The sequence below is a fragment of the Coffea arabica genome, chromosome 2e, assembly GCF_036785885.1.
Source record: "Coffea arabica cultivar ET-39 chromosome 2e, Coffea Arabica ET-39 HiFi, whole genome shotgun sequence".
Taxonomy (NCBI): Eukaryota; Viridiplantae; Streptophyta; class Magnoliopsida; order Gentianales; family Rubiaceae; genus Coffea; species Coffea arabica.
In genome coordinates this window covers 48,118,825-48,190,913 of record NC_092313.1, presented here as the reverse complement: position 1 = coordinate 48,190,913, position 72,089 = coordinate 48,118,825, and the positions used below count along the sequence as shown (strand labels likewise).

Genomic DNA, 72,089 nt, shown 5'->3' with positions numbered 1-72,089 from the left:
TTAAAGTTTCGCACTAGGATCATGCATAATAACAAGCATATACTGTTTATTATTGAAGAAAACCTTGAATATAATGTGAAATAGTTAGTGCAGTATAATTGTGTGTTCTCGTATCTTTCCATAGCTGGCTTGGGTAGCAAATTTTTTTCTGCCCATATAAAAGCTGCTTTACTTGCTTCTAAGTTGATTTTTCTTGCATATAACTTTGCAGGAGATCAAGGAATCTGTGCAGTCAGACTTGCGACATCAAGTTTCGCTTCTTGTGCAACCAATGCTTCAGGTTATCTTTTCAACTATTTCATGAAATGTGAACATTTGTGAAACACAAAAGAGAAGTTTATTAGTTGTTTTGGTTAGATATATTTCAGATAAGCTGAGTTCCGTATACCCATTTTGTTACTGGGTATCTGGCATGAGCATGTTCTTGACTGACCTCCTGTATGTTACTTCAATATGGAAGATGACTTCATTAATCCTATTGACAAAACATGGCAAATATCCAGACATTTTCTTGCCCTTTTTTTGCTTCGACAGAGCAGTGTATTCATGGACCAAGCCTTTTGCTGCAGGCTCTAGACGCAGCTTTTGCACATTATGATGCAGATGTACAGAACAGATCGGCAAGGAGTGGGGAGAGACCAAATGGTTTCTAAAGAATTTTTTGTTCACCGTGCTGAGATACCGATATTTTGGAACAATTGTGGGCTACTGTGCAAATTTAAAAAATTTTGCTGATTTTCTCTTTGCCATTTTTTTACCCAATTTGATCTACATCGTGGATTGGTGAATTTCCATCGTGGAGTACGATACCTTGTTGCTTACTGTAACAGGTAAAATGCAGTGTCTTTTGTTCGCGGGAAAAGGGTTTGCCCTTTCTTTTTGGGGTAATGAACATGCATGAATTAATAGTAAAGTAAGAGTTACAATCCTTGGGCCCTCCAGGGCTTGGTCTGTTGGCATGGGGCTGCTGAAGATGGGGTGTTGTCCCTGGTTTGAGTCTCGCTGCCAGCAAGTTGTCGGGTGCAGGGATTAGTCTGCTGGATCCATTCTTTGCGAGAAACCCTAAAAAAAAAAAAGGAGAGTTACAATCTTTGGAAAAACAATCTTGTTAAGTAATCTAAAAGGAGAAGAGCCAAACGCTCAAATTTGCAACATTGTTTCTCCCCTTTTGTGGTCGAAGTAACGTCTATTTCTACCATTTTGTTATGCAACAAATCTATATAGTTATGCTACAAAAGTACTGTGTGGATTCAAGTATGTATGAGAATCTTATTTATCTTTTTGATGTAAAAATGATTCAGGTAGATGTCCTTTTCGGCAATGATAAATGGAGTTTCTGAGCCAGTTCCAAAACATCCGCAAGCGTGTGGTACTCAGTCAAATGGGACAGCTGGGGGGAATGAGATCAGGGGCGAGGAAGGGTGTGACCAGATCAGGAAAGGGAGAGGGGGCGGGGGTAGGGGGAGAAAGAGGGGAGGTGGAAAGGGGGATGGCTGGGTGAAGGGAGAGGGGAGAGGAGAGAGAGAGAGAGAGAGAGAGAGAGAGAGAGAGAGAAGAAGAAGAAGAAGAAGGGGGGTGATGGCGGTAGGAGAGGTGAGTGTTGATGGTGGTAGGAGGTGGTGCTAGTGGCAATGGTGGTAGTAGGAGAAGGTAAGGGAAAGTGCTGGCGGAGGGAGAAGAGGTGTATGTTTTTGATATATTGGGATGTTTTTAAAAGCTTTGATCCCTCCTTTGATACACGAAAATGACTAGAATAATGATTAGAAAACATATATTGGGATGTTTTTAAAAGCTTTGATCCCTCGTTTGATACACGAAAATGACTAGAATGGAAAAATCTTTCTATTCGACAAAATTTTTCACCCAAAATATTAGGAAGAAAAATTTATCATTCTAGTGTCTAGCAAGTTAGGATGCAATATTCATTTTCTAGTGTTTGGTATAATCCATACTTGGATGTCAGTATTTGGTATAATCCATATTTAAATGTCAGAATAGAATACAATTAATACAAATTTGACTTAATTGCCCAAGGTTAGTTTATAGGATTTGTTACACTATGTTATTTGTTTATTTACATGAAATTTTGACATTTTTTGCTTTCAAAATAATTGTTGATTGATATTAAAAATTTTCAATTGTAATTTTTAGGGATAATTTTAGAAACCTTCTGACAGTCTCTCTCCCCTCCCTTGAGATTTCCAAAATATGAGATACCTCCCCTGACAGAATATTGGGTCTTATTTCTTATATCATCATGGGTAAAAGACTTAAATACCCACACAAGTTGCCAAATATTTCCCAATTATATGGACCAATTTAGCTAAGTTAGTTATAAATACGGTCATAATTTAGATTCCTTTAATTAATATCTAAAATGCCATGAAGAAAATGACGCCAAATTCAGGCGGCACTTGGTGATTGATATATGGCTTAGAAAGCTCCAAGTACAACAAGTCACTTCAATTAGTCTCTTTAAACCATTGTTGATGTATGGCAAAAAAAGCTTGATTCATGGTATGGAAAAGCTTTAGATTCTCACATTTGTTGAAGAGTTGAAGAACTCATTAGACCTCTTCCAGTTTAGTCTTTAAGAATTTTGAAAATTTTCAATATTCCTTGACAATCTATATTGATATAGTTGTTGTTTGTGTATGGCAGATTATATTTAGCTAATTTTCTATTTCTCGTATGACTTGATTTGCTAAGCCTCTACAAAATTATGCTTAGTTGATTCTATGTTTCTTGTATGACTTGGGTTGTTTCATATAGTAAGATGCCAAATTAGTGTGCTTAGCTCATTTATGTATGCTTTGTAAACGTGTGAGAGGCTACAAATATGCTAATTTGCTATTGAAAGTTGTCATTTACCTATAACTTCACTAATGCAAGAAAATGAGGGCATTTGTGGTATCAAGTTCTTTTCTCTCTCCAGCTTTCAATTTTTTATTGTTTTTATTTTTGAATCGGGTTGGATTTGGGACTGCCTATCTAGTTTTAGGGGAAGTTTTTGATATTTCGGAAACCTCAGGGGAGGGGAGTGAGACTGTCAGAAACCTCAGTGGAGGTGTCTAAAATTAGCCCTAATATTTAATTCATTCTAGCATATAAATTTTTGTGTTAAAAATCTACATTTGCTAGGAATATAATTAATTAATTGGCAGCGTAAAATATAAATTACATGAAGCCAAACAAATATAATATATTATAAATTTTATTAAGTTTTCAATTTTTCTATAAAATACAAAAAAATTCACACAATTGTTCAAAACGTCGTAGAATAAAGTACCTTAAAATATTTGTTTGCTACTAAAAATGCAAATATTTATTTTAAGTACAAGAAGGTAATTTATTAAGAAAAACTACATTTAGCTATTAATTGAGCTCACAAATAATCTAAAATATGGTGATAGAAAAAAGAGGTGATACAAATAATCTACATTTAAGAGGTGATGTCTTTAGTTTTGGAAAACTTTTGTTAAGGAAAGAATTTTCTAAATGACAAAAAAGACCATTCCAAATAAACCAGCTTCATCTCACTCTTTTTTTCCCTTTTAATGAAAAATATCTTAATCCCAACCAAATCAAAGACATAAGACACGCATTTAAACAATAAAGCATTATGATTGATATCCAATTCAAACAAAAATGCTGCTTTTTAAAAGAAATTCTAATCCTGTACTAATTTTCCTTCAGGAAAAAAATGCAATAAAAACACAATTAATTATGTATTATGTTGAGAAAATAGAGAAGTAGAGAAATTACTACCATGGGGAGAACCGACTAATCTACAATCTTCTAAAAGTTGGGTATATAGAGATACTAATTGGGAAGAAGAAGGAAAGAATACCAAAAAAACAAAAAACAAAAAACAAAAAAGGAACCAAACCCACAAGAATTGTTGATCTGTTAAAAAAAAAAATTGAAACCAAAACATAAAAGTATAAGGACTACTATCACCAAATCCTTTTAAAGATTTATCTCTAGATATTGCATAAACATGAAAAGAAAACATAGACATGATTTCAACATAATCCTCATCCAAAAAAGAACAACTTTGATATGAACTCAAATCTCCTAACTCCCACTCTTGAGGAAACGATCCGATCAGACAGCGAAAGGATCTATCATAATCAGGTTATAAACACAAATGAACCTCAACTCGTTGTTCACGTAGATAACGAACCTTGGTATAAGGGATGGAACCTAATTCGATCAGGGACCACTCAAGATAAATTAAGATTGGTAGAATGGGGCTACAATCAAACGCGATCTTTAATTAATAAACCAGGTTGAACCCTCGAGACAAACTCTAAGGTGTTCAAGGTCACTTCAAAGAATCCAAGACAAAACTCTCTCAATCACACATAGGTATTTCTGAAAATTCGTCTATCCTTTATTAACGAAAATTGATGCCTATTTATAGGCTTACAAGACTCAACTGCTAACCTAATTAGAACAAGGAAACTAACAAGACTTTGCACACAATTTGGAAACTCATGGCCCTTATCTCTTAAAACGGGCCGGATTTCTAAGCTAAAGACTAGCTAAGTAATCTACCAACTAATCAAAAACCACAAGATTAACAAACTAACTAATGATCAAGTCGAACCTATGCTCAACATTAGCTAATCACACGATCATGAACAATTCATAGAGTTAGCTAACTAACCAAACTAACGACTTGAACAATTAAAGACTCAAAGTCACAAACTAACAAACTTGAGCTCGGCTTTCTCAAGGAATTTGAAAATTGGATTTGCAACATGAATTCCTTGATTTTGACTCTATTCATTGGACCCCAACGAATCATTGTTGGATCTAGAAATAGAGCGCGAACGCCTCCTAGGATCTGTATCAAACTTAAGAATTAATTACAAAAAATTAAATTAATCAATTGATAGAGAAAAGAAACGAAGGAACTACACTTGTACTTTTGGTTAAGAAAAAAAGATGATTCATGAAGACTTTGTTCTAGTTAAAGAAAGTTAAATGTTCCAACCAATAAGATAAATATCCTATACCCAACATCGATGAATTAATTATGAACTGTTTGGGACAAAATATTTTTCTAAGCTAGATTTGAGATCAAGTTACCACTAGATCAGAGTGAAGTCAATTGATACTTATAAAATTGCCTTTCAAATAGGCACTTTGAATTTTTGGTAAAGCCATTTGGCTTTATCAATGCTTGAGTCACTTATGAACAAGACTTTTTAGCCATTTTGAGGAAATTTGTTAGTCCTACCATGGAGTCTCACTTACAACATTTAGAGTTGTTGTTGTCTACTTTGAAGGAAAACTAGCTATATGCCAAAATGTCTAAGCACTCTTATGCTCAAACTAGAGTCGAATATTTGGGAGATTCCATATCAGCTGATGGTCTGAGTATGGATGTTGTCAACATACAATGTGCTATGGCTTGGTCTATTCTAGTTAATATCAAAGCTTTGAGCGGCTTTCTTGGTTTAACTAGATGCTATAGGAGATTTGCATTTGAATGGATGTACAAACCCTTTCTTGATCTTGAATTAAATCCCTTAGATCATTGCATCTTACCAAATGTAGTATTGGCTCATTAATTGATCCTCGAAGATGAATCAATTCATTTTTGCAACTTAGAGCCATGCTTAACTAATAAAAGTCAAAAGTGATAAGATTATATAAATTCATCCAATCAACCCTTATTATAAGATCCTAATGTTCCAAATCCATAATTCTAAGACTAAATTGGAATTTATACTAATGGATTTTCCAAGTAATATATGGGCTGAATGCACGACTATTTATTGTAATTCTATTAGCCATGGATATTGTGAAAGAAGTGGTTTATCGATACAGTAGATCAAGATATTATACGGGCTTGTGGTTAATGAAACTATCTGAACTACCAATGTCTATCAAAATTCTTATGACTTGACCATTCAAAACTCCTATGACTGAAATAGACTTCCTTCTGCTAGCATCAGATAGGGCATTCAGTGACATGTTAGTCAACTCTCCTGCCCTTCCTATTAGTTCATCCTATTCTGCAATAGCATCCTCAAAGATGTTATCATCCTTTTCTTCACATAAAAGAGCATTGACCTGTTTGCCTGTGCATTGATGCTCAATCCAAAATTTTGTCCACATCTAAAATACAAACCATGAGTTCTCCTGTAGTGTACTTCTTCTACTATTAATCTCTTAGAGTCATTGTATGATCCCATTAGTGTCCACTTATTGACTGTTAGAAGGTAGGATTCTATATCTACTCCTATAACATTCCTTGTAGTATTTTAATAAAATAATTAAATTCTCAGTTAAATGTGCATGTTACAAGGGAAATAAATTGGTAAAATTTTCTGAAATTTATAGGTGTTTGAATGGTTTTTACTAAAGATATATTGTATGAAATTATGGCTTTTCAATTACATTGAGGTTTTGTAACTTACAATTCAAATTTGGATTGAATGGGTATTGACCAAAGAATTATTATGTGAAATTATGATTTTTCAATTACAATAAGTTTTTGTAATCTACAATACAAATTTCAATGTGTTTTGAATGGCCAATAATTTCAGCATTTACTTGGTATCTTATTAGTAGTGTAGGTTATATTTGTCTAATTTTTCTTCACCTATAAATATGCATAGTTGGGATGAAAAAAATACTACTACAACAACTTATGTTTTTTGAGTCTAAATTCACTATTTTCTATCTCATAATTAGGCAAGAAACAAAAGGTGTTTGTAGAGCTATACTCTCTTAGTTGTGGAGTCTAGAGAGAGTGTTAGCAAGTGTGGCTGGGCTGTTGTATCTTGGGGGTGACAAGCTAGAGAACCTGCTGCATCGGAGTTGATTCTTCAGCAGAGGCTTGAATCACCTTAAAGAGAGTGAGATACCCGTGCCTCAACCCTCCACACTTGAGTATTAATATATTGTTATTGTCTAATCTTTTTTTATTTTTACATATTTGTTTTTATTTTTTGTTCCAGGTGAACACCAATTTTAAGGTGATTCAGATCAAGATGGAGTTCAACTTGTAAGTCCTTACTATCAACTCAAGTGACTTGAGTAGTCTACCGATGGACAGAAAAAATGAGAAGATCTCAACCAATAAGATATATGAAGTATAAAACAATATTGTGAGAAAAATTCAGCAAAAAAGGAAGTTGTTGAATTCCATTGCTTGAATTATTTGTTATATAACCTTTCTAATGAAGTTCATAACTTTTATGAAACTTCTTATCCTAATATCAAAAACTTTTGGAAGGCTTAACAGGAAAATATGGCACCGGAGAAGTAGATTTGAAGGAGTTCAAATTACTGAATAATTACAACTTGTTGCTGCACTGGACAAGTTGCCATCATGCATTCTAGAAGAAATTTTAAAGGTGCCTTCTTAACAAGTAAAAGTGAACTTCCAATGGGTATGATTAATTGGGTCATTTACATTAATTGCAATAGATATATACTCTATTGCATGTTATAAAGTTGTGGCAAATGGTGGGGGTCATAGTAATTTTCTATGCTAATATGCATAGGACTTGATTTTTAAATGCGATATATGTTTAGTTGCATATCATTAAAGCATTAAAATAGTGGGGGTTATTTGTTTGCTGAAAATGAATGCAAAGAATTAGATTAATTACTTGAGGATACTCAATTAAATGACATGGATATATATTTTGAAAAAATATATATACAAATCTCATGTGATATCATGTTATAATTGCAACTTGTGGGTATGGATTTTAAAGTTGCAATTAAGTACAATATTAAATGACATTGAGTATCATGTTTTTGGATTTCTTAATCCTTTAATATAACGTTATATAATGTGAAGAAACTTGAAATGTGTATTTCATATTCTTGTGAAAAGAAATTCTATGAAAATTTCATAGAGATGGTGAAAATGGTTCCTAGTAGGTTATAGACTACTGGCCTACTAGATGAAATTGACAATTATTGAGAAATAAAGTAGCTCCTAGTAGTAAACTAATGGTCATCTACGTTGATGATTTCTAGTGAGACTAATGGTTACTAAGATGAAAAAAAATGAAAATATTGGGCCTTCACTTGAAGTGTATATAATTACTTGTATGGCAATTATGTAAGAAATATTCTCACAAAATATTGGTATTATCACAGTATTATTGTGTTATTGAAGAAATAATTTGACTCGAGTGTCAATGAGATCATATCTTTGTTTATATTTTTGTGATAATAGTAAACAACTCAAGTTGAGGCAAAGATATGATCAACCATGAGAAGGATGTGACTAAAGTCCATGAATCATAAATCACATGTAAGGATACCCAACATAATGATTGGAGATCCCAAGAGTTCGCTTCAAAGGGAAAAATGAATTACATGGTGATTTGAAATGGGTATGCACAAATTTTGATAAGCATGGTCCATCCTTATGCTATATGTGCATACATCCTGTAACGAAAGAAAGGTTGAACTATATTGCTCTTAATGAAATCTATAGCTCTTATGAGTGGGGTGTTTGAGTTACGGGAGCACCCTTGATGGATTTCACCTATATGAGTGTTCAGGGTGGGGCCGTCCTAAAGAGAATTGGGACTTGTTCTCTTATACACACATGGACAAACTGGGATTGAGCACAAGGCCGTAAAGTGCCAGCTTTATTGGCTCATGAGAACACCTGAACTATTGTGTGTGTAAGGTGATATCCAATATCCCAAAAGCAGCCATAGTTCAAGATTGTAGTTCACTATTGGCTCTGGTATTAGAAATCACCTCAACACTAAATATAGGTTTAAGGCACTGCTATCTATATTATATATGATAGTCCTTCCTTGCCATTTAAATTTTATACTATTTTATTAAAATAAGTGGGGATTGTTGTAGTATTTTAATAAAATAATTAAATTCTCAATTAAATGTGCATTGTGAGAACCTAAAAATTTTCACATTTGCTTAGCATTATTTTATTTCTTTGCCTACATTTTATACTTTCCTTGGAAATATTAAATTTCTATGCATTTTTACAAGCAAGTACAGTTTTAAAATCATTTTTCCTAGTATGAGTTAGTGTACGTTAATTTGAAGTGCGTTATAGATGTGGGACCCGCTAGTGCGATATAATTTTGGTGACTAAGTGATTTTTGTGCTAAGTGTTATTATTATACAAGGTGCTAGAGGATAATTAGAGGTTTGTATATGATGTAACAATTGGAAGCCAAAGGATTAGAGAAAACACTAGAAGGGCCAAGTGTTGCAAACCTATTGGAGGTTGGACTTTGACCTAATTTTCACCTTTACTAAAAACCAAATTTTGACCAAAAATTTCTTCATTTTTCTTGCTTCTTGGCCGACTTTCTTGAGGGGAGAAACAAGAGAGAGCTCTTCAATTTCTTGCTTCCAAACTTGCTCAAATCTTGAGTTGTAGTCAACCAAAATTGAAACTACACCATACAAGTGCTTATTAAGGAAGATTGAAGGAGTTGGTGGAGTGATTGTGGGAGGAAAGATACTAAGCTACCATTTTTTTTGAGTTTCCAAGGTATTTTTCCAAGAACCTCCTCTTTACTTCAATTAATTGCTAATTAGTGGTTTAAAGTTGTAGTTTTGGTAGTTTATGAGCATATTTCATAGTTGGAAGTAGTATTATGGAAATTTCAGTCTTAGGGTTTTTCACCTCCCCTGTTTTGACCGGTTTTTTTTGACTAGGTTAGAGGCCGAATTAGGCTTAGTACAAAACATGAAAGTTGTAGAGAATGATATTTTATAGTTACCTGTAAAATTTCAGCTCAATCGGAGCAATTTAGCCTGTTAAAATACCAAAATACCCTGACTATCCTAGGTGAATCCAGTGATTAGTTTTGAATATTTCACCAATCTGATCGTGTATTTTCACCTTGATACGCACTGAACTAGCATTTATCCAAAACATGAAAGTTGTAGTGCTATGTCTTAGCTTTCCAATGGCCCTGAAAACGCCTTAATCGGACTTCGGTAGCCTGAGTTATTGTCGGTTACGTATAGTGCGGTTAACTAACCCGAATGTGAGATTCTGGTTCGGTAAATTGAAATTTTGACTTAGATACACTACAAACTGGACTGAGTCATCTTCATCAAAGTTGTAGGCCTTTGTCTTATCTTCGACATGGTATAAATTTCACCCCAATCCAATAAGCGTATCTTTGATTGTGCCCGTTATGCTAAGCGACGGCAAATCTGTCTTTTGTTTTATAACTTAAACTTCATTTCCGGACATTTTCCTAGTTTGATTTTGTACTTGTATGACTTTGAGCCTATTGAACGGCTATTGAAATGAGATGATTTTGTGTATGACTTTGGGGCTGAAGAATGAAGCCATAAATGCCGGAAAAATGGGTAAATACAAAGGGCGTGCTGCCCAAATTTACGCTCGAGAACTAGATCGTTATACTTTCGACTTGAGTAAGGCTTGAGAGCGAATACCACGTGAACCATCTAGGGGATTTACATCTTCTTTTATCGAGGTATATAAGTTAGAATTCGGCCGAAACTTGTACCCTTGGAAAAATGAAATTTACGACTACTAGAAATACGTTTTCTTTGCCACTTCGACTCAAATAACGATTTTAAAGTTTTACAAGTAAGCATAAGTTTTACAAATATTTTACTTATGTTCTCTTTTCACTACCAAAATCATATTTATACTTTGTACTAGTACGTATTCGAATTTTCTTTGAATCACTTACATCTTTGATGGTTGAAGCATAATATGTTCTTTTGATTATATTAGGGTTTCTTGGTGATTGAGGGTGTTATCCGGAAGGATATTTTGGACGTTATTTTGCGTAAATAGGTGAGTGTTTCTTGTTTGTTATATTTTCATTGACTATGTGGCTTGTTCTTGATTATATGACTTGTTATGCACGAATGATAACATGTTAAATGTTTTCAATGATTGCTTAAAATGAGTTTTTTATGTGAGTGTGTACTTTATCGCACTCGACCTAAATGAATGTGAAATTTTCAATGATTAAATAATTAAATGCTAGTTGCGCATGAATGTAAGCCGTTTGGCTGAATTGGGCCCTTGCCCTTCGTTGCCGGTCGACTTGAGCCAGAAGCGGACTCGGTCGGGCGATTTGGTGACCCTGGGTGAACGTTTGGTAAATTCGAGTATTACCTTGTAGTCTGGTGGAGCCTGACCAATGTCCAGGAGGGGGTGAAATGAAATGAATAAACGAATGTCCATGTAAATGAAGGGTTTTACTTATCAAAATGCATTTTCAAACGAATGGAGGAATAAGGAAATGAAAGGAGAATGAATGAATGAATGAATGGCTCCATGTGAGCACGTATCCTTTTAATGAATATTATTATTGCTTTATATTGTCATGTTTCTGGAATTACTTGCTATCTATGGTTAATGTGTGACGGCCCCACCTCCCCCTAGGGCGTACCCCGGGGTTCGGTGGGTCGCCTGCCCAACTCTCGCCGGGACTCAGTCATTCACTACAGTCCTCAATTAAAATCGGAATAAATCACAAGAATAAATAGGGCAGCGATCCAAACTTAAAGCGGAACTTATATACATTGCCATCCCAAAAGGGAATATAAAGATCGAATATACAAAGGTTCTCAATCCTTCATACGTCCAGCCCGTGCCAAGCACTAGGGCGAGAACCATTACAAAGAATAACAAAAGAACTAGACTAGGCTAGTCTATGCTCTCATCCTGCTCGCCGTCCCCTGTTAAGGAAAACAAAACTAAAGGGGTGAGCTAAAAGCTCAGTGAGATTCCGAACACATAGTCAGATAGTCAATTCAATACGTTAAACATGATGCCAAGCCTAATTCGACCTCTAACCACACGAACTGGAACCGGACAGAACAGGGTGAAATTTTTTTCCAGAAATCTGGAATTTTTGGTTTCAATGAAACTTTCTTCATTTCTTGCTTCATTTGCTACCAAAGCCCCCTATACAATCTTGGATACAACATATATTAACCATACATCAAGTTTGGCAGCAATTCATCAAACCCTAATTCATGTATCCACAAGGAAAAACAACACCCAAGACATGATAACAACCATTATTCACCACAAATTTGAGATGCTAAGCTAATTTAAACAAGATTAAGAGTAAGAATTGGGAAAATCATCATCCTTACCTTGCTGAGTGTCTACCAAGAGCAACCCTAGCTTTCCCCTTAAAAAATTCACCAACACCTCACTAAACCAATACTCAAAGATAACTTTAATCGGTTTACTTTCTTTGTTTCCTCACTTGGTGACTAGATTTCAAGAAGAAATGGTGAACTCTCTCTTGGGTTTTTTCTCTTTCTCTCTCTCGGCCAAGACCAGAAAAAATGAAGAAGAAAGATGGCTGAAATGAAGGATAAAAAGGCAAGAAAAAAAATTAATCAAGGAGCCATGAGGTGGTGACACTTGGCACCACCAAATCCATGCAAATTTTTCTCTCTCTCCCTTGCATTTTTGGCCACAAATTTCGGTCAAAGGCAGCTGGAAATGAGGGGATATTTTGCTCAAATATCAATGAGCTCATGTGGTAAGAAAGTGGTGGTCCAGTGGTGCGTTCAATCGGTAATGCGCGGTACACGTCGGTTCGCACCGTTTTTCCTTAAATCACACGTACTAGGGTTTTTTCTTTCCAATCACTAAATTTTTATCATGGCTCCTAATCACATATTATTTCTCACCTAAAAGTCACTCTTAATCACCAAATTTGAATCCTTGCTCCGTACCGAAAAATCATCCTTCGGAAAATCGTGAAAACCCTAACTTGCTCCAACTGAAAACGAAAAGTGAAACCCTACTTTCTAGGTTCATTTGCACTTATTGGGGAATGATTGGGTAGTAGGGCTATAATAAATGAATAATTTCTAAATAAAAAGGCATTTTTGAGAAAAATATAAGAAATTTGCGAGTCCTCACATAATGTATTGAACTCATTGTTTGTTTATATGTCTGGAACCTCACTGGGCTTTTAGCTCATTCCGTTAGTTTTGTTTTCCTTACAGGGGATGCGAGCAAGGGCGAGAGACTTGTATAGAATATCATAGTCTAGTCCTTTTGAAGTTATCTTTTGCAATTGTACTCGCTTTAGTGCTTGGTTAGGGTTGGAAGTATTGGGAACCTAAAACTTTTGTACATTTGGGCTTGTATTACTTTTGAGATAGAAATGAATGTAAGTAAGCGTTTCAAGTTTGGGAATTGGTTTTATTTTACTTTTCCTCGAGGTTTTATCTTATTTTATTTGAACAGAGTGATCGAGTCCTGGTGAGAGTTGGGCAGGCGGTCCGCCGAACCCTTTGGTTCGCCTTAGGGGAAGGTGGGGCTGTCACATGCATGTTACAAGGGAAATAAATTGGTTAAATTTTTTTGAAATTCACAGGTGTTTGAATGGTTTTTACTAAAGATTTATTGTATGAAATTATGACTTTTCAATTACATTGAGGTTTTGTAACTTACAATTCAAATTTGGATTGAATGGGTATTGACCAAAGAATTATTATGTGAAATTATGATTTTTCAATTACAAGAAGTTTTTGTAACCTACAATACAAATTTCAATGTGTTTTGAATGGCCAATAATTTCAGCATTTACTTGGTGTCTTATTAGTAGTGTAGGTTATGTTTGTCTAAGTTTTCTTCACCTATAAATATGCATAGTTGGGATGAAAAAAATACTACTACAACAACTTATGTCTTTTGAGTCTAAATTCACTATTTTCTATCTCATAGTTAGGCAAGAAACAAAAGGTGTTTGTAGAGCTATACGCTCCTAGTTGTGCAGTCTAGAGAGAGTGTTAGCAAGTGTGGCTGGACTGTTGTATCTTGGGGGTGACGAGTTAGAGAACCTGCTGCACCGAAGTTGATTTTTTGACAGAGGTTTGAATCACCTTAAAGAGAGCGAAATACCCGTGCTTCAACCCTCCACACTTCAGTATTAATATATTGTTATTGTCTAATCTTTTTTTTTGCATATTTGTTTTTATTTTTTGTTCCAAGTGAACAACATTCTTAAACATCCCAAATCTTGGTTCAATAGCTTCTTAACATGAAGGTTTGTTATGCTTATTCTTTAATTCAACAGAGTGCTCCTGTAATTGAGCCACCTCAAATATTTTAGGAAGGGTATTTGGCTTTAGCATTTTAACCATGGGTTTATTATCGTCCTTAAGACCACTTACAAAACTTGAAATATAATGAGATTCATCCAAATGTAGATTCTTGAGTAACATAAGAGTTTTAAATTCTTCAAACTATTCTTGATACTCTTTTACTTTTTCTTTCTGGTATAGTTTTTAAACTCCTCAATAACATCCTACCCCTTTTTCTGCCAATCTTTTGTTTAACAATTCACTGAATTTTTGCAACAAAGTTTAGGTCTTTCCAAAGTAACCCCTTGAAACCATATATAAGCCCTCATTTCCAAAAATATTTCGATAGCATCTAACTTCTAAAACTCTGGAATTTGATAATTCAATAAATATTTTTGGCATTTTTGTAACCATTCTCATGAATGATCATCACTAAACATCAGTAAATTTATTTAGGAGGGTTGGGAATGAAAACTTTAACTCTCCTTGAAGGTGAACATTTGTTCTAATTCCTTAGTCAACTTTTGATGAGTAGGTGTATGGGAAACAATGTGTCTTGTCCGCCAAAATTGTCTCTTCGTCAGTTAGCCCTTCCCTTTTTGCATCTGCTTCAAGAACACATTGAACTTCTGTTCCAAATTTCATCACAATCTTCATTTCTTGACTAGCACTATCAAAGTCACTCCTGAATTGTAACTAGAAGTTTTATTGTGAAACCTGCGGAACTTCCAACCTTTCCTACAATTTCGAATCTTGCTTCTTGATTTCTTCTTCTAATGTCTTGAACCTAGTGCTTTCAGTCATTTTGATCTCAATGCGACCAAAATCGACCACTCTGATACAAAAAATTATAAGGATCTAGGTTGGTTGGTGATATCAAAGATAAAGTTCAGAAATTAAGGGATTATAGGATTAGTGTAGAAGGAAGAAAGAAGAATTGAAGAAGAAGGAGAGAAAAGAAAGAGAAATTAGAGGAGAAAAAATAATTAGCATTACTGGTAACTATCATACTTTTTATTGTCATTAGGAATATATTTAACTCTCACTTTCTCATAACTAATTCTAATAAATGTCTAACAAACACTTAACCAAAATTCCTTGCCTAAACTACGCTATTTCACTAATTATTGCTATTAATATAGAAAATACATGAGAAACGACATCATTTGCCTTAGCTAAACTATTGAGCATAAAACTATCATAGATGTTGGGTATGACATGAAATATCAAATGATAGTAAATGATCAATAAAAACTCACCCTCCTTGTAGTGGCAGCATGTAACCCTTATGGCCTCTTGTTGAAATATTGATTGTAAAATCGCTATGTGCAATAGAAGTGAAATTTGAAGTGTTTCAAATTTTCACTTCGAAAGAATTGTATTTTGTTAAATAAGAAAAATAATTAGTTTTTTTTATAGGAGTAGGCATAATTCTATACTCCCAGAGAAATTAGAATATAATTATGTAAAGGGGCAACAATTACATGGCAATGGATTATAGGAAGTTGAATCAAATCACTTAACATTTTTAATCACTTGGATGGTCATGATGCACTGTTATATGTCAATTTTGAGCTATAAATATGAATTTATTAATTAGTTAATTAATGATAAATTAAAGAAGTTTAATTTATCTAATTCTTTTTGCAAGATTATCATTCTTATTTATTACCAACGTGATATGACAATCTAATGGGTCATACACATAAAGGACCACAAACTCAAGAATTAAAATGATCTTAACTGGAGGACTTAATAAGATAAGTACAAGATGGGGAGGAAGAGGGGAGGATTGGGTTGGATGGTAAGATTGGAGGGATTGTAAATAGAAGGTCTTGAATTTAAAACCTCTTACTTAAAAAAGAAGAAGATAAGTATGAAACACTTATAGGTAGTATATAGAGATAAATTAGTTCAAGAAATTATAGTACAAATGTTTAAATCTTCTAGCATTTAATTGTGTCTATAAATACTACTTTTATAGACCTTGCAAGCGATCCTAATTTGAAGTAAGAGGCCTTGTCTTCCTCTTTCTGTTGACCGAACTACATAGCAAGAAAAAGATAGATTTGGGAAAAGAGTTAGCTCTTATCTTGTTTGTTTCAATATATTTTTGGAGAATTCTTTGAGGAGTTATTTGTGTATACTACCATTAGAGGCCAAACAATTGGGAGGTTTGATGGTTTACATCCAATAACCTTTTCAAAGTAGTGAAAAGAATTTCTCCCTCGAGGCATTCTTTAAGAAACCATTTGATTTATCTATAAAGACTTTAAAGAGATTCATAGAATGGAAAAACATTTAATAACTTCTACTGCATTGTTGTTTTTGTTTCGTTCAAGAAGTAACAAGGGAAGAAAAATAATCCAATTGGTAGTGAATAGACTATAATCCTAAATTTACCTCTTATGTAGGGGTGTGCAAAATCGAAAAATTTCGATTTACCGGCCGAATTCGAATTGAATTCGAAATTTTTGAAATCGGTAATTCGGAATTCAGCACTGAAATCGAAAATCGAAATCAGAATTTCCGATTTCAATTTCGTTTTATAATATATATATATATTAATATATATAATAATATTTTTTATTTCAATTTCATTTTATAATATATATTAATATATATTTATGTATATAATAATATATTTATATATAATAATATTTTTTGTAATATATGTAATATAAAATTTATATTATATAACAATACATCTAACAAAAAAGAAAAAAAAGGGAAAAAAGGTTTCCGAATTCGGAATCGAAATCGAAATCGGGTGATAATTCCTATACCAAAATTTCGAAAAATTTCGAATTCAAACTTCTGAATTACCAAATTCGAATTCGATGTACACCCCTACTCTCGTAAATACCTACAACAATAACTGACATGACTATACTTATTTCAATCACTCTACTTGTAACTTCTTGGGCCTACAGGTTGGCCCAATAAATATTGGACCTAAACTACTAGTCCAAAGTGGATAATTCAAATTATTAGTAGCCAGTAAGTCCTAAATTCATAAGCATATCTATACTTCTAACTGATGGGACTTTTGGGGTACTACATTTACTCTCTTTTAGGGTCTTGCATGCTTGCAAAATTCTATCATAATCCAGACTTTCCATTTGATTGTATAAGTTTGTAATGATGGCTTGATTAGGTTCGAGAGATGACTTGCGTCTTTAGATTGATATGACACTTAGTCCTACAAAACATTTAGCTCCTACACTTCTTTGCACAGTTGGAACCATAACACTATTCCCCTAACTTACCCTATATGGACATTATATGAGATTTGCTCTGATACCAATTGTAATGCCTTGGACCCAGGGGCTTGTCCAACAACTTTTGGACCTAAACTACTTAATTATAATTGTTAACTCAAGATATGAGTAGCTGATAGGTCTTAAGTTTATACTCTTAGGCATTCCATACTCCAACCAATATAAGACTTTTAGATCTCGCAATGACTTATTAGAAGCTTAACTAGACTAGTAGCCGCACATTCTGCACATGCAATGCTAAATGCATAATGGAAATCACTATGTATCACTTTCTTCTATTGTCTTTCAATTTCTTCAAAAATTATGCTGAAATTTACATGCAATGGCATAAAAATTTGTAGTTTAGTGAACTTCTATAATAGCACTATTGTCCCTTTTGGAATTTCGCCAGGAAGATAGCCTATCACTTGAGCTTGCTTTCCTTTTTTTCCCCCATATCTGTGTGAGAGATATTTATGTTTGCATATGAATCAAATGGACTATGATTTGCTTGGTTTTCTAAGAAGTCTGATCTGAGTATAACTTCAACTAACTAGGAATTCTTTTGGCTTTCATATGCCCATGAAGAGTTTGAACAAATATACAAAGCAAATATTAAAAACAAAAAAGAATAAATCAATTTTGCAAATTATTATGTACCTATAGACAATGCACGTGTGGGTAAGCACTAGCGTGGCCAGCTTTACCATTATAGTTGGTGAAGACAAAAGCAACAAGAGAATTGGTTCATTTTAGCTAATTTTTCCTTTCTCTTTTTTCTAAATCTCTCTCTCTCTCTCTCTATGTGTGTGTGTGTATGTGTATGTGTCTCCTATTCTGTCATAGTCTACTAAGCTGGTGTATATAATATGCGTGAGAGAGTGGTGGCCTGTATATAATATGCATGAGAGAGTGGTGGCCTCAGTCCAACACTGTCGAGGGCCGGCAAACTTCACCAAAGGAGATAATGCAATAATAATGTAGTTTAAAAGAAAAAATTTATTGAAATTATGCCCTTAAATTTTCCTTTAGATTTATCTTGACATCTTTACTTTTGTAGCTTTTAAATTAGCCACGTAACTTTATGTTGAATATTTGCAGTTTGTTCTCAAAGATTACAAAGTAAAAAATTAGTCTAATAATACTTTCAATTTGTTAAAGTAGGTTGCAATTTGTCCTAATCAATTTTCTCTCTTTTTAAAACTCATGTGAGCCTGATGTGAGACACATGTATTTCTTTGTATTCCATTTTTTAATTACTATTTTTAATATTATGGATTACAATCTTGTGAGTTGAATTATTTCATAGCATTTTTAAAGAAACCTTGGAATTAGATACTTTGTGTTTCTTTGTTTATCTACGCATGCATGTTCATGTATTAGATTTTCCTTATTACTTGTTTAGCATGACTGATACGCTCCTCGGTCAACACGTTTCGAGACACGTAGCACGTTTGCCCAAGGATCTAGCGAGACTTCCAACCGTTTGGATTGCGACTCCTAGAATCAAGAAGGACGATACGACTTGACTCAAGGCGGTAGAACGGCGACTCCAATTGAGGTGGTTACTCAAGTAGATAGGCCGGACGAACAATCAAGGACAATCGCGAGATTGCTCAAGAACCCTTGTCAAGCAAGTAATGGAATTGTAACTCTTGAATGTAAGAGAAAACAATACTGAAATTTATTATCAAAGTGTCTAACCCCCTTTGCTTTTACAAAAGGAGCCTTTTTATAGGCTAGAGACCTAGGGGCCTAATCCTTTTTAGACATGGATTTTGTGGCCCATCTTCCTACCACTAGCAAGAGTAGTTCGGTCCACAGTTAACATAAGTTGGGCTGAATTACTTAACTCCACTAATTAACTAGACCAAGTAATTAAAACATGACACTATAACAACCAACTCAACTAACGAAACCAACGACTAACATTACTTGATGCTTCATTGACTTGGATCAATGTCTAGACAACTTCAAGCCTTCAATGTCTCTATGAAAGCCTTGAGTCAAGGCCGCCATCCATCTCGCCATCCGTGCACACATCAGTCCCCTCCTCTTGAGAAGGATTTGTCCTCAAATCTGAATGGAGATAAATGATACTAACAAGAGGTAGTAGTATGACACCTCAAATCGACAGTGCGCTTGGAGGTTAGCTACATTGGGAACAAATGAACGGTCACGAGCCAAGTTAAATGTCGTTTGGTCAGCTTCATGAGGCTCTCAAACAAGGACATGCGCCAAGATAGGAAAGAACTTGTGTAAGGCTCGTGAAAATTCCAGGTAGCAATCCAAAGCTCTCTAATCAGCCTTCGGCCATGGATTGTCATATTGTCACCTACATAATAAATCTCATAGTTAGTGGTCATAGGCATACAATTGTGCAACAGCTTACCATTCTCATGCACAAGATAAGGATCTTCATAATGATGCTCATGGAAGCTAGAGAAATCCCGAATCTAGTTGTTCAAGGTGGTATGATTCTTCCCTGGTTGTCGCTGATTTGGCACAACTTGCCTATCTGGAGGTGGAACATTGAACCAATCGGGTTGCACTTCCCTAGAAGCACGAACCAGCTAGGTAAGACCAACATTCGGATCTTGATTGACACATTTGTGGGCATCACCCGACATAAGTGGCAGCAATGAAGTGAAACGCACTCCATACGAATCGCATGGATTTGCGCAAGTTCGAGTTGGTAAAGTAAGCTCCTGTGACCAGTTTTTGGACATGTGAAGAAGCACGAACGTGTACCACTTTTAGCAGGAATAAGCACGAAATCGGGTTGCAAGTCTTTAATCATAGTTGGGAAATTTTGGACAGCGTTACAACCTACAAAAACAAAATAACGTTCAACTTGAAACAATTCAGAAATCGGGTAAAGAACTAATGGGACATTATTAGCTAGATGGTAAGAAGGTGTAGAACAAGATTTAAATGAGAAAACTCCCTTTGACACTTCAATATTCCTTCCACCAATTGATTCAACTTGAGATTCCAGTGCTAGTCCTTTACACTTCTCATCAACACCTACATAAGAGCAACAAGAGTTAGTGCTAGTAACATGCTCAAAATAAGGCAAAGGTGATGAATGAACCATAGGTAGAGAACAAGAAGTAGAATCTGGAATTTTCCTTTTAAGATGAGTTCGAATGAATCCTCCAATGCGCGGACAGGTTTGAATGGACATTGTTCCATGAATTGATACCAAAGAGATTTAGTTCCTAGAAGACAAACTCCATGGAAACTCACAAAGTGTCCAAGTGACTTTGGGATGGAACATGCCAGGACCAACTCTACTTGACTTTGTTTAATCTGCACAAACGAAGAGATACCAAACAAAACACATGTTAGCCGGTTAGCAAACAAAATGTTCACACTTTCAACCTTTGTAAACACGGTCAACCCCTTCTCTTTACTCTTCACTAAGGCTAAATTATTCTTGCCTTTTCCCACTCCATTCTTCTCGGGCCATTGCTCACTCATTGTACATGAGGTTTGATTTTCATTGTCTAGCTCATGTTCATGGCTCGGTTTCAACTCATTCATATTTGGCTCTTCAATCAACGAGGGACTAGAATGAAATTTCCCTTTATTAGCACCGGTTGACACATGATTAAGTTGCTCCAAGTGTGAATCCAGCACTTGGCTAATTCTTTCCATCATAGAATCAACCAATGCTTTAGTCCGACTTCGGAAATCATCGCTTGATTCACAAAGTTTTGACTCAATTCGAGAATTGTCGAACTCCTTGTCTTGATTGTCAAGGTACTTCTTAGATGAATCTCGTTTGCTTAAGGTTGACCTCGATTTATATGCTCTGCGCAAACTTCTTTGCTCCTTCTCATACTCATCACAATCTCGTTTATACCTTTCATATACACACGAAGCACGGTAACGTTCCATCTCCTCCCAGAGTGAACGAAACTCATGTTGTGAACTAGATTCCATGGAACTAGAGTGCTTGGGAGTAGGCCGCTGGGAACCCTTCCTCCTGAGAGGCTCATTCTCCAAGAATTCTTGGTTGTATGAGTAAGAGGCAACTTCCCTAGGCATGATTACGTGACCTGCCAAAATGGTTAGCAAAGAAAAAGAGATTCCTCACGACACACAAGCTCATGTGTATGTGCTCATCACTCGTGTATCACTCAAAGCACTCAAATAAGCTTACCAAAATTCCTCACCTTGCCGGTTTGAGTAGTTGAGAAATGCCGCACAAAAATCCAAAAATTGTTCACCCACTTTCACACGAGAGTAACCAACGAGCAAAGATACGTTGGACACACTTGGGATGCTGTTATATGACTCAAATAATGCAGGTGAGTAGCCCTAAGATGATCGATACTAGATAAGACACAAAACTCAAAAGCTGAAATTTTGGAATTCCTAGAAAGAACTCTACCCGATGACCCAATTTCTAGAATTTGTTGGGTTGCTGTTTGCGCCCTTTTGGTCAGGTTTTTGTGGTGTTTTGGGTGCTGCTTTGGGTGAAGAGTCAGCCCTTAGATTTGGTCAGCTCGGGCCACAAGGTTCTGCCCAACTATGTTCAAGTTCACGGGCTTCGTTGGAGAGTAGAAACGGTGTGGCAGTTGGCTGGGTTTGGGAATCTGATTTGGTTAGTATGTGGGCGGTGAAGGTCGTTCAAGGCTTTGGGAAATGATTTGGTGTGGCGGTTGGATGGGTTTTGGGAATCTGAATTGATTAGTATGTGGGCGGTGGAGGTCAGTCAAGGCTTTAGGAAATGATTTGGTGTGGCGGTCGGCTGGGTTTGGGAATCTGATTTGGTGTGGCGGTTGGCTGGGTTTTTGGGAAACTGAATTGGTTAGTATGTGGGACTGTTTAGGTCGGTCAAAGCTTTGGGGAATGATTTGGTGTTTGGCCGAATAGCTTCTTGGTAGCCTCTAATCCCAAAGGGACTAGGATTAGTTGTAGTTCAAGGTGGGGCTTGGTTCACAATTAGGAAACTAGAGCCAATATCTTTTATTTCCTTTTTTTTTTCTCTTTCTTTTTCGTTTCTTTTGTTTCTTCCTCCTTTTTTTTTGGCTCAATCAGATTTCTTCAAGATGCAATTCCAGCCCCAAAAATTTCCTTGCATTCGGTTCAATATCCAAGATTCGCCAAGACAAGACTGAAGTTGTTTCAAATATCTAGAAACCCACGATTTTGGTTTCAAGAAGTTCCAAATCAGTCTTTGGTAGGCCAAGATTTTCAAGAAATTTGTTCAAGAAGCTCAAGAACTCACCCAAGTATGTTTTGGTATTCAAGTTTTGCAAGAAAACAACACAAAAGTTCGAGAACAAGAGTAAACAGGTTCGGTCAGCCCCCAAAAGAGAATTCCAGCAATGACACAAGGAAACAACAATCAGGTATGCAACTCTCCTTTTTTTTTTTTTAAAAAAACTTTCGCTGGGTTGTCTACACGACCCAAACACACAATAACCACAAGAGTTTTTCCACAATGTAGGCAACAACCAACAGCAACGAGCAAACCAGAATTCTGGACAGTTTTACAACACCAAACAAGACCACTTGAGAAACGACAACAAGAGAGGGAACCCTAGTTGCCGCGACTCCTCTTTCTTTCTTTCTTTTTTTTTTTAATTTCTGGGCAAACAAGGATGACCCACACAACTAAACACAAGCAACAATGGATGAATCTGGGAAATTTAACGCAAAACACGATGCAACAAATCTGGAAATTGCGGATAGTGAACTAACCCACAAGGACAGATTTGCGACGACAACGCAAGAGACACTACGATGGCAGATTTGTAAGACAGCGCAAAGGCACGCTACGGGCAGAATTTTAAACCAAACGACAACACCACTACGGTCAGATTTCAAGACAATGCTTAGACACAATAACGGATAGAATGAGAAAACTCACGATAATGAAGAGACAACGACTACAGACAGATTACGACGCGACAACAATAAGCAACTAAACGGACAGAATTTTTTTTCTTTTTGTTTTGAACAATGCAGCGGAACACAAGGAACCCTAGATGACAAACAAAGACAAAACAATGGATATAACAGATTGATACCTCAACCTAGGCTCTGAAGCCAACTGATACACTCCTCGGTCAACACGTTTCGAGACACGTAGCACGTTTGCCCAGGGATCTAGCGAGACTTCCAACCGTTTGGATTGCGACTCCTAAAATCAAGAAGGATGACACGACTTGACTCAAGGCGGCAGAACGGCGACTCCAATTGAGGTGGTTACTCAAGTAGATAGGCCGGACGAACAATCAAGGACAATCGCGAGATTGCTCAAGAACCCTTGCCAAGCAAGTAATGGAATTGTAACTCTTGAATGTAAGAGAAAACAATGCTGAAGTTTATTATCAAAGTGTCTGACCCCCTTTGCTTGTACAAAAGGAGTCTTTTTACAGGCTAGAGACCTAGGGGCCTAATCCTTTTTAGACATGGATTTTGTGGCCCATCTTCCTACCACTAGCAAGAGTAGTTCGGTCCACACTTAACATAAGTTGGGCCGAATTACTTAACTCCACTAATTAACTAGACCAAGTAATTAAAACATGACACTATAACAACCAACTCAACTAACGAAACCAACGACTAACATTACTTGATGCTTCATTGACTTGGATCAATGTGTAGACAACTTCAAGCCTTCAATGTCTCTATGAAAGCCTTGAGTCAAGGCCGCCATCCATCTCGCCATCCGTGCACACATCAATGACTTAAATAATTTTCTATCTAAAACTAGAAGAATGCAAATTAAATTTACAATTGATTTTTACTAAATATGAGGAGATATTTGTGTCTATCACCTTAACTTTCTTCCCTCATAGATGATCTCATTTTGTATTTTATCAAAAAAATAACTTTTCTCTATGTTTAGGTGACTCAATACATTTGAACTCCATTATTGAGTTGCAACATGTAATTTGAGAAAACTTTTCTAAACTATAAATGAACCTACAAATTGTTGCACCTACCAACTCCATTTCTAGGCCTTTTTTTGCTTTTTTTTTTACTTTTTTAAAAAACTAATTACTATTTTTAAAATAGTTTTGTTAATCATCATTCTTTTTATTTATTTTGCTTAAAAATGTGTTGTAACAATAATTGGCTTATTACTTCATTATAAGATTGAGTATTAACTATAATATGGTGCTGTAAATTAGGCATTTGCAATGAAATAATATTGTTTTAGTAAATTCTTTTAGCACTTAATTATTTGGGTAGAACTATGTAAAATTTTGGGATACTATCTATTAAATGTCCACAAGAGAAAACCTTTTATTATATTTAATTATAAGTTAGAATGTGCAAAAACATTTCCATTCTTTTTGTCCTTAAAAGAAGGAATATCCTCCCTTCCCAAATATGAGAGTGGGAAGAGAACTAAAACTATGAAAGATAACGTCAATAATTGAGTAGCTATCTACCTTTCATTTGATTAACTAATAATATTAGCTACACCTAGTATTTTTTAGAAAAAATCATGAAAAGTCCCCCTAAGGTTTATGATGTTTTGTACTTTACCCTCTAACGTTATCTTTTTAACACTTTATCCCCTTTGTTAGTCCACCTCAACAAATGATCTATTGAAACATTGAACTTGAAGAAAATGCCCCTCATTTAAACCATTAAAATTTCTGATGAAAATGCCCCCGTCTGTTATTTATAAAGAAACAGTTCCCTTCAAGTCCAGAAATATTGTGTTATCATTTCACGATTCATCAAAGTCTTTAAACTTGTATGCCCTACATTTGAAGCCAAAAAAGGGAAAGAAAATGTCTCAAACTTCTTCAAATCATTTTGTTGCACTTCCTCTAGATGTTGTTCATCACAACATCTAAAGAACCAAATCAAGAAATTTGTGGATGTGGTAAAATAGCACCCTTAAGAAGATCGTGGACTCTAAAATATTCCAGGCAGAGATTTCTTGGATGTTCAAATTATAAGGTATATGATAAATTAATATCTTTTTTAACTTTTAGACAAAATAATTTGAAAATAATTTATTTTTTTTTAGAATCGTTAAGCATATGATTTCTTTCATTTTTTCTTTGCAAAATATATTTTGCAAGAGCGGGCTTTTTCCCTCCAAGAAAGGCATGTTTGGGAAAAAAATATTGCCCGACCTAAACCCATAGGGAGTTTTGTCCATCCATTATTTTATTAGAGATACCATTGTCCTTTACATGTTAACCGTTACCACAGTTACTACTTGAATGCTTTAACTACCAGTCAAGGGGACAAAATGCAAAACACTCCAAACCTTAAGAGGACTTTCCCTGATTTTTCCTTTTTTTTTTACAACCATATCTTACTGTAATATCTAACAAAACACATCATGAAAATGAACATACAAGCATTACATGGGCATAGGTCAGTTTAGTTCAATGCACTATTTGGCTTTACTTGCTTTCCACTGAGTAACCTAATGGACTAGCAAATATTATTAGTCCATGGAGAAAATAAAAAGAATATTTGATCTAATGCACTTGGTAGGTTAAGAGAACTTCGAAAAACTTTAAATGCTAACCTTTTTACATCTTTAAAACATTCAACGTACTAACCTTTTAACTTTCACCAACTATTGAGTAAGAGGAACACATTCAAGTTCAATTTCCAACACTCCTCTTTCAACATTTTGGAGCTTAAGTGCTATTTCTTGCTTCACCTTACCTTCATCTAAGGAAATAATACCATCTCTTACAAGGGTGTTCTCTCTACTTGCTTTCCACTTTCCGAGTTGCATAGGCTCATGAAGTATGGAAGACTCAAAGGCTTTGGCAGCAGAGACTAGAGGTTGAATGTCGATCTCAGCTTCACCCATAAAGTCATCCGTTGTAAATGTATCCTTGTCATATACAAGCTGAATAGAAGTGTCAAAAATAAATGCAAAAATGAGATAAGGTCACAAATTAGTTTAGCGAGAATTTTTTTTAATAATGTAGAGACAAAAACTTTTTTTATTATAATATCATGAGACATATTAACTATTAAAAGGCACAAACTTAAATAAAATTGTAATACTCTTTCTTCTACTCTATAAGTATCACACATAAAACATTAAATCTTATGTTCTCTTGCAATCTCACTGATTATGGCTTTTTCCACTAATGATTTCGAATATCAAGAGTTTCTAATTAATTTATTATAAATACTTATTATAAATACTTATAGAAGTTATTTCAAATCGTTTTAATTGCTTTACTTTTTAATCATGACTTTGCTTTCTAACTATGAGAGAAGAATAAATTTGGTTGAAGAGACTAGAATTGTATGAACTCTTACATATTGAATATAAGAATACAACGAGTACTTAGATTCACATATAGACGGAAGAAACTAATTTATTTGTTAATGGAGGGAGTGAACCATGGCATATTCAAATGTTCATTTAACTAGTTTGGTTGATATATATATATATATAAAGATCATAATAATGTTATTTAAGCTATAGACTATCCAATAAAGTTGATTTCTTTGAATTTTTGGATCAAGTAACTCATGATACTAATTTTTCATTGTGTAAACGATGTTAAAAATACAAATTAAAGACAATAACATTGATATGATTTTTCCATGTCAAACTTCCTTTCAATTAATTATAAGAAATTATTGTGTTACAAAAGCAATCCATTATATTTCATATTGAATTTTGAATAAGTTTTTATTAAAATTGCAAAACTCACAAGTTCTTATTTTTGAAAACTTAGGTTACTTTAGATAATTGATGTAACAAGTCACCAAAAGGAAAAAGAAAAAGAAGTTCATAATAATAGCACCTTACCAATTTCAGAGGAGGAACATTTTCTGGAATTGACAACATTAGCTTTTCATTCCATACTGGATTCAGGTTATTCTTTATAACCCGTGTCTTTACTGACTGCAACAAATTTACTCATCAATGTTGCTTCTACTATAAAATAACAAATTTTACCTAAACTATATGAAAATATCAAAGTGTTACTAGAAAAGAGAATTACTTGATTCCCTAGTGAGAGGATGACATAAGGATCACTCGTCACCATATCTCGAATAGCCAGGTTCGTGCCTCTAACCACATTTACCTTTATTAGTCCTATAAATTCGACCATACCTGCCTATATCCAGTACAACAATCTAAGATTCATTACATTAAAAAAATGAAAAAGTGAAAAAAAAAATTCATACTTTTTTTATGAGTTAATTTGCAGTAACAGAAAAATCATACCATTGAGTTACTCTTCTTTGTGGATCTTTGTTCGGAACTTCTTCTCCAACTATTACGGAATGCTTGACCCAAACCATGGATACGGTTACTGGTTGTTTGCTTCTCATATTGTCTTTTCTCTAAAGTGTAATTACAACTTACGGAATTGCAATAGGATGAGGATGGCGATGGCAAGGTGCAATACATCAGCTCATCACAATTAGAAAACTGTTGTAACTCATATTTTCTCCTGAAACATCCATAAGGTAAATGCTGATTTGCAGAAATAATTTTTATATTTTACTAATCAGTTATTTGTCAAACATCAATTACCTAATAAAATCAGAGCGTTCTTCAATGGATGAATCTAGTTTTGGTTTTTTGTAGTTTTCTGGAAGAAGAGCTTCATATTTCAAGTTTACAGCAGTATTTCCGCCCATACTAATCAAAGTATCAACTTGCTCATTTGTCCATTCATCAAGTTTCACAGATAAAACCTACAAATGATGAACAAATAGTAACATGATTTATTAATAAAAATTTTATATTTTTTAAAGGTATCAAACAATTATTACATCTACTTAAGAAAATTTTGAAAAATCTATGAACAAAAAATAGAAAGAAGTGACTTCATTTTCCTACTTAATTTTTGGTAATAGTCATTCATGTTCTGGTAGTGATAGTACAAGGGAAAGTAATTCCATCTACTTTTATACTCTTGAATAAAAATAAAGTTGGGTAAGAAATTTTACTTATAATGACATTTATGACTTTTGTATGTACAAAATTTTTTTTACCAGAGAGAGAGAGAGAGAGAGAGAGAGAGAGAGAGAATAAGATTAAAATTAGATGACACGCGACCATAATATGGCTAAACCAAAAATTATTAAATTATATTTATATGAAATCCTTATCTTTTATATAATTTTTATATAAAATTCCCAAATCATAACATATATAATTTTTATACAGTATGTCTTTTACTAGAAAGAAAAGAAAAAGAAAGAATAAGATTACAATTAAATGACATGCTGCCTTAAGTAAAAAATTATCAAATTACATTTCTATATAATTCTTGTTGTGAGATTGCTAAATAATATTTTTCTATATTAATGACAACAATATTTTGACAAATAGGAGATACCAAAAAGACAAAACTTAACTCCTACAAGTGATAGAACATATTTCAGTAAAATGAAGAGAAAAGACACAATAAAGGAGGAGAAGAGAAAAATTAAGTGGATAAAAGAGGCCATACTTCTTTATGGTTTCTTTGATCAAGGGAATCCCCATGGTGTTTCATGTTAATGCTATTAAATCCAATACTAATATTTAATATTCCAAAAGAATGCCACATGATTTCAATTAATATTATTATTCCCAATTTTGTTCCTACTAATAGCTCCATAAAATTTTTGATTTTCAATCGCCATTTTCATCCACTATTCCATCAAATATAAAATACTATGCAAATAATGCTAGTTAGAGAATAGTTTGCACTTTCTTTTAAAAAATTGCAATATCACCTTAAGCAGGTAATCCAAAAGAAATTTAAGTGAAAATTTTAAATGTTTTACTCCTACATTTGCATAACAAAAGAGATTATATAAGCATGTCACAAACACTTAAATATTAATTGTAGCACAGATAAATGAAAAAAATTTCATATTACTGATTTAAAATTTTTTATGTCATCCTAAGTAAGCTTAGAAGGTAAATTAAAACAAATCAAAACCTTACCTCATCAGCACTTTTTATGTCACCACTTACTCCTACATTTTATTTAATTAGTTTTTGTTTCTTTGCTACTAGTTATCAGCCTATTCAATCTTCCTTCTTTATCTATCATATTAAATTTGAAATATAATTATATTGATCAAGAAATTACAACAAGAACTATAAGCATATACGCAATTATACAACTTAAAATCATCACAAAATTATAGAGGAAGTTACTAAGTATCCCAAATGAATTAAACTTCAAAAAGGAAGTCTCCTTTAGAGGTTTCATATTCCATGCTATCAAAATCTTATTAAGTGAATGTTTATTTTAATTTATTTTGTGTCTCTCATAAACTAAAAATTAATTTCAGACTAAAATTTTATATAAAATCATACTTGTTGGAGCAATAAAGATAGATTCTGTGAAAGTTTAAATCCTTGCAAAATTTGCCTTCTTTTGTAGAGTACTCTTATAAAATTTTCTTTCTTAACTTCAATAAGACTAGAGGGAGGGTGCGGAAAAAAAACATTAGCATCAAAATATAAAGAGAAAATATCTAAAGTTAAAACTTCCTCTAAGACTATATCTTGTTAATCGGATACTTGTATTGAGAATAATGAATGTCCTTACTCAGTACTGCATAGCCATTATAAAGATTGAATAATTCATTTCTAATAAAATCAAATACAAGACATAAAGATAAAAGATGAATAGTTATAATTGACTCTTTCCATCAAGAAAATCAAAACTATTCAAAACCAACTTAGTTCTCTTAATTGGTCCTTACTTGCTACTATGTACAGAAAGTTACACTATTTTTTTGATATCCACCATTGAAACACATTCTTGGTTTTATAGAAGTGTTTTTTTTAGTTTAGAATTTTGGCCCAATAAGAAGGGTTTAGTTTTATAAGATTGATGTGCTCAATCGTTTCTACATAGAATTACATAAACCAAAAGCAATAGTTCTTCATCTTATTTGGGGTTAGACTAAGTCTTTTTGGTGGGTAATTACTTCCTAGGGTATCATTTTGTTTGAACAATAAATGATTTTACAAGTTTAGTGCTAATAAAAGATATATATTTGATTTTGCTATGTGAATTGCTTCTAACTTTTTCACAAAAAACTGATGTAGTACCTTATTTATTAAAGTATAGTTACTGGCAATCCACAATATACAATCATAGTACTAGTGTTAGTATATAAATATAGTCAAGAGAATATCAAACCTATATGATGAATACTTTTGTGATATGCAATCCACAATATACAATCATAGTACTAGTGTTAGCATATAAATACATAGTCAAGAGAAATATCAAACCTATAGGATGAATACCTTTGTGATATGCACCCCCAGACTTCTGTGAACTCCAGAACACTTGATACATATAAAAGCTCCAAAATTGAATGATCTGATAATCATGAAATAAGTTCTATTGAGTCATAGACAAAGGATGTAAAAACAATAGTAAAAGAAATACATAAAAATCAAAGCACCACTGGAACAAAATATCTAGCTACAGACTTTAAAGTTCATGTTTGACTAACACAAAGGAAGAGTAGAAAATGTCACAGACAGTTGGATATAAAATTCTATTGTCAAGTAAGATATCGGTCCATATAATTACAAGGCAAATATTCTTTTTCCTTTTAATTATTTTACCAAATGATCGAATGCTCTACATTCTCCTATAGGTGTAATTGAGTAAACCAATGTTATTAGCATCTACCTTTTAAATAGAACTATATGCATGATAATTAATTGAATAAAATCATATTGCTCCAAAGATTTCGAGAATTTTGAGGTTGGCTGATGATATCGCTATAATTATGGCATCATTTTTGTGACTCAATTTCAGGGCAGGTCACTAAAAAGAAATTCTATAGCATCCATGTGATACTAAAATATGTATAGAATAAGAATAGATGAATTCTAGACATCTTATAAGTATTATATTTATTTGAAAATGTCAACTGCTATTATAAATGGGGAGAATTAGAATTCTTTTCTAGGAAATATAATTCAAAGGGAAAAAAGAAACAAAGAAAAAAGGAAGTAAAACTCAAGGGGGAAGAAGAAAGATTACCTCTCTCATTTTTTTTTCTTTTTTCCTTAATTTGGCTTTGAAGTAGGTATTTCTCATAGTTCTAATTTACAATATTACTTTAAATAGGCCATCTTCAGTCCTTGGTACTTAAAGATTCTTTTCATACAAAAAACATGTCATTATTTTATTTCTAAAAAGAAAAAAATAGAATCTTTAGAAATGTTTATTGTTGCTCAAGACACTTAATGTCAAAAAGTCATAAGATCCTTATAACTCATACAAGTAATAGATAAACATACTTTAATCCTTCCATAAAATTTCGTAAAAAAGACAATTTTTATAGTGACATCAACTAATGTAGCTAAACATAAATTCGTATAATATCTAATCTACTTTAAAAAAAATATGAAGAAACATAAATACTATTTAGAAACGACCTAAGTATATAAAACTAAAGAATATCACAATAATTGAAAATCTAAACTAAAAAAATCAAGAAGTTAACAATTTAAATTCTAATACTCACACCCATTTTGGTTCAGGTGATCCACAATCTGCACAAAATCTATTGCCTCGTTCAACTAGTAGACTTTCCAATCTTCTTTGAGGACCTAATCAGTAGACAGATAAGTTTTGAGAACATCTAAAGTTAGAAAATTAAAATTAAGTAAAACTACAAAAAGGAACCATTACAGAAGCAATTTTAACTTTGTAAATGTTCATGATAGTGAACTAATTATGATGCAATTGCTTTAGTTGTTTCTAACTAAGTAATGAGTTAATAAATACTGACTCGATTACTTGACAATCGTGTGTAAAGAATTTCAATTTAATAAACAGGCATGCACGGTGCTAACCAAATTGGCTAAATGAATATGAAATTATAACAATACACCAATACCATAAAATTAACCTCACACCTGTTAGACTAAGTTTAAAAGATTAACTATATATTAAACTAATCTCATATTAAGTATATCAAATGGATTTGCACCATTGTTGCGAAAGAATAGCTATTCAAGGGCAAACCATGTAGAACTAGTATTAAACCATTGCTAAAACTATCTATATTACTCTTTTCCAATCTATTCTAAAATAATATGAATTCCAATGTTACTTTCTTAGGGTAAAGTTTCAAAAAATGAAATAAATATTAAAGTAAAATAGATGATATATACTCAAATAGCAAGTGATACCAATTAAGGATTACAACACAGTGATCAAGTACACAATATTATATAGTGTTCATGGATTTTAGTCTTTGATCTTATGCAACAAAATACTATAGCCTTATTTGGTGATTACCACTTGTCTTCAAATAAGAAAACTGAAGATTTTGTATATTTCTCTAGAATTGTTAGATTTAGTCATTGTTGTAGTTCAGAATTTTTGAAAGTACCAAATAAAGTACGAAAATAATTGTGTTTCTCAAAGAAACATAATGTATAATATAAAAGGTGCTCAATCTTTAACAGCAACAATTGAAGCATTTAAAATATTGCATGATGATAAGAAATAAAGCAATAGTGTTCCAAATTTTCTTCTCTTGTTTATTTTTTTCTACAACTAGATCACTATATTTATAAATATTGTACAAGGAACCATCTATGCCTTAAAGAAAAATGTCAAATTGACTTTCTTTCATGATCTGCAAAACAAAAAAAATTTATATTATTATATCATAATTAATGAATGAAAATTTAATACAACAAAAGAAAGTTTTTAAAATCAATTGAGAGAAGACCAAAAAAAAAAAAGAAATACTTCTAGATGAGAATTCCCTAATCAAAAGGCAAATTGTATATTGTAGAAGGAAATTACTGAAGTTTTTCTACCAAATCCCCAATACAGTAGATAAGATTTGCCTCAATAAGTTGGATAAGATTTTCTATTTATTGATTTCTGATAAACTATTATGAATTTATATAAACCATGTTATTCTATGTCATTTCTTAGCAAGTTTATTACAAAAACTTGAGTTAAATAAACTAAAATAGAATCTTTGAGGGTGAAAGTTATAAGGTAATGATATTGTCAAAGATACTCATGGTTCAGTAACATTGGGGTTAGGTCAGAAATTAAGCAATAAGACATCACACGTACTAGAAGAAAGATTGTGTCTTTCGTTTGACAAGCAACTATAACTTGGAGAGGTTTCCATTTGTAGTAGGTCAGAGAGGCAGAAACCTGACCAAGTAAAGATAGAAATGTCACATATTTACCACATACAAAATAAAAATTTGAAATTAGGACTATAATTAAACTCAAACTTTTGTATCTATTAATAATATAGCTCTATCTTGGTAATGAAATCACAAATCAGTAGAAAAATAAAGTCATCATTTAAAACTCCCTTAACAACTAAATATGAGAACATTTTTTTGCATTGAACTCCTACAACTAGGTAGTCCAAACTAATGAAATAAACTTATAGTCAAATAAAAAATCATTTAGCAGCCAACTAAAATGATAACTAAAAAATGCAAAAATAAAATAGAAAATAAAAAAAGAAAGACACTAGTACATAATAATTATGGCCATTATCAAATAAATATAAATTTAGAATGATACTAATAATAGCAATAGTAATACAAAATTAGCACAATTATCATCCTTCAACTCTACTAAATTTTTAAATTGATGAATTTATAGATATAGTATCTACAATTGTGTCATACAAAAGTATAAGTCAAAATACATATGATCAATGATCCAAGGACTTCCTATTATATTGTAAAACTATTAACATCCAAAAGCAAAATGCCATTTTTGTTTAAGCACAACTATTAAGATGTAATCATAGCATAACCAAAAGAAAAAAATATTTATTCATTATTATGTCCAATAATGTGATATTGATGTTTACATAGCAAAATTTTCATTTTTTCTAATTGGAGTGTATAGGAGAATATTTTAATTAATTTTACCTTGAGATGGTAGATTGTTTGGCATACAAATCTATCAATTTTACTAAAATAGAAAGCGAGGGGAACAAGAAACTTGGCCTCCTTCTAAATTTAGTTACGTTATCCTAATATTAAGCACTTGAAACTTTTCTAGCCTTGTTAAATATAACTTGAGTATAAATACTAGATAAATCAAGAACAAAAATTGACTGGAGGGAAAAGTCCTACAATTCGATGAAGCATTAGCAATCCGATTAGATTCACGAATATTGCATAGAAAATGTGTTCTATAATTTTTTTATTCACATTTTTGGAATAATTCTATTAATGAAATGAAAATAAAGAAAAAATTTCAATTTTAACACTTTGGTAATATTAGTTTTATAAATATATGGAAATATCATTTGTATCCTCATTATTATGATTTGTCAAGAGACAAGTATTAGTGTAAAATCTCGAAGAGAAATGCTTGTCAAAAAATAAAATCCAAATTTACATGACTTTCATCGTCAAGAAAACAATTATAATCAAAACAAATTTTTGTACAATCTTCTTCACAATTACAATAAAACTTGAAAACTTCATCTATGGCAAAAGAGAAATTGCTTACCTGAAACATCGTTTCTATTTGTATTCCCTTGTTCCACGGACATTTTTAGTCCCACAGACACCCCATTTAAAGAAAATAGCATTACAACGCCATTAAATCCATTCTACTTTTCTATCCTGCATCAAAACATGAAAACCATAAGAGAAGAAATGCAAAATAGATTAAAAAGAGACAAATAAAATTTAAGGTTATAGAACATACCCTTATATCATCACAAGAATACTCTTCTACCAATATCTGATTTGAAATGATTAGTTAAAGAGAAATCAGCCTTTGAAAAAATTATATACATGTAGAAAATAAAGGCCTTTCTCATACATCAATTAACTTTTCAAAGTGTTAAATATATATATATTTTGTAAATTCAAAAGAATTGTGATGCATAATTGTTGGATGTGTAAAAGACCATATGTACAAAGAAATAGATGGGAGAAGATTTAAGATAAGATGAATCAGAATTCAAGAAATTCCACACATTGTAGATGGATTCCTTAATGATTTCCTTATTCTCCCTTTGTTTTTCTTCTTCTCTCTCAAGAACATGAAACAAAAGTCAATGATGGATAATCATAATAGATTATGGTTGGAAAAGTAGGAAGTTTTTCTGGTTGGAAACTTACCAGACAGACTAGGATCTTGTGCTAACATTAGACGCGCATGCTTAGCGCTTATTCACACTTATGGTCATATTTAATTGGGCTTAACTATGTTAGCTCTTGTCAATTTGGAGCCGTTACATCCCCTGTGCAGAATAAACAAAACTACTAATATTTGAGAGTAATGGATGAAACTGGCTCCAAAGTAAACTGTATATGATGATATTTTAATCTAATTTGTTTAGATCATTTTGAAATAATTTTTTATTGATCTTGATTAAATTAATCTAAATTATAACAATTCCACTAGTTGTTCGGATTAACGCAAATGATCCACGACATGCAAGTCATATTAAAGATGAAAGATTTGTCAAATTAGTGTAAATTAGTTAATTTAATTAATTTACAACAAAATACTTATGTCAACCCATGTATTGAATTCTACTTTGATATCTTAAAAAAGTTTATTTCATATGGTTTGTTGAGCTAGAAGTCATCCAATTTGCATGGATAATTCTGAAAGGTTGTTATACAGTTATTTTTAAGCCAATCCATTCCATAATTTTCTCTTTAAATCCAAATCTTACGTTCTTGTTGAAACTTGAAGATCAAAGGTTTAAGGTGGTCGATACGATATGAGTTCAAATCAAATCAAAGTCAATTTAAAGATTCAAGTCAATTCCAAATCTTATGATTACATAGAAGTTTAATGAGCAATTATTCAAGTATTTGAGACAGAATTATAAAGTCAACTATTTTCTACGCTCAACTGTATGAGATGTCCTTATCAATCGAAGAACAAGTTCTTTTGACCCTTGATTTGAATTGTTTGAAGAGAGAAATTAGAATATTATTATTTTATTAAAAATTTATTCATAAATTGCAAACTTTGTTCTTGAAGTCAATAATCATATTAGTGTAATTTTTTCATGTCTTTTGTTTAGACCAAAAATTTGTGTATACACTTTTTGTGTGGCCCAATGTTCTTTTACTAGACAAAGAGACATATTGGCTACAAATCTTTAAATTGTGATGACTTATCTATTTATCAAAGTGTATTGTTAAAGTTATAATCTTTTAAAAAGATTTTTGATAATTTATTTACTTTCCCTTAAAAATATATTAATTATTTTAAGTGCTACTTAGGTATTCCTCATCCAAAATTTACTTCTTGTTTTTTTTCCTCATTTGAGTACACATTCTAATGCTATTGATTTCTCACCCTTTCATATGAGATTGTTTTTCTATAAAGGTATCAATATTTTTATGACTTTTACTTTTCTATTTTCCTCTTCATGATTTCGTAATCATATTGTTATACTGTTTTATAGCTTCTATTAGTGATGGATCCAAGATTTTAGTTTTGGGGAGGGGTGGCGGGAGGCGAATCATCAGTGATACAATAGAAAAAAAAATTCTATAACAAATTAAGAATACTAAATGTAAAATGAAGTTTTCGTGGACTATAACTAAGACTAAGAAATTCTTAAAAAAAAAACTAAAGACAAATTATATAGAAAAATGCGAAAATTTGACTCTTTAACATATTATTTACTATCAATATGAGGCATTCAAAACTATGGTTAAAGCTTCTTCAATTTATATGATAGTTAATTTTTTTATTTTGTTTGTTTTTTATTTTCTATATAACATGTACAATGTTATCTTAGTTGCTATTTAAATTATAGTAATAAAAGAAACTAAGAGTTGGTTTCTTATGAGAATGTTGGTTAAAAGAAAACTTAATATTTTATAATTTTTATTCAAAAATAGTACTCCCTCCGTCCCATTGTTAATGTCATATTTCCACTTTTTGCTTGTCCCAAAATTTGAGTCACTTTGAAAAAGTCAAATCACTTTTTACAATTATTTTCCAGTTATACCCTTCTATTGACAAGTCAAGATTGCACTAACCAATTCTGATAGACCCAGCCACAACACATCATCGGAAGTTATACCCTTCTGATTGTCTTTGCCTTTTAGTCAAAGTGACTTGATGGCAAGTGGTCCCACCAATTTGTTGTTTCACTCCACAAACAGCAAAGGGTACGCTTGGAAGAGTTAGATAAGCCTGTCCCGTAATGCTACTGTACATAAAAAGTGCGTTTCCCAAAAAGCGTCCCAAATTTTGGGACGGAGGGAGTACTAATCATATGATAAAATAAATATTAATTGTATACTTTTATAAGGAAACTGGTTGCTAGTTTGGTACAAGACACTTAATCAAAAGAAATTAAACAAAATAATAAAAAGAACTACTAATAATTATGTTTAGGGTGCCAAATTAATATTGACAACTAAAATTATGGAGAGGATTTTAAAATTTTGAAAACTTTTAAAGGGACAGCTACCCTTGCCCATCCCTCCTATATCTGACCCTAGCTTCTAGTTTTGCAAATTTTCTTGTCACAATTATTCCCCCTCATCAATTCATTCTTGTTGTTATTGATAAGTTGTTGCTTATGTTAATTTATAGAGAATATTTGGTTGGAGTAAATTAGATATAATTTCCAAGCGAAAAAAGGGTCTATCAATGATTTGGACATAACTCAAAGGTCCAAATATAACCAACCTTGATGTGAACATAGAACACCAAAAGACAAAGAATAAAGATTGTCTAACACTGAGAAAATGCTTCTATTCCATGATAATAAGCTCACTAAAATGCATATTATGAAGACATAAGAGAAAATGATATTGATTAATAGGCAATATAGATGGATGCTCGAAAGTTAACCCGGGTGTGAGTGGTGGAGAGGGCATTCTTCGGGACTTTGCGGGGAACATGTTATTTGCATTTTTTGGCTTTTTTGGGAATGGAACCAGTTTACAAGCTGAAGCCAAAGCTCTATTCCTTAGGATGAAGTTATGTGTACAAAGAGGTTTCATTGTTAATATGGTTATTGAATCGGATTCCATGATGTTAGTGCACATTCAATTGAATACTTACTAGTGTCCATGGTCTATCAGTGGGGAAGTGGAGTAGATATTGGAGACATCTTGGGGATGCTTTCAGTTCAAGCATTGTTATCGGGAAGCTAATAAGGTGGCGGATGTGTTGTCGAATGAAGGTTGTGCTTATTCTGATCGTTTGTTCTGTGTCTATGAGCATATCGCTGAATTGTCAGCATTGGCTAGGGGAGAGTATCGATTGGACAATCTTGTTTTTCCCTCGTTTCGAAGATTTAGGTTAAATGTAATTCTTCCCGGATTTAACTTGTATCCGTCATGGTTTTCTGAGTTTGAATAAAATTTTCTCCTTTCAAAAAAATATTGAAATAAAAAAAAGATATTGATTAATAGGCAGTTTGATAAAATCTTTATTCAATTAGTTAGTACAAAAATTAAGCACATTATTTTAGAAAATAAATGAAGGCTAATTCCCACATTACAACACACTCATGAGAATTTCTTTATGTGAAAGTCCACAATCAGTTGACTTATGGCTTGGGATCTTTCCATAGCTACTTCTTTTCGTTGTTTGGATTTAACTAAATAAAAAGAAGGTGAAATTTTTTGTTCTCAACTTGTTTTCTATTGAGGGTTCAGAGTGAATTAATTCATCGTTGTTATTGTCATAAAATATTTGAAAGAAATAGTTGTGGTCTTTAAACATCTAATAGCCAATGTAGTTTGATCATATTTATAATATTTTATTACATGATTTGGTTTTTTCTTACTTGTTCTTATTTCAAACCCAGTTTATAACATCATCATGTATAATTAGGTAAGAAACAAGATTTAAACCATTGTCTTTATCTTGGTTATTTCTTATTTCTAAAAGTAGTTCAACAGGTAAGCGGCAAAGTTGAAAGAAAAACATGAACAGTTTTTTTTAGCAAGAAAAAGAAATATTGGAGTAATTCAGTTCAATGGATAAATGTGATACCCCGAATTTTTGGACAATGTTTTTCCCTCGTTCTTTTAAAATTTTGATCTATTTCTTTTGTTTTGTTTTAAAAACATTGTTTTTTTTATTGGACACTTTAAATTGAAATCAAAACCCTAGTTTTACTTGTGACTAACAGGTTTTCTTAAATCCCTCATATTTTTGTCGAAACCCTAATTTTAATCTGTGAAATTGTAAAATGCATCATATTTTTCTTAAAATTCCATTTTATTTGGAAATTATTACTTTATAATGGCCCTTCTACCCAATCACCCCACAATAAGTGCAAATGAACATAGAATGAAGGGTTTTCCCTTTTCGTTTTCAAGTTAGCACAAATTAGGGTTTTACGCCTATCCGGAGTGCGACTATTCGGTACGGAGTGTGGATCAAATTTGGTATTAAGAGTAAGTTTTAGATGAGAAAATAATGTGTGATTAGAATAATAATAATAAGTTAGTGAATTATAAGTTAAAATCCTAATACGTGCGAATTGAGGAAAAACGGTTGAAATCGACGGGTACCATTTATTACCGAGTGAGTGCACCACTTGAACACTACTTTATTACCATCATAGCCTTGCTTTTATTTCAGTCAATTAACCCTAAAATATCTCTTAGATTAGCCACAATTTTTGACCAAAAGAAATGAGGTAAGTCTCGAAAAGCCAAGTGTCACAAACCCATTGGAAGTTGGACTTGACCAAGTCTTACTTAACTTTATTAAACCAACAATTGACCCAAATCATCTTCTTTTTACCTTCTAGTGGCCGGCTGTTTTGAGGGGATAAAGTAAGAGAGAGAAAAAAAAAACACAAAAGCAAGGAAGAAAGGTTGGATGTTGGACCTTTGACCAAGACTAGTTTAGTCTTTATCTTAGAAGTAAATTTGACTACAACACTTCATTCTTTTCTTATCTCTTGACCGACCAAGATGCTTCATTTCAGCCTCCATTCTGCCATTCTAGCCGTGAGTGAAGAAAGGAAAAGAGAGAAAGAAAACCATTTCATTTCATCTTGAGTTTAGCTTATTTGAGTGAAAATCAAGAAACTAAACCGATTAAATCTTCCTTTGAGTGCTTAGGTACTTGTGTGTTGGCAAAAGTTGGAAGGGAAAGCTAGGGTTACTCTTGAAAGCAGCTTTAGGAAGGTAATAATGCTGGTTTACCATTTTCTTACTTTTAATCTTGCTTAAGTTGGTATAGCACCTTAAATTTTTAGTTAATGATAGTTATTTCAATGGTTTGGATGGATATGGTGCATGTTCTTGAGTTAGGGTTGAGGTTTTCAACTATATTTCTTGTTGGTTAGATGGTTTATGATGGTTATAATCTTGTATATGAAGTTGAGGTGATGAATCAAACCAGAAATAAGAAGATTAGCATTGGACTGTATGAATTCCAGATTTCAGGAAATTTTGTTTTCAGTTCTGCCGGTTTCTGGTTGCCTATGTTAGAGGCCGAATTAGGCTTATCCTAAAACATGAAAGTTGTAGAGAATGATGTTTATAGTTGTTTGCAAATTTTCAGCTCAATCCGAGCACTGTACCTTGTGAAAAGATAAAACTACCCCTGACTGCCATAGGTAGAGCCCTGTGGACAGCGTTGACCTTTCACCAATCTGACCGCATCTGTTCACCCTGATCCGTACTGAATTAGCCTTTGGCCAAAACACAAAAGTTGTAGTGCTATGTCTTAGCTTTCCAAAGCCCCTAGAATCACCTCGATTGGACTTCGATAGCCTGAGTTATTGTCGTTTAAACATAGCACGGTTAACTGACCTGTTTGTGCGATTCTGGTTCAGTAATTTGAAATTTTGACCTAGATATACTATGAACTGGACTAAGTGGTCTTCATCAAAGTTGTAGCCCTCTGTCTTAGCTTCGAAACAGTATAAAGTTCACCTCAATCCGATAAGCGTAGCCTCGGTTGTGTCCCTTACGTAAAACAACGTCAAATCTGTCTTTTGTTTCTTGACTCAACCTTCATTTCCGCACATGCTCCTAGCTTGATTTTGTACTTGTATGACTTGGAGCCTATGGAATGGCTATTGAAATGAGATGATTTTGTGTATGACTTTGGAATTGATTGAGGAAAAGAATGAAGCCATAAATGACTGGAAAATAGGTAAATACAAAGGGCGTGCTGCCCAAATTTACGCTCGAGAACTAGGTCGATATACTTGCGACTTGAGTAAGGCTTGAGAGCGAATACTACGTGAACCATCTAGGGTATTTACGTCTTCTTTTATCGAGGTATATAAGTTAGAATTCGGCCGAAACTTGTACCCTTGAAAAAATGAAATTTACGACTACTAGAAATACGTTTTCTTTGCCACTTCGACTCAAATAGCGATTTTAAAGTTTTACAAGTAAGCATAAGTTTTACAAATATTTTACTTATGTCCTTTGGTTTAAATGTACTCTTTTCACTACCAAAACCATATTTATACTTTTTACTAGTACGTATTCGAATTTTCTTTGAATCACTTAAATTTTTGATGGTTGAAGCATAATGTGTTCTTTTGATTATATTAGGGTTCCTTGGTGATTGAGGGTGTTATTCGAAAGGATACTTTGGATGTTATTTTGCGTAAATAGGTGCGTGTTCCTTGTTTGTTATATTTTCATTGACTATGTGGCTTGTTCTTGATTATATGACTTGTTAAGAACGAATGATAACATGTTAAATGTTTTCAATGATTGCTTAAAAGGAGTTTTCTAGGCGAGTGTGTACTTTATCGCACTCAACCTAAATGAATGTGAAATTTTCAATGATTAATTAATTAAATGCTAGTTGCATATGAATGTAAGCCGTTTGGTTGAACTGGGCCCTTGCCCTTCGTTACTGATCGACTCGAGTCAGAAGTGGATTCGATCGAGCGATTTAGTGACCCTGGGTGAACATTTGGTATACTCGAGTATTATCGTGTAGTCTGGTGGAGCTTGGCCAATGTCCAGGAGGGGGTGAAATGAAATGAATGAACGAATGTCAATGTAAATGAAGGGTTTTACTTATCAAAATGCATTTTCAAACGAATGGAGGAATAAGGAAATGAAAGGAGAATGAATGAATGAATGAATGGCTCCATGTGAGCACGTATCCTTTTAATGAATGTTATTATTGCTTTATATTGTCATGTTTCTGGAATTACTTGCTATCTATGGTTAATGTATTGAACTCATTGTTTGTTTATGTGTCTGGAACCTCACTAGGCTTTTAGCTCATTCCGTTAGTTTTGTTTTCCTTACAGGGGATGCGAGCAAGGGCAAGAGACTTGTATAGAATAGCATAGCCTAGTCCTTTTGAAGATATCTTTTGCAATTGTACTTGCCCTAGTTGTGACGGCCCCACCTCACCCTAAGGCGAACCAAAGGGTTTTGCGGACCGCCTGCCCAACTCGCGCCAGGACTTGAAACTCTAAAACTAGAAAATAAAGTTCACGCCAAAAGTAAGTTTTATGTACTCTATTATAGCTTCAAAGGTTGCATAAACTTGTACATCAAGTCATACATACCACGAGTATCAGAAAGTAAACCCTAAAAAAGCTGATAACTACAACCACCACGATAACTATATACATCTTACTAGTCAACTTATAACAAGGATAAATTCAACTATTCTCTAATCAAAAGACTAAACACCGCGATCCCCGCGTCGGCCCCCTGCTAAGGAAAACAAATGGAATGGGGTAAGTTATATGCTTAGTGAGTAATCAGGGTATAAATGTAAACTCACATCCAAATAACAAGTAATCAGGTTATTTTACATCAATAACAAAAAAGGTAACAACACAATGGTAGGATACAGGTGGCTCCAAAGCCAGTTCAATTTCCCGAGCTTGAACGCCTGTTGACACTCCGTCAACCAAAGTACTCATGGTCCGTAGACTCCACTTAACTTTCCCCGTTCACCTTATCAACCCCCGCTGGCCAGTCAATAGCACACAGCAGCTCGAGCGAAACAAAATAGCTTAGCTTTCGTCAAAGCTTTAACAAGGAACTAAATCCCAAGTTTAGCATGGAACTATCTTCGACCAAACCCCAACTGGCTCGAATAGTTCGTCTAACCCTTGGAACCGGGTTAGAACCAAGCCCTGAGATATCCGATCTCTCAATAGATGGTATCTCTCAACAAAATACACAACAAAGTACTTACCCCAAACAGCACACAACAAATGGGGTTTAATTCAAGTCATGTAATCACCCCCATCAGCACACAGCAACAGGGAGATACTCAACTCAAATCATGTAACCACCCCCATCAGCACACAACAAAAGGGTGATACTCAACATAAGACATGTAATCTCATATATGAAATCAAAACAAAGGATGGCTTAGGTCGAGTGAGATAAAGTACACCCTCGCCTAAGTACCCATTTAACATATACAAAGCACTTTAACAATTTCTCATCAATAAACAACCCAATTACTCACTTGATAAAGCTTGGCACGAAAAATGATACAATTCACTGAACTTGACCATCACCGTCAAAAGTCTCACAATCTGTATTGACCGATTATATAAACACATAAATGATACGGCCACACAATAGCAGTTTATAACTTAAACGATCGAATACAGTCGAAAATGATCAAAAATAATAAAAAACGGTCAAAATGATGTTAAGGCCAAAAGAATGTCGAAATTGGCCAAAACGGCCGGAATGGTAACAAAATACCAAAAGTAGACCTAAACGGTCCAAAACGGCAAAAACAGTTGAGAAATGCACATGCGCGTCCGTGAAAATGAAAATGGTACAAAACGGGTTACACGATTTTGCCCATAACTGGAGCTGTGGTTATCGGATCAAAATATACTAGATGGTGTCTCGAACCTTAGACAAAAGGTTATAACTTCCATGAAGATACCTCGACCCATTTTTCAGTGCATCCAAGTTAAATTTGCAAAATACAGAACTAGAACTCCAAAGACTAGTTTATCTTTCTCGTGAAAATTTGGCGGCATGCCCCTTGTGTTTACCTATTTTCCAGCCATTTATGGCTTCAATATTTTCCTCAAACAAACTCAAAGTTACATACAAAATAATCTCATTTCAATAGCCGTTCAATAGGCTCAAGGTCATACAGGTACAAAATCAAGCTAACGACATGTGCGGAAATGAAGTTTAACAAAAGACAGATTTGACGTGTTTTTCCGTAACGGACACAACCGAGGCTACGCGTATTGGATTGAGGTGTAACTTATACCATTTCGAAGCTAAGGCAGAGAGCTACAACTTTGGTGAAGACCACCTAGTCTAATTTCCAGTGTAACCCAGTAAAATTCCCAATTCACAGAACCAAATTCCAACTAATCGGCTAATTAACCGTACTGCCTTCAAATGGCCATATCTCAAGCTACCAAAGTCTGTTTAAGACGTTCTTGGAGGCGTTGAAAAGCTAAGACAAAGTACTAAACTTTCATGTTATGGCAAATGGCTAAATCTGTGAGGACTTGCAAATTCCTTGAATATTTCTTGAAAATTTCCTTTTATTTGAAAATAATTTAGAAATTATTATTCTATACCATATTGCTACTTAATCACCCTAGAAAAAGTGCCAATGATCATAGGAAATTAGGGTTTTCCTTTCCGATTTCAATTCGAAGTGAAATAGGGTTTTTCGTGTATCCGTCGTGTAATCATCCGGTATGGAGCGAGAATCAAATTTGGTGCTTAAGAGTGACTTTTGGGTGAGAAATAATATGTGATTAGAAGAAATGATAAAAAGTTAGTGAATAGGAAGTAAAAACTCTAGTACGTGTGATTTAAGGAAAAACGGTGCGAACCGACATGAATCGTGCACTACCGATTGAACACCGATTGACCACCACTTTCTTACCATACAAGCTCATTAATATTTAAGCAAAATATCTCCTTAATTTCCAGCTAGCCTTGACCAAATTTTGGGGCTGAAATTGCAAGAAAGAAAAAGAAAATTTTACTTGGTAATTGGTAGTGACAAGTGTCACACCATTAAGGGTCTTGACCAAGACCAATTGTCCAACCTTCTTATCACCTTGGAGCTGCATTTCTTCTTCATTTTTTCTGCTACATGGCTGAGAGAGAGAGAGAGAGGAAAACACCAAGGGAAAGTTGCTCCATTTCTTCTTGAATCTAGTCACCAAGTGAGGAAACAAAGAAAACAAACCGATTAAAGACATCCTTGGGTGTTTAGCTAGTGGAGTATTGGTGAAATTTTGAAAGGAAGAACTAGGGTTGCTCTTGGAAGACACTTAAGCAAGGTAAGGATGATGATTTCCCCATTTCTTACTCTTGATCTTGTTTAAATTAGCTTAGCATCTCAAATTTGTGGTGAATGATGGTTGTTATCATGTTTTGGGTGTTTTTCCTTTTAGTTACATGAATTAGGGCTTGATGGATTGCTGCCTATACTTGATGTATGGTTAATATATGTTGTATCCAAGATTATATAGGGGGTTTTGGTAGCAAGTGAAGCAAGAAAAGAAGAAAGTTACCATTGAAACCAAAAAATTCCAGATTTCTGGAAAAATTTCACCCTGTTCTGTCCGGTTCCAGTTCGTGAGGTTATATGCCGAATTAGGCTTGGAATAAAACATAAAGGTTGTAGATAATGGTATTTTATAGTTGTCTACAAAATTTCAACTCAATCGGAGCAATGTAGCCTGTGAAAAGACTAAAATACCCTCGCTGCCCTAGGCTATTTCCAGTAATCCGTTTTGGACAGTTCATCCAATTGACTGTGTTTATTCACTATGATCCGTGCTGATTTAGCCATTTTCCAAAACATGAAAGTTTTAGTACTCTGTCTTAGATTTTAAATGCCTCAAAGAACGCCTTAAACGGACTTTGGTAGCCTGAGATATGGCCATTTAAATGTAGTACGGTTATTTAGCCGATTAGTTGGAACCTGGTTCTGTGAACTGGGAATTTGATTAGGTTACACTGGAAATTTGACCAAGTGTTCTTCCTGAAAGTTGTAGGGCTTCGTCTTAGCTTCGAAATGGTATAAGTTTCACACCAATCCGATAAGCGTAGCCTCGGATGTGTCCTTTCCACAAAACCCTATCAAATCTGTCTTTTGTAAACTTCATTTCCGCATTTGTTATTAGTTGATTTATGTCCTTGTATTGTCTTGAGCCTATGGAACGGCTATTGAAATGCATTTGTGTTGTGTATAAACTTGAGCTTGAATGAGAAAAATAATGAAGCCAAAATGGCTGGAAAATTAGGTAAATACAAAGGGCGTGCTGCCCAAATTTTCGCTCGAGGGCTAAGTTTCTATTTGAATTTGTATATTTTCGTTTGGCAATACTATGACCGTTTTACCATTCCAAAACATGATACCTCTTCGATTTGAAACGCCAAATGTTTACTTACTCCGTACCCAAAATATAGAAGTATGAGTTAGGGTTTTATCGGCCACAAGTGAACTACTTTCAAGTACGGTTTTAAGAGTCCTCCTTTTCCATATGATTTTCATCAAAACCCTTGTTATATAACCTCTACTTGAATATATAGTGACTTTTAGTCATACAAACGATTCTTTACCATTCCGAAAGAATATTTTCTTAGCCTTTCTATTTGTCTTTTGATTTGTCGTTGGTCAAATGTTTTCCGTTGGAATTCTATAAGCCTTTTGAGCTTGGTTTTGCGATTGATTTTGAAACCCTAGTTATTTTCATCCTTGGGTCCAAACAACCCTCTTTTTACTTGAAAGTCATCTTTACACGTTTTACTCCTAATTAGTCGGGTTTCTTCGTTTCCCCTTAAATGTTTTGCTCGATAAACTGTAATATGTTCTCTTGTTCAATCTTAGGTTTCATTGGTGACTAAGGGTAATATCCGGAAGGATATTTTGCACGATATTTTGCACGATATTTTGCATAACTAGGTGAGTGTTCCTTGTTTGTTATATTTCCTTGACTTATTGGCTTATTATTATTGATTGATAATGTGTTAAGTGCTTTCAATGATTGGCCAAACGAGTTTTCTAGGCGAGTGTGTACTTTATCGCACTCAGCCTAAATGATTGTGAAATTTTCAATGATTGAACGATTGAAATGTTACTTGTGCATGAATGTAAGCCTTTTGGCTGAACTGGCCACTGCCCCTTGTTACCGATCGACTCGAGCCAGAAGCGGACTCGGTCGAGCGATATGGTGACCTGGGTGAATGTTTGGTATACTCGAGTATTACCTTGAAGTCTGGTGGAGCCCGGCCAATGTCTGGGAAGGGAGTGAATGAAATGAACGAACGAACGAGGGTTTTACTTACAAAATATATTTTCAAGTGAATGGAGGAATATGGGGAATGTCATGAGAACGAATGAACGAACGAACGAACAAATGGCTCCTTGTGAGCCTGTATCCTTTTAATGTATGTGTTATTATCATTTTCCATTGTAAATGTTACTTGAATTATTGAAATTCTATATTTAATGTTTTGGATGGATTGCTGCTTATGTGTTCGGAACCTCACTGAGCTTTTCGCTCATCCTTTTAGTTTTATTTTCCTTAACAGGGGAAGACGAGCAAGGACGAGAGCTCTGTATAGACTAGCTTGGTCTAGTTCTTTGGTTTTGTAATGGTTCTCGCCCTAGTGCTTGGCACGGGCTGGTTGTATGGTGAATTGAGAACCTTTGTATATTCGACGGTTGTACTTCCTTCTGAGATAACAATGTATATAATTTTGTTTTAAGTTTTGGATCCTTGTTTTGCTCTTTCTGGTGGTTTTATTTCTGATTTGCTTGAGTGAACGACTGAGTCCCGGCGAGAGCTGGGCAGGCGGTCCGCTGAACCCTTTGGTTCGTCTTAGGGGGAGGTGGGGCTGTCACAGGTGGTATCAGAGCCTGCTTCGTTTGGTCTCTGCGCGGAGTGAGCCTGGACTGAGTGGTGAATAGGTATGAAGGATTAAGTACTCGTTCGAGCATAAGCTATGAATTACGAATGTCATAGGCCCTAAATCTTTCCGTAGTATCTGAGGATCATAGATAGGTACGTCGGGTAGGAATTTCGATTGTAGATAGTTTACTCTTGGGACTGGCCAGCTCGAGAGGTGAATTATCTTATTTCGGATTCTTGTGCCTGAGTACTCCAGAGTTGAGACGGTACTAAGTACTTGAGATTTGCATTTTGGGAATATGAACAGGCTTTGCCTGGCTAGAATAAGTATAAGAGGTTAATGGACATCGAGTCGGATAGAAAGTGACGTGAGAGACCGGACGGGGTTATTCTAATTGGGTGTGGGACGATATATCCCTTTTCTTTTGATTCGCCGGTATATTGTCGCTACATGCCGTCAATTGTGTATTTGTGTATATGAATATCTGCCTGACTTGAGACGTATTTGTATATTTGATTATTTATTTCCTTGATCTGTTTATGTGGTGTGTTATGTGTGTAAATGTTTATTTGGGTATTTGGCGCCCTAAATTTTAGTTATTTTAGTCACCTTATTACGTTTATTCATTAAATTATATTTAAAAAAAAAAAGAAAAGAAAAGAGAGGGGAAAATATATATGGAGGGAAGACGTAGTCAAAGACGAGGTCGTGGCCGTGGGACTAAGCGAGCCCAGGAGCCAAGAGAAGAAAGGGAAATCAGAGTTGAACAAGAGCAAGGACCATGGGTCGAAGCCGAATACCAAATGGCGACGGCGATGCAACAGATGACGAATATTTTGGCACGACTGGTGGATCAATAAGGCCAAATGGCCGTGAATCAACCGCAGAACCCTGAAATCGGAGAAGACAAGGCTCTTGAAAGGTTCCAGAAGTTTGCTCCTCCAAAATTCCTTGGAGGGCCCGATCCGGACGTAGCTGAACAATGGGTAGAAACCATGGTTAACATCTTCACAGCTCTAAACTACACTGAGCAAAGGCAAGTGAACTTTGCAGTGTTCCAATTTGAGGAACCGGCCCGAGCATGGTGGAACGTGATTAGAGCAAAATGGGAAAGATAACAGACTGCATGGACATGGACAAATGTCATAAGGGAATTTAACGAGAAGTACCTCCCTTCTTTAGTCCAAGAGAGGAGAGAGGAGGAGTTTATTGGGTTACGCCAGGGAACGCTAAATGTGGCCGAATATGAAACGAAATATACAAGACTATCCAAGTTTGCTTCTGAATTGGTGGCCACAGAACGGCGAAGAGTAAGACGGTTTATACAGGGATTAAATTTGGAAATCCAAGAAGCATTAGCGGCGGTACAAGTGAACACGTTTACGGAGGCCCTTGAGAAAGCTCAAATAATGGAGACTACAAAGGCATAGATAAAAGCCTCCCAGACCTGGAAAAGGGGTACATCGGGCAATGTAGTGGAGGAATTAAGTGAAACAATAACACCTCCTAAAGTGCAGAAAGTGAACCCGTTACTCCGCCCACCATGGACATTAGGGGCGGTAGATGAAAGATCTACTAAAGAAAGCCAAATCGGACCTGGGAAAAGTTTTCAAGAAAGCCAAAAGATGGCTTCTCACGTGGTCTGTGGATACTGTGGAAAGGCAAATCATGCCGAAAGCAATTGTTGGAGAAAAGGACGGAAATGTTTAATCTGCGGAAGTGGCGATCATCAAGTTAGCAACTGTCCGAGGATACAGTCATGTGAAAGCAATACTCCGCAACTGGATGGAGCTAAATCACAAGTGAATGAAAGAGGGAAACGAACTAGTGTACCGGTAAAGGTTTATGCTTTAGACAACCGACAAGTTCCGGACTCGTTTGAGGCAACTGAAGGTAAAATTTCGAGGACGAAATTCTCTTAAGGGGGAGAGAGTGTGAGGACTTGCAAATTCCTTGCATATTTCTTGAAAATTTCCTTTTATTTGAAAATAATTATTCTATACCATATTGCTACTTAATCACCCTAGAAAAAGTGCCAATGATCATAGGAAATTAGGGGGTTCCTTTCCGATTTCAATTCGAAGTGAAATAGGGTTTTTCGTGTATCCGTCGTGTAATCATCCGGTATGGAGCGAGAATCAAATTTGGTGCTTAAAAGTGACTTTTGGGTGAGAAATAATATGTGATTAGAAGAAATGATAAAAGTTAGTGAATAGGAAGTAAAAACTCTAGTACGTGTGATTTAAGGAAAAACGGTGCGAACCGACATGAACTGTGCACTACCGATTGAACACCGATAGACCACCACTTTCTTACCATACAAGCTCATTAATATTTAAGCAAAATATCTCCTTAATTTCCAGCTAGCCTTGACCAAATTTTGGGGCTGAAATTGCAAGAAAGAAAAAGAAAATTTTACTTGGTAATTGGTAGTGACAAGTGTCACACCATTAAGGGTCTTGACCAAGACCAATTGTCCAACCTTCTTATCACCTTGGAGCTGCATTTCTTCTTCATTTTTTCTGCTGCATGGCTGAGAGAGAGAGAGAGGAAAACACCAAGGGAAAGTTGCTCCATTTCTTCTTGAATCTAGTCACCAAGTGAGGAAACAAAGAAAACAAACCGATTAAAGTCATCCTTGGGTGTTTAGCTAGTGGAGTATTGGTGAAATTTTGAAAGGAAGAACTAGGGTTGCTCTTGGAAGACACTTAAGCAAGGTAAGGATGATGATTTCCCCATTTCTTACTCTTGATCTTGTTTAAATTAGCTTAGCATCTCAAATTTGTGGTGAATGATGGTTGTTATCATGTTTTGGGTGTTTTTCCTTTTAGTTACATGAATTAGGGCTTGATGGATTGCTGCCTATACTTGATGTATGGTTAATATATGTTGTATCCAAGATTATATAGGGGGTTTTGGTAGCAAGTGAAGCAAGAAAAGAAGAAAGTTACCATTGAAACCAAAAAATTCCAGATTTCTGGAAAAATTTCACCCTGTTCTGTCCGGTTCCAGTTCGTGAGGTTATATGCCGAATTAGGCTTGGAATAAAACATAAAGGTTGTAGATAATGGTATTTTATAGTTTTCTACAAAATTTCAACTCAATCGGAGCAATGTAGCCTGTGAAAAGACTAAAATACCCTCGCTGCCCTAGGCTATTTCCAGTAATCCGTTTTGGACAGTTCATCCAATTGACTGTGTTTATTCACTATGATCCGTGCTGATTTAGCCATTTTCCAAAACATGAAAGTTTTAGTACTCTGTCTTAGCTTTTAAATGCCTCAAAGAACGCCTTAAACGGACTTTGGTAGCCTGAGATATGGCCATTTAAATGTAGTACGGTTATTTAGCCGATTAGTTGGAACCTGGTTCTGTGAACTGGGAATTTGATTAGGTTACACTGGAAATTTGACCAAGTGTTCTTCCTGAAAGTTGTAGGGCTTCGTCTTAGCTTCGAAATGGTATAAGTTTCACACCAATCCGATAAGCGTAGCCTCGGATGTGTCCTTTCCACAAAACCCTATCAAATCTGTCTTTTGTAAACTTCATTTCCGCATTTGTTATTAGTTGATTTATGTCCTTGTATTGTCTTGAGCCTATGGAACGGCTATTGAAATGCATTTGTGTTGTGTATAAACTTGAGCTTGAATGAGAAAAATAATGAAGCCAAAATGGCTGGAAAATTAGGTAAATACAAAGGGCGTGCTGCCCAAATTTTCGCTCGAGGGCTAAGTTTCTATTTGAATTTGTATATTTTCGTTTGGCAAATACTATGACCGTTTTACCATTCCAAAACATGATACCTCTTCGATTTGAAACGCCAAATGTTTACTTACTCCGTACCCAAAATATAGAAGTATGAGTTAGGGTTTTATCGGCCACAAGTGAACTACTTTCAAGTACGGTTTTAAGAGTCCTCCTTTTCCATATGATTTTCATCAAAACCCTTGTTATATAACCTCTACTTGAATATATAGTGACTTTTAGTCATACAAACGATTCTTTACCATTCCGAAAGAATATTTTCTTAGCCTTTCTATTTGTCTTTTGATTTGTCGTTGGTCAAATGTTTTCCGTTGGAATTCTATAAGCCTTTTGAGCTTGGTTTTGCGATTGATTTTGAAACCCTAGTTATTTTCATCCTTGGGTCCAAACAACCCTCTTTTTACTTGAAAGTCATCTTTACACGTTTTACTCCTAATTAGTCGGGTTTCTTCGTTTCCCCTTAAATGTTTTGCTCGATAAACTGTAATATGTTCTCTTGTTCAATCTTAGGTTTCATTGGTGACTAAGGGTAATATCCGGAAGGATATTTTGCACGATATTTTGCACGATATTTTGCATAACTAGGTGAGTGTTCCTTGTTTGTTATATTTCCTTGACTTATTGGCTTATTATTATTGATTGATAATGTGTTAAGTGCTTTCAATGATTGGCCAAACGAGTTTTCTAGGCGAGTGTGTACTTTATCGCACTCAGCCTAAATGATTGTGAAATTTTCAATGATTGAACGGTTGAAATGTTACTTGTGCATGAATGTAAGCCTTTTGGCTGAACTGGCCACTGCCCCTTGTTACCGATCGACTCGAGCCAGAAGCGGACTCGGTCGAGCGATATGGTGACCTGGGTGAATGTTTGGTATACTCGAGTATTACCTTGAAGTCTGGTGGAGCCCGGCCAATGTCTGGGAAGGGAGTGAATGAAATGAACGAACGAACGAGGGTTTTACTTACAAAATATATTTTCAAGTGAATGGAGGAATATGGGGAATGTCATGAGAACGAATGAACGAACGAACGAACAAATGGCTCCTTGTGAGCCTGTATCCTTTTAATGTATGTGTTATTATCATTTTCCATTGTAAATGTTACTTGAATTATTGAAATTCTATATTTAATGTTTTGGATGGATTGCTGCTTATGTGTTCGGAACCTCACTGAGCTTTTCGCTCATCCTTTTAGTTTTATTTTCCTTAACAGGGGAAAACGAGCAAGGACGAGAGCTCTGTATAGACTAGCTTGGTCTAGTTCTTTGGTTTTGTAATGGTTCTCGCCCTAGTGCTTGGCACGGGCTGGTTGTATGGTGAATTGAGAACCTTTGTATATTCGACGGTTGTACTTCCTTCTGAGATAACAATGTATATAATTTTGTTTTAAGTTTTGGATCCTTGTTTTGCTCTTTCTGGTGATTTTATTTCTGATTTGCTTGAGTGAACGACTGAGTCCCGGCGAGAGCTGGGCAGGCGGTCCGCTGAACCCTTTGGTTCGTCTTAGGGGGAGGTGGGGCTGTCACAGGTGGTATCAGAGCCTGCTTCGTTTGGTCTCTGCGCGGAGTGAGCCTGGACTGAGTGGTGAATAGGTATGAAGGATTAAGTACTCGTTCGAGCATAAGCTATGAATTACGAATGTCATAGGCCCTAAATCTTTCCGTAGTATCTGAGGATCATAGATAGGTACGTCGGGTAGGAATTTCGATTGTAGATAGTTTACTCTTGGGACTGGCCAGCTCGAGAGGTGAATTATCTTATTTCGGATTCTTGTGCCTGAGTACTCCAGAGTTGAGACGGTACTAAGTACTTGAGATTTGTATTTTGGGAATATGAACAGGCTTTGCCTGGCTAGAATAAGTATAAGAGGTTAATGGACATCGAGTCGGATAGAAAGTGACGTGAGAGACCGGACGGGGTTATTCTAATTGGGTGTGGGACGATATATCCCTTTTCTTTTGATTCGCCGGTATATTGTCGCTACATGCCATCAGTTGTGTATTTGTGTATATGAATATCTGCCTGACTTGAGACGTATTTGTATATTTGATTATTTATTTCCTTGATCTGTTTATGTGGTGTGTTATGTGTGTAAATGTTTATTTGGGTATTTGGCACCCTAAATTTTAGTTATTTTAGTCACCTTATTGCGTTTATTCATTAAATTATATTTAAAAAAAAAAGAAAAGAAAAGAGAGGGGAAAATATATATGGAGGGAAGACGTAGTCAAGGACGAGGTCGTGGCCGTGGGACTAAGCGAGCCCAGGAGCCAAGAGAAGAAAGGGAAATCAGAGTTGAACAAGAGCAAGGACCAAGGGTCGAAGCCGAATACCAAATGGCGACGGCGATGCAACAGATGACGAATATTTTGGCACGACTGGTGGATCAATAAGGCCAAATGGCCGTGAATCAACCGCAGAACCCTGAAATCGGAGAAGACAAGGCTCTTGAAAGGTTCCAGAAGTTTGCTCCTCCAAAATTCCTTGGAGGGCCCGATCCGGACGTAGCTGAACAATGGGTAGAAACCATGGTTAACATCTTCACAGCTCTAAACTACACTGAGCAAAGGCAAGTGAACTTTGCAGTGTTCCAATTTGAGGAACCGGCCCGAGCATGGTGGAACGTGATTAGAGCAAAATGGGAAAGATAACAGACTGCATGGACATGGACAAATGTCATAAGGGAATTTAACGAGAAGTACCTCCCTTCTTTAGTCCAAGAGAGGAGAGAGGAGGAGTTTATTGGGTTACGCCAGGGAACGCTAAATGTGGCCGAATATGAAACGAAATATACAAGACTATCCAAGTTTGCTTCTGAATTGGTGGCCACAGAACGGCGAAGAGTAAGACGGTTTATACAGGGATTAAATTTGGAAATCCAAGAAGCATTAGCGGCGGTACAAGTGAACACGTTTACGGAGGCCCTTGAGAAAGCTCAAATAATGGAGACTACAAAGGCACAGATAAAAGCCTCCCAGACCCGGAAAAGGGGTACATCGGGCAATGTAGTGGAGGAATTAAGTGAAACAATAACACCTCCTAAAGTGCAGAAAGTGAACCCGTTACTCCGCCCACCATGGACATTAGGGGCGGTAGATGAAAGATCTACTAAAGAAAGCCAAATCGGACCTGGGAAAAGTTTTCAAGAAAGCCAAAAGATGGCTTCTCACGTGGTCTGTGGATACTGTGGAAAGGCAAATCATGCCGAAAGCAATTGTTGGAGAAAAGGACGGAAATGTTTAATCTGCGGAAGTGGCGATCATCAAGTTAGCAACTGTCCGAGGATACAGTCATGTGAAAGCAATACTCCGCAACTGGATGGAGCTAAATGATAAGTGACTAATTTACGTAATAATTGTATGACATTTTATATTATTTTTAGTCACTTTGGTTATATTATTGGAAGAATATGAATCATTTTGGTTATAATTGGTGAAAAATGCTTTTAAGTGATTAAATGAGGTTTTTATCACTTTTTACTTGGATTTTGTGTATTTTGACAGTTTTGACACATTTTCGTATTTCGGCTATAACTTGAGCTACAATGATCAGATTAAGATGATTCTTGAACCAATTTGAAGATAAGATATAGATCTACAACTTTGGTGAAGACATCTAAATCCAGTTTGAAGGTTTTCCAGGTCAAAATGCCGAATTACAATAGCAAATTTCTACTGGTCGAAGCTGGAACAGGGCAATGAGCAGGCAAGGGTATTTCAGTCATATCTCAGCCTACACAGATCCAAATGAGGTGATTCTTGATGCATTAGAAAGATAACTCAAAAGGCTACAACTTTCGTGTTTTAGACATGAGCTGGTTCAGCCTCTAACATCAAGAAAAGATTGGTTGAAGTTGGGCCAAAAACAGAGCAAGTGATCCACACTCGGATCCACTATTCATCCGAACCCTCGGTTGTTTCTGGGTTAGTGGATCCGAGCTCGGATCCATACGGATCCGAGGTACTGTAGCAGCTCGGATCACAGGTCAGAAAAGGCTGCTCTGTACGCGTAAAACTCAATTTCACCTCCACCAACTCACATTGGATGCTATACATGTGAGAAACATTCCCAGCTGTAAAAGGGAGATGTAATCCTCATTTCTTGACCACCTTTCATCATTAAATAGCAAAATGCATTGCAAAAATTGGAGAGATTGGAGTCCATAGCAGAAAATAGAGAGTGAGCTACGGGAGAAAGCTTGAAGCTGCAGAAATGTAGCTCTTTCATCTCCCTAGTGTTAGTTTAGCTTAGTATAGAGTAGTGTAGCTTTTCCATTCTTGTTTATTATCTAGATTAGGATGAAGATGGAGGATGAAGAAGGCAAGGAAGAAAGCTCATGTGACAAGGGTTGTATTCCTTCCAATTTCTTTATCTTTTGTATTTGATTCCAAGTTTAGTTAATATACAAGTTCTGGATTTTGTGTTCATTATGTGTTTCTAAAGTTTATACCTTGGGTTTGGTTGAACTTTCTATAATTGTTAGTGTTTATTATTTGGTTATTTGATTGCTATGATTTGAGCAAGTTATTTAGCACTTTGTCTCTTTAAATCATGATTAATCTGGTACCATTGATTGTGATTATCTAAGGTGTTGTTTCTGCAATGGAAATTGAGATTTAACACTAGTTCAAGAAGTGCTAAACATAGGGAGTACACTCATGAAAGTAGAGGTGCACTTATGTGGTTTTTAGTGATTCATTTCATGTAATTTCATTGAAGAAATGAACTTGTAGCTAATTTCATAACCATGAAAATAGGTATGGATTAGTTATGAGTATAATTGATTCACTACGAAAGTAGGATTCAAATGCATAAGGAAATTACACCATAATTAGCCTAGATGTAGTACTCAATGATCCAAATATAGCACTTGCATGAGTAGTTGGGGATACCACAACCTAAGGAGCTTTTATTTGCTATCTTGTATAATTTCAGTAGGCTTTAATTTGTTATAATTCATTGATAGTCTAAATAATAGAGAAGCTTTAGTAGTACCGGTAATTGCAATCTTCCTTGTGGGATCGACCCTTAATACCCTATACTCGCTCACGATTCGTATACTTGCGATAAATCGCGTGTGGGGTATTTAGGAGTTTATAAATGTAAAACTTGATTATGATGAGCTTAATTGTATATGTATACTCCGCGCACGTCAAGTTTTTGGCGCCGTTGCCGGGGAAGATTTGGCAATATCGGTGTGAAGAGTAACTTTATTAGTTTAGACATTTTATTAGTTATTGTGTGAATGTTATTTTCTGTCATTTTAGTATTTTCTGTGTGTATGCATTTTATCACCTATTCTTCTTACTAATTTTGCTCTTAAGTTGTTTAAAAGCAATTTTAGGTGATGAGAAGGGTAGGACAATTTGGAGGACAATGCTTGAGAAGTGGAAGATTGGTAATGGATGGTTACCAAGTGCAAAGCTCCTTTAATAGAGGTAACCAAGAATTTACTGAATGTATGTCTTTTGAAGATGGTTTAAGGTGCTTAAAGGCTAAATTTGATGTTATGATGTTACAAGTTCAAATGGACACCATGATGCATGAAATTGAGCAGAGGAGGAATGTTAATGTTTTTAATTCTTATCATGTGATTTGTGACTTGTGTGGAGGTTATCATGCTACTAATACATGTATGCAAGCACAAAATATGGATTATTATGATGAATTAGAGCATTACAATCCTTGTTTTGATCGATATAGTGCTAATTTGAGCAATTCTCCTGCTTATGGTTGGAATAATCAATGTACTTATAGTAATTCTTCATATTTTTATGATTACCAACCTGAATGTGTCCAATATGAATCAAAACCATCTTGGGAGTTGGCAATTGAAATGGTAGCTAATGATTCTAAGCCATCTTGGGAGTTAGCTTTAGAAAAATTAGCTAATGCAACTTCCAACCGTTTTGATAGGATTGAGGAAAGGTTAGATGAATTAGCTTCTCACTTTGGTAATATACATGAGCAATTGAATGTATTGTGTGAAGTTATTTCTTCTAATAATTTGCAAAATGATCCTAGCATGAATCGTGGAAATGTTGTATGTGAAAATGGATTGCATTTGGATGAAAATGATGAATCTCAATTATATTTCAATGAGCAAATATCCATTTCACATGATAATACCTTTGAAACTAACTTTGAGCCTCAAGAGGTGAGTTTTAATGACTCATTTTTCACCCCTCTTGAGGAGTGCATTGAAAGTATAGGTTCTAAGGGTATTGCTGCCCAAGATACTCTCATGACATTTCCTTTGGTAAACTCTCAAGTGGTGCATATTCAAGGTAATATCTATGAAATACTTGGAATATGTAAGTCACTTCCATCTCTCACATCATTAGATCATGTGGCTTTTTCTATTAAGTCACCTTACAATGATCCACCAAGGCCTAAAATGGTGGATTATTCGTTAACTAAACCTCCTTGAAAAATGAGGTGATATAGTCAAGCTAATGACTATAAAGAAGCGCTTGTTGGGAGGCAACCCAACGATTTCTTGTTTTTAGTAAGTTTTGGTTGTTTGATTAATGTTTTTGTGTGTTTTGTAGGTAGCAATGACAAGGAATCATGCGAATTATTTCAAGTGCAAAGGAGTTTATAAGGAGTGGAGACTAATGCGAAAAAGGGAAGCTTAACCTTTATTTTTTGAGTTTTACAATGCTTAATTTTATGTTATGAGGTTAAGTTAGTCATTTGAATGAAGTTGAAGTGCATTCAAGTGTTTAAATGTGTTCATGACCTATTTGCACTCTTTTGAACCATTTGAGCACCATCATGTGCTTTGGAAGTGTCGAGGGGACTATTTGATCCAAGAACTTCAACCCTCAATTTGGATTCTACATGTTTTTGATTTGATTTGAGGTGTTGAGATTCATGTTTAAGTCACTTTCCATGTGTGTAAAGTGTTGAATTGTTCAAAATTTCATTGTAGAGCACGAATTAGAGAGTGTGTTTCAAGTTGGGGCCAAACTAAAAATTGCAGAAATTTCTGCAATAAATGCAGAATCCACGGATCCGAGCTCGGATCCATATGGATCCAAGGCCTCGGATCCACTTCTGCAATCAGAGAAAACTTCGTGCCACGGATCCGAGCTCGGATCCATATGGATCCGAGGCCTCGGATCCACTTCTGCAATCAGAAATTTTTTTTTTCTCTCTCTTCTTCAACTTACACACGCACTCACACCTAAAACACACACTACTCACTAAACTCACTCTTTTCACCATCCAATCTTCAAACCAAGTATACCAAAACACTCCTTTTTCACTTGAGAGATGATTTCATAGCTAAAAATTCTTCAAAAACAAGTCTAAATTCGGATTTGAGCTTAGCAAGAACAAGGGTTTCAAATTTTTGAACTATCCATTTGAGGCCGAATTGGAGTGAAATTTTTGGGGGTTTCTTCGCCATTTGCATCCATAATCATCAACCAACAAGTTTGAGGTAACAAATCTTCACCAAATGTTGTCATTTGAATTTTGCCAATTTTTATTTTTTTTTATTTTTGGGGCAATTTCGAATTTTTTTCATTTTGTGAAGTTTGGTGCTTTACATTGTGCTTATTGAACTTATTGATGATTATTGGTGATGTTTAACTCATGAGTTTGTAATTATTTGGTGAATTTTTGCTAAATTTATGCCCAATTTGGCTTGGTGACAAAGTTGCATATTAAGTGGCCAATGTAGCATTTTAATTAGCTTTGTGGGAGTTTATGATATTCATGTGAGTAATTTAGATTACCTAATGAATGAAAAGGGGCTTGGTTGAATAATTTCTTGAATTCTTAGGTAATTCTAAAAGAAAAGGTGAATTGAAGATGACCTTAATTGATGAAATTCATAAATGCACTTACAATTTTTGTGGTTCAATAGTTTTTAGTATTTCATGAATTCTCACGAAGGTCATTTATATTTTGGCTTGGTGTGTTCGCCTCCATTTTGAGATTGCTTTTGTACTTGCGGGGATTTGATCATTGATGACAAAATGTATAAATGGAACTTATTTTGTTCATGATTGTGGATTTTTTGTGTGAAATTAGCTTCCCTTTGCTTTGGATACTAATGCATATATTTGATTAGCAAAGATTAGCTCATTTCATGTTTTTATCCCTTGAACATTGTATGGTTCCACATGCTTGATCATTTTTCCTTTTTCCTTAAATTGAATGATTTTGTTGATTGCAACCTTTTATTTTTAAGAAATTTATTTGTTTTTATTTTGTCTTTTTCAGGGTGCAATAAGTGAACTCTCCACTCTTTCTTAAATACAGTTGGAAATTCATCACTTGGACATGGATTCGGATTGCGCAAGTTCAATTGAGCAGTATTTTCTTTTACTCTTTATTTATTTTCCTTTTCTCACATTGAGGACAATGTGAAGTTTAAGTGTGGGGGAGGAAAATATTAAACTTGCATTTACTTGCCATGTGATGATATTTTGTGGATATAAATGCTTAGAAATATTGGAGTTATGTTTGAATTATTTGCCATGTGGATAATTTGCCTGAAATTGGGTTTGTTGGCAGGGAGTTTTCTTCCATTTATATGGGGAAACTCCGTCAAAATTTGTCTAACATCTTGTCCAATATGTCACTATGGCCCAAAAGTTCTTCAAATTTTTGCATTTTCATTCAAAAAGGGCTAATTTGTTCCAACTTTAAATGTTTTTATTCTTCCAATTGTTGAAACTTTATGTGTATTTTGGAAGGTTTAGTCCTCATTTAACTTGGAAATAGTTATTATGCAATTAGAATTTTTACATTTTAGAAAGTATATTTGGTAAAGTGAGGAAAATTATGCCTATAATTTTACATGTTTAATGAGATTTCTTCTCTTTACTTAATTTTGCAAGTAAGTGATTGACATAGTTGATAAAAGGTTATACTCCTCCTTTGATTAGTCTTATATATTTTCTAAGAGGGAATATCTATTCATTGTCCTTTAGTTTAAAAAAAAAAAAAAAAAGAGAAGAAAAGAAAGAAAAAATTATTCTACTCCAATGATTTTTGTACCGAGTAACCGGGGGTTGGCATCTACAAATGTCGATTTTCGCGTAAAAAGGTACTTGAATTAAGAGTATGCATTGCAACTTGAATAAGTGAAATGTTGAGTAACCGGGAATCTTCACCTAAAAGTGTCGATTTTCGCGTAAAAAGGCATTCTCACTAATTAAGTAAAATTAGTATGAATAAATCCCTCTTAGATGTAAAATTTTGAGAAAAGGATGATTATAGGAGGAGGAAGGCTATAAATCGACTATGTGGGTTGCTTATTTGTGAAATTAGGTTAGGGTAAGAGATTAAGTTTAACTTGTTGAATTTAGGGTATAATTATCTTTCCTTTACTTGATATTATGAGTATTTAGTGTAAATTGAATAATTATATAATAATTATTTTCCAAGTCTTGAGGAATTAAATTGGACAAAGTGCATATATTGTTTCACCTCTTGAATCATTGCATTTGATTATGTGTGAATTGCTTGAGGACAAGCAATGATTTAAGTGTGGGGGAATTTGATAAGTGACTAATTTACGTAATAATTGTATGACATTTTATATTATTTTTAGTCACTTTGGTTATATTATTGGAAGAATATGAATCATTTTGGTTATAATTGGTGAAAAATGCTTTTAAGTGATTAAATGAGGTTTTTATCACTTTTTACTTGGATTTTGTGTATTTTGACAGTTTTGACACATTTTCGTATTTCGGCTATAACTTGAGCTACAATGATCAGATTAAGATGATTCTTGAACCAATTTGAAGATAAGATATAGATCTACAACTTTGGTGAAGACATCTAAATCCAGTTTGAAGGTTTTCCAGGTCAAAATGCCGAATTACAATAGCAAATTTCTACTGGTCGAAGCTGGAACAGGGCAATGAGCAGGCAAGGGTATTTCAGTCATATCTCAGCCTACACAGATCCAAATGAGGTGATTCTTGATGCATTAGAAAGATAACTCAAAAGGCTACAACTTTCGTGTTTTAGACATGAGCTGGTTCAGCCTCTAACATCAAGAAAAGATTGGTTGAAGTTGGGCCAAAAACAGAGCAAGTGATCCACACTCGGATCCACTATTCATCCGAACCCTCGGTTGTTTCTGGGTTAGTGGATCCGAGCTCGGATCCATACGGATCCGAGGTACTGTAGCAGCTCGGATCACAGGTCAGAAAAGGCTGCTCTGTACGCGTAAAACTCAATTTCACCTCCACCAACTCACATTGGATGCTATACATGTGAGAAACATTCCCAGCTGTAAAAGGGAGATGTAATCCTCATTTCTTGACCACCTTTCATCATTAAATAGCAAAATGCATTGCAAAAATTGGAGAGATTGGAGTCCATAGCAGAAAATAGAGAGTGAGCTACGGGAGAAAGCTTGAAGCTGCAGAAATGTAGCTCTTTCATCTCCCTAGTGTTAGTTTAGCTTAGTATAGAGTAGTGTAGCTTTTCCATTCTTGTTTATTATCTAGATTAGGATGAAGATGGAGGATGAAGAAGGCAAGGAAGAAAGCTCATGTGACAAGGGTTGTATTCCTTCCAATTTCTTTATCTTTTGTATTTGATTCCAAGTTTAGTTAATATACAAGTTCTGGATTTTGTGTTCATTATGTGTTTCTAAAGTTTATACCTTGGGTTTGGTTGAACTTTCTATAATTGTTAGTGTTTATTATTTGGTTATTTGATTGCTATGATTTGAGCAAGTTATTTAGCACTTTGGCTCTTTAAATCATGATTAATCTGGTACCATTGATTGTGATTATCTAAGGTGTTGTTTCTGCAATGGAAATTGAGATTTAACACTAGTTCAAGAAGTGCTAAACATAGGGAGTACACTCACGAAAGTAGAGGTGCACTTATGTGGTTTTTAGTGATTCATTTCATGTAATTTCATTGAAGAAATGAACTTGTAGCTAATTTCATAACCATGAAAATAGGTATGGATTAGTTATGAGTATAATTGATTCACTACGAAAGTAGGATTCAAATGCATAAGGAAATTACACCATAATTAGCCTAGATGTAGTACTCAATGATCCAAATATAGCACTTGCATGAGTAGTTGGGGATACCACAACCTAAGGAGCTTTTATTTGCTATCTTGTATAATTTCAGTAGGCTTTAATTTGTTATAATTCATTGATAGTCTAAATAATAGAGAAGCTTTAGTAGTACCGGTAATTGCAATCTTCCTTGTGGGATCGACCCTTAATACCCTATACTCCTAAATCACAAGTGAATGAAAGAGGGAAACGAACTAGTGTACCGGTAAAGGTTTATGCTTTAGACAACCGACAAGTTCCGGACTCGTTTGAGGCAACTGAAGGTAAAATTTCGAGGACGAAATTCTCTTAAGGGGGAGAGAGTGTGAGGACTTGCAAATTCCTTGCATATTTCTTGAAAATTTCCTTTTATTTGAAAATAATTATTCTATACCATATTGCTACTTAATCACCCTAGAAAAAGTGCCAATGATCATAGGAAATTAGGGGGTTCCTTTCCGATTTCAATTCGAAGTGAAATAGGGTTTTTCGTGTATCCGTCGTGTAATCATCCGGTATGGAGCGAGAATCAAATTTGGTGCTTAAAAGTGACTTTTGGGTGAGAAATAATATGTGATTAGAAGAAATGATAAAAAGTTAGTGAATAGGAAGTAAAAACTCTAGTACGTGTGATTTAAGGAAAAACGGTGCGAACCGACATGAACCGTGCACTACCGATTGAACACCGATAGACCACCACTTTCTTACCATACAAGCTCATTAATATTTAAGCAAAATATCTCCTTAATTTCCAGCTAGCCTTGACCAAATTTTGGGGCTGAAATTGCAAGAAAGAAAAAGAAAATTTTACTTGGTAATTGGTAGTGACAAGTGTCACACCATTAAGGGTCTTGACCAAGACCAATTGTCCAACCTTCTTATCACCTTGGAGCTGCATTTCTTCTTCATTTTTTCTGCTGCATGGCTGAGAGAGAGAGAGAGGAAAACACCAAGGGAAAGTTGCTCCATTTCTTCTTGAATCTAGTCACCAAGTGAGGAAACAAAGAAAACAAACCGATTAAAGTCATCCTTGGGTGTTTAGCTAGTGGAGTATTGGTGAAATTTTGAAAGGAAGAACTAGGGTTGCTCTTGGAAGACACTTAAGCAAGGTAAGGATGATGATTTCCCCATTTCTTACTCTTGATCTTGTTTAAATTAGCTTAGCATCTCAAATTTGTGGTGAATGATGGTTGTTATCATGTTTTGGGTGTTTTTCCTTTTAGTTACATGAACTAGGGCTTGATGGATTGCTGCCTATACTTGATGTATGGTTAATATATGTTGTATCCAAGATTATATAGGGGGTTTTGGTAGCAAGTGAAGCAAGAAAAGAAGAAAGTTACCATTGAAACCAAAAAATTCCAGATTTCTGGAAAAATTTCACCCTGTTCTGTCCGGTTCCAGTTCGTGAGGTTATATGCCGAATTAGGCTTGGAATAAAACATAAAGGTTGTAGATAATGGTATTTTATAGTTGTCTACAAAATTTCAACTCAATCGGAGCAATGTATCCTGTGAAAAGACTAAAATACCCTCGCTGCCCTAGGCTATTTCCAGTAATCCGTTTTGGACAGTTCATCCAATTGACTGTGTTTATTCACTATGATCCGTGCTGATTTAGCCATTTTCCAAAACATGAAAGTTTTAGAACTCTGTCTTAGCTTTTAAATGCCTTAAAGAACGCCTTAAACGGACTTTGGTAGCCTGAGATATGGCCATTTAAATGTAGTACGGTTATTTAGCCGATTAGTTGGAACCTGGTTCTGTGAACTGGGAATTTGATTAGGTTACACTGGAAATTTGACCAAGTGTTCTTCCTGAAAGTTGTAGGGCTTCGTCTTAGCTTCGAAATGGTATAAGTTTCACACCAATCCGATAAGCGTAGCCTCGGATGTGTCCTTTCCACAAAACCCTATCAAATCTGTCTTTTGTAAACTTCATTTCCGCATTTGTTATTAGTTGATTTATGTCCTTGTATTGTCTTGAGCCTATGGAACGGCTATTGAAATGCATTTGTGTTGTGTATAAACTTGAGCTTGAATGAGAAAAATAATGAAGCCAAAATGGCTGGAAAATTAGGTAAATACAAAGGGCGTGCTGCCCAAATTTTCGCTCGAGGGCTAAGTTTCTATTTGAATTTGTATATTTTCGTTTGGCAAATACTATGACCGTTTTACCATTCCAAAACATGATACCTCTTCGATTTGAAACGCCAAATGTTTACTTACTCCGTACCCAAAATATAGAAGTATGAGTTAGGGTTTTATCGGCCACAAGTGAACTACTTTCAAGTACGGTTTTAAGAGTCCTCCTTTTCCATATGATTTTCATCAAAACCCTTGTTATATAACCTCTACTTGAATATATAGTGACTTTTAGTCATACAAACGATTCTTTACCATTCCGAAAGAATATTTTCTTAGCCTTTCTATTTGTCTTTTGATTTGTCGTTGGTCAAATGTTTTCCGTTGGAATTCTATAAGCCTTTTGAGCTTGGTTTTGCGATTGATTTTGAAACCCTAGTTATTTTCATCCTTGGGTCCAAACAACCCTCTTTTTACTTGAAAGTCATCTTTACACGTTTTACTCCTAATTAGTCGGGTTTCTTCGTTTCCCCTTAAATGTTTTGCTCGATAAACTGTAATATGTTCTCTTGTTCAATCTTAGGTTTCATTGGTGACTAAGGGTAATATCCGGAAGGATATTTTGCACGATATTTTGCATAACTAGGTGAGTGTTCCTTGTTTGTTATATTTCCTTGACTTATTGGCTTATTATTATTGATTGATAATGTGTTAAGTGCTTTCAATGATTGGCCAAACGAGTTTTCTAGGCGAGTGTGTACTTTATCGCACTCAGCCTAAATGATTGTGAAATTTTCAATGATTGAACGGTTGAAATGTTACTTGTGCATGAATGTAAGCCTTTTGGCTGAACTGGCCACTGCCCCTTGTTATCGATCGACTCGAGCCAGAAGCGGACTCGGTCGAGCGATATGGTGACCTGGGTGAATGTTTGGTATACTCGAGTATTACCTTGAAGTCTGGTGGAGCCCGGTCAATGTCTGGGAAGGGAGTGAATGAAATGAACGAACGAACGAGGGTTTTACTTACAAAATATATTTTCAAGTGAATGGAGGAATATGGGGAATGTCATGAGAACGAATGAACGAACGAACGAACAAATGGCTCCTTGTGAGCCTGTATCCTTTTAATGTATGTGTTATTATCATTTTCCATTGTAAATGTTACTTGAATTATTGAAATTCTATATTTAATGTTTTGGATGGATTGCTGCTTATGTGTTCGGAACCTCACTGAGCTTTTCGCTCATCCTTTTAGTTTTATTTTCCTTAACAGGGGAAGACGAGCAAGGACGAGAGCTCTGTATAGACTAGCTTGGTCTAGTTCTTTGGTTTTGTAATGGTTCTCGCCCTAGTGCTTGGCACGGGCTGGTTGTATGGTGAATTGAGAACCTTTGTATATTCGACGGTTGTACTTCCTTCTGAGATAACAATGTATATAATTTTGTTTTAAGTTTTGGATCCTTGTTTTGCTCTTTCTGGTGGTTTTATTTCTGATTTGCTTGAGTGAACGACTGAGTCCCGGCGAGAGCTGGGCAGGCGGTCCGCTGAACCCTTTGGTTCGTCTTAGGGGGAGGTGGGGCTGTCACAGGTGGTATCAGAGCCTGCTTCGTTTGGTCTCTGCGCGGAGTGAGCCTGGACTGAGTGGTGAATAGGTATGAAGGATTAAGTACTCGTTCGAGCATAAGCTATGAATTACGAATGTCATAGGCCCTAAATCTTTCCGTAGTATCTGAGGATCATAGATAGGTACGTCGGGTAGGAATTTCGATTGTAGATAGTTTACTCTTGGGACTGGCCAGCTCGAGAGGTGAATTATCTTATTTCGGATTCTTGTGCCTGAGTACTCCAGAGTTGAGACGGTACTAAGTACTTGAGATTTGCATTTTGGGAATATGAACAGGCTTTGCCTGGCTAGAATAAGTATAAGAGGTTAATGGACATCGAGTCGGATAGAAAGTGACGTGAGAGACCGGACGGGGTTATTCTAATTGGGTGTGGGACGATATATCCCTTTTCTTTTGATTCGCCGGTATATTGTCGCTACATGCCGTCAGTTGTGTATTTGTGTATATGAATATCTGCCTGACTTGAGACGTATTTGTATATTTGATTATTTATTTCCTTGATATGTTTATGTGGTGTGTTATGTGTGTAAATGTTTATTTGGGTATTTGGCACCCTAAATTTTAGTTATTTTAGTCACCTTATTGCGTTTATTCATTAAATTATATTTAAAAAAAAAAGAAAAGAAAAGAGAGGGGAAAATATATATGGAGGGAAGACGTAGTCAAGGACGAGGTCGTGGCCGTGGGACTAAGCGAGCCCAGGAGCCAAGAGAAGAAAGGGAAATCAGAGTTGAACAAGAGCAAGGACCAAGGGTCGAAGCCGAATACCAAATGGCGACGGCGATGCAACAGATGACGAATATTTTGGCACGACTGGTGGATCAATAAGGCCAAATGGCCGTGAATCAACCGCAGAACCCTGAAATCGGAGAAGACAAGGCTCTTGAAAGGTTCCAGAAGTTTGCTCCTCCAAAATTCCTTGGAGGGCCCGATCCGGACGTAGCTGAACAATGGGTAGAAACCATGGTTAACATCTTCACAGCTCTAAACTACACTGAGCAAAGGCAAGTGAACTTTGCAGTGTTCCAATTTGAGGAACCGGCCCGAGCATGGTGGAACGTGATTAGAGCAAAATGGGAAAGATAACAGACTGCATGGACATGGACAAATGTCATAAGGGAATTTAACGAGAAGTACCTCCCTTCTTTAGTCCAAGAGAGGAGAGAGGAGGAGTTTATTGGGTTACGCCAGGGAACGCTAAATGTGGCCGAATATGAAACGAAATATACAAGACTATCCAAGTTTGCTTCTGAATTGGTGGCCACAGAACGGCGAAGAGTAAGACGGTTTATACAGGGATTAAATTTGGAAATCCAAGAAGCATTAGCGGCGGTACAAGTGAACACGTTTACGGAGGCCCTTGAGAAAGCTCAAATAATGGAGACTACAAAGGCACAGATAAAAGCCTCCCAGACCCGGAAAAGGGGTACATCGGGCAATGTAGTGGAGGAATTAAGTGAAACAATAACACCTCCTAAAGTGCAGAAAGTGAACCCGTTACTCCGCCCACCATGGACATTAGGGGCGGTAGATGAAAGATCTACTAAAGAAAGCCAAATCGGACCTGGGAAAAGTTTTCAAGAAAGCCAAAAGATGGCTTCTCACGTGGTCTGTGGATACTGTGGAAAGGCAAATCATGCCGAAAGCAATTGTTGGAGAAAAGGACGGAAATGTTTAATCTGCGGAAGTGGCGATCATCAAGTTAGCAACTGTCCGAGGATACAGTCATGTGAAAGCAATACTCCGCAACTGGATGGAGCTAAATCACAAGTGAATGAAAGAGGGAAACGAACTAGTGTACCGGTAAAGGTTTATGCTTTAGACAACCGACAAGTTCCGGACTCGTTTGAGGCAACTGAAGGTAAAATTTCGAGGACGAAATTCTCTTAAGGGGGAGAGAGTGTGAGGACTTGCAAATTCCTTGCATATTTCTTGAAAATTTCCTTTTATTTGAAAATAATTATTCTATACCATATTGCTACTTAATCACCCTAGAAAAAGTGCCAATGATCATAGGAAATTAGGGGGTTCCTTTCCGATTTCAATTCGAAGTGAAATAGGGTTTTTCGTGTATCCGTCGTGTAATCATCCGGTATGGAGCGAGAATCAAATTTGGTGCTTAAAAGTGACTTTTGGGTGAGAAATAATATGTGATTAGAAGAAATGATAAAAAGTTAGTGAATAGGAAGTAAAAACTCTAGTACGTGTGATTTAAGGAAAAACGGTGCGAACCGACATGAACTGTGCACTACCGATTGAACACCGATAGACCACCACTTTCTTACCATACAAGCTCATTAATATTTAAGCAAAATATCTCCTTAATTTCCAGCTAGCCTTGACCAAATTTTGGGGCTGAAATTGCAAGAAAGAAAAAGAAAATTTTACTTGGTAATTGGTAGTGACAAGTGTCACACCATTAAGGGTCTTGACCAAGACCAATTGTCCAACCTTCTTATCACCTTGGAGCTGCATTTCTTCTTCATTTTTTCTGCTGCATGGCTGAGAGAGAGAGAGAGGAAAACACCAAGGGAAAGTTGCTCCATTTCTTCTTGAATCTAGTCACCAAGTGAGGAAACAAAGAAAACAAACCGATTAAAGTCATCCTTGGGTGTTTAGCTAGTGGAGTATTGGTGAAATTTTGAAAGGAAGAACTAGGGTTGCTCTTGGAAGACACTTAAGCAAGGTAAGGATGATGATTTCCCCATTTCTTACTCTTGATCTTGTTTAAATTAGCTTAGCATCTCAAATTTGTGGTGAATGATGGTTGTTATCATGTTTTGGGTGTTTTTCCTTTTAGTTACATGAACTAGGGCTTGATGGATTGCTGCCTATACTTGATGTATGGTTAATATATGTTGTATCCAAGATATATAGGGGGTTTTGGTAGCAAGTGAAGCAAGAAAAGAAGAAAGTTACCATTGAAACCAAAAAATTCCAGATTTCTGGAAAAATTTCACCCTGTTCTGTCCGGTTCCAGTTCGTGAGGTTATATGCCGAATTAGGCTTGGAATAAAACATAAAGGTTGTAGATAATGGTATTTTATAGTTGTCTACAAAATTTCAACTCAATCGGAGCAATGTACCCTGTGAAAAGACTAAAATACCCTCGCTGCCCTAGGCTATTTCCAGTAATCCGTTTTGGACAGTTCATCCAATTGACTGTGTTTATTCACTATGATCCGTGCTGATTTAGCCATTTTCCAAAACATGAAAGTTTTAGAACTCTGTCTTAGCTTTTAAATGCCTTAAAGAACGCCTTAAACGGACTTTGGTAGCCTGAGATATGGCCATTTAAATGTAGTACGGTTATTTAGCCGATTAGTTGGAACCTGGTTCTGTGAACTGGGAATTTGATTAGGTTACACTGGAAATTTGACCAAGTGTTCTTCCTGAAAGTTGTAGGGCTTCGTCTTAGCTTCGAAATGGTATAAGTTTCACACCAATCCGATAAGCGTAGCCTCGGATGTGTCCTTTCCACAAAACCCTATCAAATCTGTCTTTTGTAAACTTCATTTCCGCATTTGTTATTAGTTGATTTATGTCCTTGTATTGTCTTGAGCCTATGGAACGGCTATTGAAATGCATTTGTGTTGTGTATAAACTTGAGCTTGAATGAGAAAAATAATGAAGCCAAAATGGCTGGAAAATTAGGTAAATACAAAGGGCGTGCTGCCCAAATTTTCGCTCGAGGGCTAAGTTTCTATTTGAATTTGTATATTTTCGTTTGGCAAATACTATGACCGTTTTACCATTCCAAAACATGATACCTCTTCGATTTGAAACGCCAAATGTTTACTTACTCCGTACCCAAAATATAGAAGTATGAGTTAGGGTTTTATCGGCCACAAGTGAACTACTTTCAAGTACGGTTTTAAGAGTCCTCCTTTTCCATATGATTTTCATCAAAACCCTTGTTATATAACCTCTACTTGAATATATAGTGACTTTTAGTCATACAAACGATTCTTTACCATTCCGAAAGAATATTTTCTTAGCCTTTCTATTTGTCTTTTGATTTGTCGTTGGTCAAATGTTTTCCGTTGGAATTCTATAAGCCTTTTGAGCTTGGTTTTGCGATTGATTTTGAAACCCTAGTTATTTTCATCCTTGGGTCCAAACAACCCTCTTTTTACTTGAAAGTCATCTTTACACGTTTTACTCCTAATTAGTCGGGTTTCTTCGTTTCCCCTTAAATGTTTTGCTCGATAAACTGTAATATGTTCTCTTGTTCAATCTTAGGTTTCATTGGTGACTAAGGGTAATATCCGGAAGGATATTTTGCACGATATTTTGCACGATATTTTGCATAACTAGGTGAGTGTTCCTTGTTTGTTATATTTCCTTGACTTATTGGCTTATTATTATTGATTGATAATGTGTTAAGTGCTTTCAATGATTGGCCAAACGAGTTTTCTAGGCGAGTGTGTACTTTATCGCACTCAGCCTAAATGATTGTGAAATTTTCAATGATTGAACGGTTGAAATGTTACTTGTGCATGAATGTAAGCCTTTTGGCTGAACTGGCCACTGCCCCTTGTTATCGATCGACTCGAGCCAGAAGCGGACTCGGTCGAGCGATATGGTGACCTGGGTGAATGTTTGGTATACTCGAGTATTACCTTGAAGTCTGGTGGAGCCCGGTCAATGTCTGGGAAGGGAGTGAATGAAATGAACGAACGAACGAGGGTTTTACTTACAAAATATATTTTCAAGTGAATGGAGGAATATGGGGAATGTCATGAGAACGAATGAACGAACGAACGAACAAATGGCTCCTTGTGAGCCTGTATCCTTTTAATGTATGTGTTATTATCATTTTCCATTGTAAATGTTACTTGAATTATTGAAATTCTATATTTAATGTTTTGGATGGATTGCTGCTTATGTGTTCGGAACCTCACTGAGCTTTTCGCTCATCCTTTTAGTTTTATTTTCCTTAACAGGGGAAGACGAGCAAGGACGAGAGCTCTGTATAGACTAGCTTGGTCTAGTTCTTTGGTTTTGTAATGGTTCTCGCCCTAGTGCTTGGCACGGGCTGGTTGTATGGTGAATTGAGAACCTTTGTATATTCGACGGTTGTACTTCCTTCTGAGATAACAATGTATATAATTTTGTTTTAAGTTTTGGATCCTTGTTTTGCTCTTTCTGGTGGTTTTATTTCTGATTTGCTTGAGTGAACGACTGAGTCCCGGCGAGAGCTGGGCAGGCGGTCCGCTGAACCCTTTGGTTCGTCTTAGGGGGAGGTGGGGCTGTCACAGGTGGTATCAGAGCCTGCTTCGTTTGGTCTCTGCGCGGAGTGAGCCTGGACTGAGTGGTGAATAGGTATGAAGGATTAAGTACTCGTTCGAGCATAAGCTATGAATTACGAATGTCATAGGCCCTAAATCTTTCCGTAGTATCTGAGGATCATAGATAGGTACGTCGGGTAGGAATTTCGATTGTAGATAGT

General features: G+C 35.2%; 2 protein-coding genes across 7 annotated transcripts in view; one reads left to right on the top strand and one right to left on the bottom strand.

Annotated features, from left to right (window-relative positions):
- LOC113732540 (general transcription and DNA repair factor IIH subunit TFB1-1) overlaps positions 1–2,913 on the top strand; it is a 12,371-nt gene extending 9,458 nt beyond the window's left edge. For 4 of the 6 annotated variants that reach the window (XM_072080547.1, XM_072080544.1, XM_027258368.2 and 1 more), the window contains 2 exons: positions 212–280; positions 570–742. In XM_072080547.1, coding sequence (XP_071936648.1) covers positions 212–280; positions 570–653 — 153 coding nt within the window. In that variant the 3' untranslated portion in view covers positions 654–742. Of the gene's footprint in view, positions 1–211; positions 281–534; positions 743–1,301 lie in introns of those variants that run through there. The other 2 variants (XM_072080546.1, XM_072080545.1) reach the window with 2 other exon arrangements.
- A 22,992-nt stretch (positions 2,914–25,905) lies between these two features.
- Positions 25,906–34,844, bottom strand: LOC113729762 (probable ADP-ribosylation factor GTPase-activating protein AGD11). The gene is made up of 9 exons (XM_027253997.1): positions 34,802–34,844; positions 33,389–33,472; positions 31,812–31,896; positions 30,574–30,649; positions 27,844–28,007; positions 27,532–27,760; positions 27,305–27,421; positions 27,109–27,204; positions 25,906–26,187 (listed from the first exon to the last, which is right to left on the bottom strand). The coding sequence occupies exons 1-9, from the start codon at positions 34,842–34,844 to the stop codon at positions 25,906–25,908; spliced, it is 1,176 nt and encodes a 391-aa protein (XP_027109798.1).
- Between the last annotated feature and the right edge of the window lie 37,245 nt (positions 34,845–72,089).

Coding starts and splice junctions, on each gene's coding strand:
- LOC113729762 (XM_027253997.1), bottom strand. CDS start 34,844: ATGTCCGTGGAACAAGGGAATACAAATAGAAACGATGTTTCAG. Junction 33,473..34,801: donor AAATAGAAACGATGTTTCAG/GTAAGCAATTTC, acceptor TTACTTGGTCAG/GTTTCTGCCTCTCTGACCTA. Junction 26,188..27,108: donor ATGTTCCTCCTCTGAAATTG/GTAAGGTGCTAT, acceptor ACTTCTATTCAG/CTTGTATATGACAAGGATAC.